Raw genomic sequence first — 70,689 nt, 5'->3', positions numbered from 1 at the left:
CCCTAGCAGCCTTGGCCTGGGCAGGAGGTATGTGCCACAGATGCACTGTGGGGCTGGATGCTAGCATCAGGAGGCAGGCGCTCTCAGCCAGCCCCTGGCGGCTATGACTCACCTCTCAGGTTCAGCTAGCAGAGGTGGAGAGCTGTGGTCTAACCTCAACACTGGATCGGGGTGTGGGAGAAACTGGGCAGAGCTGCAGCAGGACAGGGACCTGGGCAGGTCCTCAGAGGTGGCTCTGAAGCCTGAGTTGGGCATGGTCACTGACCCTGGGGTGGGGACTGGGGTGAGATGCAATTTAGGTCCACATGGGTGTCAGGGAGGAGGCTAGCACGTGGGCCACATGTCCTCTGGACCAGTGCCTCTGATCTCAGGGACTTGATCGGGGCCAAGGTAGGTACTTAGGGGGCCCACAGGAAGTACAGGGCCAAGGGGCTTCAGAGGTGGTGGCAGCTGGCGGCTAGAGACAGGCAGGGGTGGAGCTTCGAGTCCACGGTCCTTTGGGCAAGTCCATGGTCATTTGCGCAAGTCCATGGTCATTTGCGCAAGTCCATGGTCATTTGAATCAAGGCTTCAGTAGCCAGGAGTTTCTGGGATGGAGTCCAGGTGATAGGAGGTGGGAATGGGCAGGGGGACGAGAGGGATGGGGGGGCGATCAGGAAGGGAGAAGAAGCAATAAACCAAGACCTGGAAGATGGCTCTCCAGAGGTCTTCTATGCCATCAAGACAGTTCTCTTCCACGTTCTCACTCTAGCGGAGGGGCGGTGGTGTGGGGCGGAGGGGGCGGGTGGTTCTGACCTTGTGATTCTCTCTTTTCGCTCTGGTCTCTGCTCCATCTCCCCAATCTGAAGCACATCTCCCTGGCTTATTTCATTCATAGCTTTCAGCACTTCTGAAATGGCCTTTTTTTTACCTGCCTGCCTACTTCTGCAATGCTGGCCTTCCAGCATTTGGATACCAGCTCCTTGAGTACGGAACTTGGCAATGACCACAGCTGCACCCCCAGCTCCTGGGACAGACTAGGTGTGTGCTCAGGGCAGGCTTTCAAGTGGTGCTAGTGGTAAAGAACCCACCTGCCAATTGCCAATGCAGGCTAGACATAAGAGACATGGGTTCGATCCCTGGGTCGGGAAGATCCCCTGAAGGAGGGCATGGCAACCCACTGCAGTATTCTTGCCCGGAGGATATCATGGAGAGAGGAGCCTGGCAGGCTGCTGTCCATAGGGTCACACAGAGCTGGACATAACTGAAGCAACTTATCACGCCCACGTGTGCATGCTCAGGGCATGGGCCCATGGGGTGCTGAGAAACTTTAGTGAGCCCAGGGACTCTAGTCAGCCACTGGACAGGGACTCATGAGAGGGAGTGTGGCAGGGAGATGCTATGGGTTTCATGTCAGACAGACCTGGTTTGAATAACTCTCAGCTGCTAGCCAGTTACCTCAGCCCTGGCAAATTCCTCAACCTCCTGGAGCCTCTGGTTTCTCACTTGCATAATTCAGGTGAAACTGTCCACTTCCTGGGATGGCTGGGAAGAGGAGAGAGGAACCCATCTCAATGGAGCTTAGCTTAGGAGGAAATGTCAGCTCACAGCATCAGGGGTAGTAGGAGATAGTCAGTTTCAAGGTGGCCCGGGATTCGAGAGCTATGATGTGAGGCTGCCAGAACCTTCCACCTGCCCTGACCTTCACACTGGTTTGGATGCCAGCTTTATCCTCTGTCTCTCTGAAGACTGACTTCCTCTGTGATCAGCTGGGTGTCCACCAAGGCACCCAGTGAATGATGGGAAATAAAGGCTTACAACAGGGATGAGGTTCTCCAGGGTTCTGGGAGCTGGTGAGAAGTCTGTGGAAGGCCCCTGCATCTTGTGGTCAGCCTGGGTCACTGCAGGTCAGCGGGCAGCTGGGAAGAAGCCCTGGGCATGAGGTGGGGGAGGGTGAGGACTGGCCAGAAGCCAGGAAGGCAGATCTGAGTCTCCATATGTCTCTCGGCCTGGATGACACAGCCGTCTGTGATGGTGCCGCTGTCCCCACCTGGTGGGGATGTGGGGACGCCAAGGGAGGAGCCACTGATGGGGACGCTGCTTCAAGACCACAGGGCTCCCTGGCAGGTGAGCTTAGCAGGGCCTGGTACCCTTTAAAGAGTGTTGGCTGCCATTTGACCTCTACCGTCCAAACCTCCAGGACCCTTCCCTTGTGATCAACCCTCACCTAGAACCCACACAGGAAAGGAAATTCTGGGAGTGTGGTCCTTTCTGAACTCAGTTGACACATCTGGCTGGAACTGTTGCTCCCAATATCTTTCCCGGTGTGTATCTTCCAGTTTCTGCATGAGAGAGATTGCCTTAATTCTCCCTGGTCCAAATCCCTCATCCCAGGACCCAAATCCTCCCTGTCTGCCTCACGGTCCTTTTGTTGTTATTGTTCAGTTGCTAAGTTGTGTCTGACTCTTTGCGACCCCAAGGACTGCAGCATGCCAACCTCCCCTGTCCTTCACCATCTCCCAGAGTTTGCTCATACTCATGTCCATTGAGTCGGTGAAGCCATCCAACCATCTCGTCCTCTGTCGTCCCCTTCAAGGGTCCTGTCCTGAGCCAAGAACCTCTGGACAAGAGGTCAGGGCAGGACAGGTGATAGGATGGCAGCCCCTGCAGGCACCTGGGCTGGGGTGATTTCCTGAAGAAGGACAGGAAGGATGAAAGTCTATGCCACCTCAGTTATTATGCACACATACACACTCACACACACCTTAGTAGGATAATGTGGGGAAGAAACAGCAATAAGAGAAGAGCAGCCAGTCTTCTGACTACAAATATTAATGCAGTTGTCCTTTAGGAAGCATAACCCCTAGTCCTCCGGGTCCTAGTAGCCAAGGACCAGAGGGGGAAAGAAACCTGTCTGCACGTAGCGCCCCAGGTCTCCATGCGTGGATGTGTGCACCGGCTCCTACCTCCCTCAACCATGACCTCGGAGCATGGGGACAACGGCCAACACTACTCGGCACCCTTGGCAGGACCTGTCACAGCAGGAAGCACAGGAGGAGCCTGTCACAACGAGGAGCCCAGGCGGGCTTGGGGGCTCATTCTGAGCACCACTGTCTTGTTATTTACCACCTGTCTCCTCAAAGCCAACAGGGCAGCTGGTACAGGTTTCTTTCCTCCAGGAAGGCACCACCCAGCTTTCTGGTTAAATCCTTCTTCAACCTTCCTTCATTTCATTCATTTGCAAACATGCATTTGGCACCAACTGTATGCTGGGCATTGGGACACAGCCATGGGCTAAAGCTGATGTGGGCCCCATCCTTGCGAAGCTGAAAGTGGCGTCAAGGAGAGAGACCCCGATCACCATGACCACCACTGGCCCAGGGCGTCAGCCTATGTGGAATGCCCGCTTACCTGGGTGTTGATTGCTTTCTTTTCCTGTTGGGTTGATATTTCCCTTCCCTCCTGGGCACTGGAAGTTTTGCTTTGTTTCTCTCCTGGGTATAAGTGATGGCCCAGACTTAGGACGATGACTCAGCAGACTGGGCTCGACTCGGGCATGGAGCGGGCTCAGTTTCACACAAAGGTTAACAGGTTTCCAACTTTCTGTCCTTGTAGATGCCAGCCAGCCATCAACCAGGAGGCAGGTGAGGACAGTCTGCCCAGGGAATGGGGGGCCATCCTCAATATCCAGGGAGGGGCTCTCAGCTTGTGATACACCAAGTTTTTCAGAGGTGGCTCAGGTGCACTGTAGCACTGAAATGTATGGAAATGAAACTCATGAGGATGTTCTAAACCTCAGGAGCCCCTGGCTGGGAGGAGCCAATGGGAGTCCATGCTCAGCAAACTCCCTGGGGAGCCCAAGGCGATCCCCGACCCTGGCAGGTGGTGGTGGGGAAAGAAAGGAAAAATACTAGAAAGAGAAGACTGTCCTTGCATTTAAGCACGGGTGCAAAGAAGGCAGGCTGAAAGCACCATCGACAGCAAGTACATTAAATTACGTGTCGAAAACATCCCACAGGGCATGACTCACCTGACGGCCTGATGTCAAGTTCCAGACTTATGGCTTCATCCTCGTGCTGAGACAGTGCTTTGAAAGGAAAAGATTGCGTTTGGCTGTCAGACCAGCCTGGCCATAGCCCTTCTCAGCTGATGCGTCTTGACTGGACAGTCAGCCTCTCAGCTCCACGTTCATCTGAAATGAACTTCCTACTCCCACACAGGGCCGTCATGGAGAACAACTGTGGGAATGTCGAGTTTAGGGCTTGAAAGTGATTTTTATCAGTAACTATAAAACAGATAATCGGTCACAACATCCGAGGTTTATTGTGAAGTTTGATGAGATCACTGAAATGCATTTTGTGGCTTTATTTATTGCTCTATCCTTAGGCTCTGCACATAAAGGACACTCAATAAATAACTGCTGAATAAAGAACGAATGAATGAATATGATTTTCTCATTAAAATCCTCTTGCCTATGAAAGAAAATCCAAGTTTTAAAAGTTGTAACAGAGAAGAAATGCTGTGTTAAAACATCCGCACCTACCATTCCCCACCCCTTCAATCCACCAGCTGGTTCAGCCTCTTTTCCCTTCACTGCTCTCTAGAGGGGCCAAATCCTTAGCTTCTGCCTTCTCAACAACCCCATCCTGTCTTCACACATCTGGGCCTTGGCTCACAGTACCTTCTTCCTGCCCACTTGGGAGATTCTTACTTATCTTCAAAATTCAGTTTAGACATCACTTCTTCCAGGAGATCTTTTCTGAACCCCGCTCCTCTCTGCTCTCAACACCATGCTTCCCTGCTCTGGGTCCACAGCCCTGTGGCCGGTTCTGCCAGATCTCAGTGTAGAAAAGTTATTGTTGTCAAGTCTGTCTCCATACTGAGAACATGAGAACTTCTCTATCCTCTCTTCCTCTCTCCCTTCCTGCCTTTTATTCATCCTTCTTCCCTTCCTCTCTTCCTTTATCTTCCCTTCCTCATTTTCATTAAACGATCCAGGCATTTTCTCCATATCTAGCATCAGGAATACAGGCGTTCGTAAGGCACCAGAGACTTGGCCTTCATGTAGCTTGTATGATGGTGATGGTGGAGGTGGAGATGACAGTGGTGATGATGGTGTTGGCAGTGGCAATGGTGGTGATGATTGAGGTGGTGATGGAGGTGGTGAGAGTGGAAGGGGTGGCAGAGGTGGTGGAGTTGGCAGAGGTGACAGTGGACGTGGTACAGACAGTCAACACATCTGTATCCTAATAAACGTGGTCAGTCGCTCAGTTGTGTCCAACTCTTTGCGACCCCGTGGACTATAGCCCCCCAGGATCCTCTGTCCATGGGATTTTCCAGGCAAGAGTACTGGATGGGTTGCCGATTTCTGGCTGACAGAATGCGTGCTGTTATTTCCCTTTCCTCTTCTTGAAATTGCGACACGTTTCAATGTTCAGGAACCTCAGCTTTGACAAGTTCTCAGCCCTTGATCCCTGGATGGGGATGAAGTTTCTGAAGGGAGCCAGGTATCTGTGACGGACAGGTAGGAGAAACAGCAGAGGGTTCCTAGAGTGGGAGAGTGGTGCCCGAGATGGAATTCCCCCCTCAGCTTGTCCTCCACCGCCATCCATTCATCCATTCATTCACCCATTACAAGTCTTCACTGAACATTTCTCTATGCCTGGTAGCTTTTGGGGATACAGTGTTTAAAAACTCCCCCAAGGTGCCACAAATGCAGGTTTTCCTAGACAAAGTACAACGGCTCCTGTTCCTTTCATCTGGAATCCAGTGCAAGAAAGGTCTAAAATTCATCTCGAGGTTTGCTATGCCAGAGCCTGCTATCGAGATAATTAAGTCCTCAAATCTGGAAGTTTAATAAAAAGAAAAAAAAATACAGCTGAACCCCTTGCTTGAGAGACAAAGAAACTGAGATGACAATCGGGGTGCCCAGAGTGTTAGAAATCTTTGGGCCTTCAGGCTTGGGCCTGAGAGGAAGTGAGAGATAGGTGAGGAGGAGACCAAGGGGTCCAGGGGAAAAGAGGACCCTCTGGGACCTGAAATGGACCTGGAGTGCTGCCTGCCTGCACAGACAGGTACTGCAGGGACAGGAGGCGCTGAGCACGACCACGCGGTCTCCAGGCTGGCGGGTGCCACCGGCTGACTCTTCTCTTCACTCCATCTCTAGCTGAAGGGATAAAGTGTGCCAGCAGCTCTCACCTCCTGCCTGGCGGGCGACAGCCTCAGCCACAGGGGCTTCTTGGGAAGATGAAAGCTCCTCTGGGCCTCTGGAGGACTGTGGTAGGAAGCAGCTTTCTCCGTCACTTTTGGGGCGACTTGTGATCCTGTTTCATTTCTGTCCTTCCCAGCGGTTTTCTGAAGCGATGCCCTAAGCCAACTTTCCCTTGAAGCCCTCTTTGAATGGAACTTTGATTCTGGAGCAATTGCGTCACATCAGTTTGGACCAACCTCCCACCATCAGGCTGCCTGGCTGACCTCCTGTTTCTGCTGCGCTGCTGGGTCTTCAAAGAAAAATCAAGAGCAGCTTCTGGCGCTGGGTAAGTGTCCTCACAGCTCAGCTTTTCTCAGGTCACCACTGCTTCAAGCGCTGGCCTCTACCCACCTTTCCAGAAGTGTTCCTGCTAACCCTTCACATGACCAGGCTGCCGCTAACTGCTGTACATCATTTCTCCCAAGCAGCGAGGTGGGGGGTGGGCGCTGCACTCTCTCTTTAAACTCCCTGCCCTCCAGCTCTCTAGAGTTGCAAACAAAGAGATCCTTCAAGTCAAATTCCACCACAGCCAGAGAGCATCCCCGATTCCTTTTAGTTGGATGAGGACACACCCTTCTCTTCTGCACTGTAGCTGACCTGCACAGTTTCCAGTAGCACGGATCACAGGCTGTTTGCTGTTTGTCATCTGTTCCCTGCCTGGTTTCAACACCACCACCACCAACAGCACCCTTGACCCTATGAACCTGTGTGTCCAGCCCGCATCTGGTGAACATGGAGACTCACTTCCTTCAGCCATGGGGGCGTGGTCAGCAGACAGAGCCCAGCTCTCCACCCCTTCAGGGTCTGCCCTTCCCGGGGGAAGGATGCATCCACTGACCAAGCAAGATGGGGATGTAAGGGCCCAGTCATTTCAGCCCAAGATGGACAACTCTACTGAATGATCTCCTGAGCTCAGGGGTGGCCAAAGCTCTGGGGAGCTGGCACTCCAGTTCCCCTTTCCTGTCTGCCCCTATCCTGCCTCCTCTCACTTCCGTTCATGGGGTTGATCCCCACCAAGTGTCTTCTACCCCAAACTCCAACTCAGCACCGCCTGCTTTCCAAAAACACAGTCAGCAGCCTGGGCCTTCTCCTGGGCTTCTTTGTTTCTTCTTTCATTCAGCAAATCTTGATCCAGCCCTGATCACGTGCAGACACTGTTCTGAGCAATTGAAATAAGGCAGCAAACAATGTGGGACTTAAAAATACGTGGGGAGAGAGATGAGAAACAGCAAAGATCATGTAAATGCTGTGAGAATGGACAGGTAATGGATCAGAGAGTGATTGTAGGGAACCAGCCTGGATGGAACAGGTGGGTGCAGAAAAGCTTCTCTGAGGGAGAGAGCTTTGACGTGAGTGATAAAGGTTGAGAAGGAGCCAGACATGGGAAGCCTGTTCTGTGTGGTTGTTTTTGTCTAACTGCCGCCTGGACATTTCACCAAATGCTCCCAGGCTCCAAGTGGCTCCCTGGTGCCCAGTCCTTACTACATTTCTCTGCTTGTATTCATGGTCTCAGGGGACGCCACCTCTGTCACCGGTGACTCAGCCCAGATCCTTGCCGTCCCCGTGCCCCCTCCCTGCCCCTCATCACCAGGTTGTGATGCCACTCATCTACTGGGGTGACCACACCCCAAGCCAGCTGCAAGCTGCCAGCACCTGTCATCAGCTGTTGCAATACTCACCTGACAGGTCGCCCTTCTTCGTCTGTCACCATCCTCCTAGCACTTGAGATCCAGATCCAGCGTCCCTTCTTTATAAACCCTCCATCTGACCCCACCCTCGCCTGGCTCACAAAATGAAGCACTCCCAGCTCTGGGATCGCCCATTACCTGGTGTTTTAACGCGCTGGGGCCAGTGTCACAGAGAACCTCTAACTGGGAGGCTTGGACAGCAGCAGTTTATTCTCTCACATTTCTGGACATCTGAAGTCTGAGATCAAGGTGTCATTGGGGCTGCACTCTCCTGGGGACTCTGGAGAGGATCCTTTCTGTCTTTGTCCCAGCTTCTGGTGGTGGCCAGAAGCCCCTGGTGTCTCTTGCCTTGCAGCAGCATCAGTTTAATCCTTGCCTCTATCATCACGTGACACCGCCTCGTGTCTCTTCACATCATCCTAACTCTGTGTGTGCCTGTCTCTGTTCAAATTTCCTCTTTTCGGAAGGACACACGTTACATTTGGGGTAGGGCTCACTCTAACGGAGTCATTTTAACTTGACTACTATTGTAAAGATCCTACTTTCAAGTAAGTCGCATCCTGAGACATGAGGGTTTAAGACTTCAACACATCTTTTCAGACCATGACACCCGCCAGGCTCCTACCTTAGTCTTACATCTCAGCATCACCTTCTTCAAATGAGGCCACTCCCCTCCTCCATCCCCTTTCCAACATCTAGATTTGCAACAAAATTATTTAATTTTTTGCAGCACAATTCTTTTTTAAAGCACAATTTTATCGCATTCTAATATAACAGACACAAAGGGGAGATGCTTTCTGATTAGAGGGAGGGTGCTAAGGACTGAGGGTAATCACCCTGGCTATGGTACCTTCACTAGCTGGCCTTTGAGGTCTGGGGTGCCATGACCCACAGTGCAGAAGTGCTGGCTGGAGAGCCAGACCCTTGGTAGTGAGCCTGGACCTTGGCCAGTGGGAACCCCAGAAGCCCAGGCATGTGTCCTCACTTCCTCAAGCCACTGCCCAAACTTCAGCTTCAGCATCATCTCCCCTGATGACCTAGGGACAGATAGTAATACCCTGCTTTCTCTCCCCCAACCCTGTCCTGCTTCACTTTCCTCCCTAGCACGTGCCACCCTGCTTACTTGCTGTTTCCCCGGCACTAGAATGTAACTTTTGTAAGGACAGGCACTCCTTGCTGTTCTTCCAGTGGCTAGAACAGTTTCTGGTAGCTGGTAGATGCTCAGTAAATATTTGTTGGGTGGATAGCCTTTTTCTTTTAACAGCTTTATGGAGAAATAAGTCCTGCTCCAAACTACTCAGGCATTTAAAGTGTGCGACTCAAATGAATTTTAGTGTACTCCTCGAAGTTGGGGAAGCACAATAGACCATCACCATGAGATTTCCTTCTCTGAGTGACACTAGACGCAAGTACTCAACACCAGCTTAACAGTTTGTTACATATATTAGTTCATGAAAAAGGGAAAATCAGGGGTTCTGACTATGAGATGAGCATTGACATGGAATTTTTTGTAGGTAATGTTTTCCTGTTATCTTGTGAGAAAACACAGATATTATAGTAAGAAACCAAATAATGTATATAAGTTGACACCTTAGAAATAGATATTAAACGTTGCATAATATTGTTGTTGTTGTTCATTCACTAAGTCATGTCCGATTCTTTGCAGCCCCCTAGACTGCAGCATGCCCCCCTCCCGGTCCTTCACTATGTCCTGAAATTTGCTCAAATTCATGTCCATTGAATCCATTGAGTCGATGATGCCTTCCATATTATACAATGTAAAAGTTGTGTAATAAAATAACACAAATTCATTAAATTAAAAAAGTTGAACAGCTGTGCTATGTGTATGCAGTTGTGTTCAACTCTTTGTGACCTCAAGGACTGGAGTCCACCAGGCTCCTCTGTCCATGGAATTTTCCAAGCAGGAATACTGGAGTAGGTTGCCATTTTCTCCTCTAGGGGATCTTTCAGACCCAGGGATCGAACCCGAGTTTCTTGCGTCTCCTGCATTGGCAGGCAGGTTCTTTACCACTGCACCGCCAGGGAAACCCTGTAAGAGCTGTAGCTGATGTCTTTTATTTTTATTTGCTGAGAATCTGTTACCCAGAAAATCCCCCTTCCCGCTCTCTGGATGTTCTTGTTGTCATGGCAGTTGCCACAACGGTCCAACATGTGCCCAAACTGTGTACCTGGCTGAATAGTCCCAAGAGAGTTCCAAAGGTGAGCTGGGCCCTTCAGAATCTGGACTTCAAACTAAGTTATGCTTCATCTGACTGCTTGCTGGATAAAACAGATGTGAACGTGGAGCCCTTGGCGATTTTGCTCTGCCATGTGGGCTAAGAAGGGATAAACTGGTGTACAGTAAGAGAGAAAAATAAAGCAATAGAAGAAGGAAATGGAGATGGAGACAAGGAGGAGAAAGTGATAAGGGGAAGAGGAAGAAAGAAGAAAATTCAAAAGCACCCAGGATGCTCTCAACAGTATTTAGGGGATCAGTTATTCATTGCCCAATAAAAACAACCAACCACAGGACTTCAGCATTACACGATCAGCCTTGCTGGCATGTTCATACAAAGTCAGCTAGGAGAGTGGGTGCTGTTGACTTTTTCTGGGCTTGCTGGTATGTCAGAAAGTTGGCTGACTGCCACCTCATCTAAGCTGGTGTCCCCCAGTACGCCTGAGTGATTCAGCTGTGTTCCACTTCTCTCTCACTCTCCCCTAGACCAGCCTGCCTATCCTCTTCTCCTGGTGATGGCAGAGACAAAAGAACTCAAGTGAAAACATGCAAGGCCAGGGCCGAGAACTAGCCACCTTAATCAGTAGATCAAAGTAAGTTTTGCTGTCGAACCGGGATCTGAATGGACCGCGCTGCACGTTGATGTGCAAAGCGCATGCGTAGGGGAGGGGGGCGGAGTCGGAGTGGTGTTTGTAATCTACACCACGGATGCTTGACTAGGATCAGGACCACCAAGTCTTAAATGAAGACTTTAACGGTCCCTCTTCTAGGTGAGAGTGCTCAGTCAATGTTAGCTGGCGTTATGATCCTCATCATGCCCGTGAAGTGCAGATCCCAGTATCTAGCAAAGGGAGTCAAAACGATTATTTTCACTGCTACAGATAAACCTGCAGGAACTCAACGGAATTTCACAGTCAGTCTCACGTTCCGGGCCTGCCCCTCCCGCTTCTGTTATGAACCCACTTCAGATGTAGCTCATTGCTCCTCTGCGTTGATGAAAGTGATGCTCTCTCCAATCCTGTCTAGGTGGGAGCTCCTGCCTGGTCTCCCCGGACTCACAGCCCTTCCCAGATTGCTCAGGGCCTCCAACCACAGGCTGCGTTCCAGTTCGGTTCATGGGCCTTTTCAGTACGGTCCCAGCTTGCTCTTTTTGCCTCATCTCTTCTTTTTCTGCCCTTTCTACCCTGTAGTTCAATCAAGCAGGGTCACTACCCACCCTCTGCCAAGTTTGCCAGGCCGTGTGCGCCATGCCAGTCACAGGTTGGTTGCTGGTCTGTTCCAAAGAATCTTCACTCTGGAACCCAAACTCCTTCCCAAACATTGTCACGCGGGCGATGGGAAATGCGAGCAGGGTGAGCCACGCATGCTCGTAAAGCTTGTTCGCAGAAGGGATACGCCATCACTTCAGAGCTTATTTGAATGTCCAGAGTCAACACGTCACCTTTTCCCAGGAAGGGACAGCAGTATACTCCAGGTTCAAAATCCCTGTAATCCTTTGTTGGAAAAAAAAAAAATTAAATAGGTTGGAAAATGTTGTTGCCAAGTGTTTTCAAGTTTACAAATAAGAGGATTTTTACAGGTAGCGCATTTACATGGCTATCAACAACAACAGGTAACAATAGAAATGTTTCTTTTCAAAAGATTTCCAAAGCATGAGGATGGTTTTTGTCTTTTGAAAAGTGTTACTTTCTTACTCCTAAATAAAACCTCTTTTGTATCAGAGATTGTTTTCTGGAAACAAATCCAGTTGGAAATGAGACCGACTTTTATTGCAAAGGAAAAAGTCAACAAATTTGAAATACCTATCCTGTGTAAGGAGAAGGCATGGCACCCCACTCCAGTACTCTTGCCTGGAAAATCTCATGGGCGGAGGAGGCTGGTGGGCTGCAGTCCATGGGATCGCTAGGAGGCGGACATGACTGAGCGACTTCCCTTTCACTTTTCACTTTCATGCAGGAGCTGACATGACTGAGCGACTTCCCTTTCACTTTTCACTTTCATGCATTGGAGAAGGAAATGGCAACCCACTCCAGTGTTCTTGCCTGGAGAATCCCAGGGACAGGGAGCCTTGGTGGGCTGCCATCTGTGGGATTGCACAGAGTCGGACACGACCGAAACGACTTAGCAGCAGTAGCAGCAGCATCCTGTGTAAACAAACAAACAAACAACAAACGCAGCTCATCTTTAAGAATGCTACTTTCAAGTACTTTACACAAGATAAGCAGAAAATTTCTCTGTAATACCAAAGCTTTCAATATAATTCCCTATTTTCTAAAGATTCAATCTGAAATATTCTTTTTATAAAACTCATTATATTGATAATATCTTTCAAATCAAGACTTTGAAAATGACTATCTCACTGTAAAGTGTATTCTGATAATTTAACACATTGATAGTATAGTTTGCTTACACATATATAAGAAAAGAATTTCATATGTGTGTTACTTCTATAAATATACCCTGAAAGCTTCATATCTTCCAGTCTAAACAAATACTGCATCTGTGCCTACACTCTTTCCCCATAAAAATATTGTTTTGACTTAAGAAATAACAGTGTTGGAAAATATTCTCCAGTACACCTTTCCTTTAGTGTTTCACCAAAAATAATACTTTTTTAAAGGCGTATTTCATTGCTGATACAGCATCTGAAAATCTAGCCAACATCCTAGTTTGAGACATATTAGTCTCAATACTGTCATCCAACTATAGAGCAAACCATCCACATGAGGAATTTATCTGATTCTAATCCCTGTTTTGAATCTTCAGCAGTGTTTTCTCTGGTTCATTAAGCAGTATCTGCTAACAAATGGGTTCATCTTAGTTTATTGTCATATAATTTTTCCATATACTAGTTTAGTCATTGTTCTAAAACAAGCAGTATGTAATCTTTCACTTTCATTATTAAGAAAGATATCTAAAAAGAGGCTTCTTCTGGGAAACTGGTCACATTATCTTTCTTGATCTGGGACCTGGCTATGTGAATGGGCTCAGTTTGTGAATAATTAATGAGCTGCACACTTAAACAATATGTGATTGGTTCTATATGTGTATTATACTTAAATAAAGCATATTTAAAGAGATTCCTAAAATGTGTTATTAAAATAGATAGCATTTTACAACATAACTGATTGACATATACTTGAGTTTAGACACTGCTGAAAAAAATCTAAAGGTTAGTCCTAGTTTTTAAATAGCTGGCTAATTGTGATTATTCTACACAATCAGAGCTAATATTGCAAAGAACAACATCTGCTGAGGAGTCAACCATCTAGAACTGTGTTCTGTAGCAAGCAACCCAAAACTTGATCAAATAACAGCTTAAACAAATGAGGGTTTTTTTTTTTTTTCATACAGCTGAAAGGTAATAGTGCTTGACATCAAGTAGAGATGTCAGGACTAGTCTTTACCACTGCCTTGTCTTTTCTCTCAAGATCACAAAAGAGCTGCCACACCTCTAATCATCACATCTGCATTCCAGAAAGGAGGAAGGAGGAAGGGTATTATCTACATTAAAAAAAAGAAAATTCTCCCCAAATCCTTAGAAGATGTCATTTTATTTCTCTCTAGCCAAATTTCTGCTTGATTATCATCTTTAGTAGCAAGTGTGTGCTAAGTAGCTTCAGTCATGTCTAACTCTTTGCGACTCTGTAGTAGCAAGGGAAACTGGAAAATGGGCTTTTTCGTAGTGCACATGGCTACTCCGTATAAAATCTGGTTTATGCTAGCATGAGAGGAGGAGTTGGCCGTTGGAGAATCATTGAGCAGTGTCACAAGGCAAGGCCTGGAGTGGTTACTGATTGTGGATGTAAATCCATCTCAAGCAGTCTTTGAGGCCTCTTGAGCACTTTGGCTGATTCCTTCTGAGACATGGTTTGAGCATCAGAGCTCCCTTGTGATGGCGCTGATGGGGGACCAGTACGAGAAACAGGAGAAGGAGATGGGGAAAAGGCATTCTGTCTAGAAGGACACAGCCCTGCACTTGGGAGGAAGGACCGGCCACTAGAGTGTAGACTGATTTCAGCCACCACCTGCCTTGTGCAGTTCACAACCTGCACAACTGTGTTCAGCAGCCACGAGTGCAACACACGTTGGTCCTGCCGTTTCCCTTGTGAAGAGTTCTCTGTGCATAGCAAGCTTTGTTATCCATGAGCCACAGCTGCCTTGTAGGAATCCCTTAAGTGGGCTATTCATGTTGTGAGAGTTACTTTCATTAACCCCTGGGTAATATATTCTGCATATTCTGTCAACGCGCTGAGCCAGGCACCCAGAAACTCCAGTGTGAACCAATCATCAGAAGTGGAACAAAGGACCAAGGATAGCACTGTGGGGGTGCCCCCATCAACATAACTTGGATTCTGCACGTGGAGTATGCCTGGGTGACAGGTAACTGAGTGAGGGAGCCAGTGTTAATGCATATATTATATAGGAGTAGAGCTTCATTTCTTTTGAATTGAAACAAGAAAAGGTAAACCAAAAAATCTGATATTTTCTTCCTGTCCCAATAGATCATCTCATATGCTTTAATTTGGAAACCCTGAGATCCCTGTTGAGCCAGGTGTCTGCTCTCGTGAAGGTTACATTACATTCACCTAATGAGGTGAAACAGTGATGAGAGAACAGATTCTGCATGATTTCAATATCCTTTGTTGTTGTTGTTCAGTCACTAAGTCATGTCCGACTCTTTGCAACCCCATGGACTGCAGCAGACCAGGCTCCCCTGTCCTTCACAATCTCCTGGAGTTTTCTCAAACTCATGTCCACTGAATTGGTGATGCCATCCAACCATCTCGTCCTCTGTCGTCCCCTTTTCATCCAGCTTTCAACCTTTCCCAGTATCAGGGTCTTTTCCAGTGAGTCAACTCTTCACATCAGGTGGCCCAAGTATTGGAGCTTCAGCTTCAGCATCAGTCCTTCCGATGAATATTCAGAACTGATTTCCTTTAGGATTGACTGGCTTGATTTCCTTGTAATCTAAGGGACTCTCAAGAGTCTTCTCTAGCACCACAATTTGGAAGTATCAATTCTTTGGTGCTCAGCCTTCTTTATAGTCCAGCTCTCACAACTGTACATGATTACTGGAAAAACCATAGCGTCAACTATACAGACCTTTGTTGGCAAAGGTCTCTGCTTTTTAATATGCTGTCTAAGTTTGTCACGGCTTTTCTTTCAAGGAATAAGTGTCTTTTAATACCCTTAGACTGTGAAGTTTTTGCACCTTATTTTATGACCCTGGGTATGTTCCAGTGTCTCTTAGTTTATAGTCTAAGGGAACTTGAATAGAATTTGTATCCTACTGTTATGTGAAAATTGCATAAATCTTGAATGCGTGTGATAAGTCATTTCAGTCTTGTCTGACTCTTTGTGACCCCATGGACTCCAGGCTCCTCTGTCCATGGGATTCTCTAGGCAAAAATACTGGAGTGGGTTGCCATGCCCTCCTCTAGGGCATCATCCCAACCCAGGGATCAAACACGAGTCTCTTTATGTCTCCTGCACTGGTAGGTGGGTTCTTTGCCACTCGTGACACCTGAAAAGCCCCAAACAAATCTTAATTATGCTTTATATATATAGTATAACACAGGAATATAGCCAATATTTTATAATAACTGTAAATGGAGGGCAATTTAAAATTTTTTATTAAAATATTTTAATTAAAAATAAAATAAAAATACTAAAGAAAAACTAATGAGATGAAATGGCAAACAGATAAACCACAGATAAATGGGCACAGTGGCTGCAAGTAGAGATCATTGCTTTGAAGGGACAGCAGGACAATAGGATTTGGAGTGACTTTGGGGAGAGGCTGGGCAAGGCTCCTAAGGAGACTGATTTGAGCAGAGAGCAGCACAGAAAAGGAACTCACCTTGGAGGAGTTCCCCAGCAGGGGCAATAGGACATTCAAAGGCCCTGGGGTATGACCGAGCTTAGTGTGCTGGTGGAACAGAAAGAAGGGCAGGGAGGCTGGACTGGAATAAGTGAAGGGGAGGCTGGTGGGAGCTGAGACAGGAAAGGAAGTGAGGCCGGGCCATTGATGCCTCTTGGGTCGTCAGAAGGACTCTGGGTACCATCTTGCATGAAACATGAGGCCTGTGGACCTTGGAGCATTAGAACCTCCTCTTCCCTAGGCATCCATGGGCACTGAAGTCTGCAAGCTCCTTGGGAGCAAGGAATGTGCCTGGTATTGCGTCCCAAGGCCCTGCATTGCAGGGGACTTAGTGAGGACTGGGGAATGCCGGGCTGCCTGGCCTTCAGGCTCCTCCCCGTGCACCCAGCTTGTGCCTGTATCATCTCTCATCCGAGGTAAGTGCCTCCTTCCCTTAGCCAGATTTCAGGACCTCATCTCCAAAGCTCTCATCATCCCTGTCTTCTCTGGCCATGTCCCTTTGTCTGTATCCAAAGGGGGCGCACCTGGATGGGACCTGTTAGAAACAGGCAGAAATTAGGCAACTTTCATCTTTTTTATTCTAGATTCTATTCTACTCTTATTTTTTTTAATTTATCTGTTTTAATTGGAGGCTAATTACTTTACAACATTGTAGTGGTTTTTGCCACACATTGACATGAATCTATTTTAATGCAACTACCTTATAGATATGCCATAAGCAAAGTAACACTGAGTACCTATTACATGCTGAGCAGGTCATGTGCATGACTTAATTTACGCCTAACCACAGCCCTATGGGGTAGGTGTCCCCACCAATAAGTGAGGCAACTGAGGCTCAGAGAGCCAAGGGACTTGAAGTGCGCCCAGCAATTTAGAAGCAGAGGGGAGCTTCAGCCCCTGAGGACCGCTGAGCTTCCAGAAGCCTCTTGGGATCCAGAGATACTGTCTGGCTTCAGAAGCCTCTGTTCAGATGCCTCATCCCTAGAGGGAAACTGCCCCTCTCTCTCTCTGACGGTTTTCTTAGTTCTGCCTCACCCTCTAGGAAGCTGTTCTTTTTTTTGACCCGCTGATCACCTTCCATCACTCTCTTTCATCTCCTACCCCTACTTTGCCATGTTTTTGGCAAAGCAAAAGACAGTGACGTGGCCCCATGACTCCCTGGTGGAGAGGGCAGACAGAATGAACACTGCCACCCACCCAAGCAGGCTCTGACCCTGTCTTGCCCCTGGATCCTCATGGGCCTTATTAAGTCTCAATTTCCTCCAAACAGTTGGGATCGGTCAGCTGATCTCCATACTGGCTTGGCGGCGACCCCTTGGAAAACGTGGTGAGGACTGAGGGTCCTTTCTGAAGATCCAAACACAATTAAAGGACCCCCAGGTGATGCAGGAACCTCTTTGGACTCAGTGAATCAGGCTCTGAGATACAAGGGGAGGGGGGAGGCATGGGTTCAGGGCAGACTAATGAGTAGAAGACAGGAAACCCCGAAAACTGATGCAGCAATATTGTCACCTGGAAAAGTTAGCCCAGCCAAGACCATCTTTGTCTGGTAAAAACTTAACAGAGGCAATAAAATGAGGGCAGTGGGGGTGCTGAGGCTAAAAGTTCCAAAGGTTTATCAGTCTCAGGACCTTGAGGGATGAGGGAATTAAGACAAAAAAATAAAAAGCCCTCACAATTATGCCTTTCATAGGGAGAACATGATGACATCACCTAATTTGCTGCCCAGTTCTTCAATGAGTCATGGCAGGTGTCGGCTCTCCCAAGTTTAGGAAACACAACCCCCATCCTTTACCTGGGGAAATACGTCCTCCGGTGATGCAAGGGAGCATTATTAGTTCTGTTCACGGATGAAAGAACCTGCAACTAGGGTGAGAGATGGACTCAGCCAGGCTGAGCCGTGGCGAAGATGGAAGTCAGGATACGTTGGAGTGTCCGGCTTCGCACACTCCACAGAGGAAGAGTGAGCACGGAAGCGGTCTCCGTGAAGATAGCGCACCTGCACAAAGCAACCTGGGCAAAAGTCGGCAGACAGCTGCCCAGCATCTCCTCAAAGAGATGCAGAGTAATCCAGGCCAGCAAAGTGCTCTCCGTCTTGTAAGCAGCAGATGAAATCACAAAACTTGTCTACATCTGCTGTTCTTCAGATGCATTATCCATGTTTTCTAGGATGTCCTAAATGCATCTTGATATCTATCTGTTTTACAGTAAATCAATTCAGAAGGCTTATGATTTATAAGAAAATTCTTCTCTAAGGGAATCTTTTCCTCCCAGGCTTCTGATCATTTATTCTGGGATCAGCCAAAAGGCTGAATTTCTAATTATCTGGTTTTGCACTCATAGCAGACATGACTAGTTGATTCTAGGACTCTTATCTGCTGAGTATGGCATTTCTCAACCCAGTGCTCTGGGCAGCGATAGTATCTGATCAGGAGGCAGTGTCAAAATGCGGCTATAGCTATAGCCCATCTTCAGATGTGGAGGAGCCCATTCAATCCAGTTCAGCCAACGTTTCCTGAGAACCTCTGCGGATGCAGGGAGAGAGACAAAGAAATCAGACCCTCTGCCCTCAAGCATTAAGTGCTTATAAACCCTCATCACAGTTTTCACCTCATCACCGCATCCCATAACCATGCTGGGAACCCACCCACACAATTAAACTCTCCCTTGGGGTCCTGGGGCTTCTCAACCTCCGCACAGTCAACATTCTGGGCTGGATCATTCCTGGTCGAGAAGGCTGTCCCGCGCACCCGAAGGTGTTCAGCCATGTCTCTAAAGCCCCTTTCAGCACCAGCTTCTCGGAGTAACTCAGGTCCCAGAGAAGAAAGCAGCAGCCACAAAGGCCTGGGAAGGGTTTTTGCGCCATCTGCTGGCAACTCGAAGCCTTGTCATTGCTGAGCCTGGTGAGCCAGCCGGCAGACGGCCAGATGCAAACACCCCTGAGAGGTGGACGCTCTGAGGCTCAGCCTGGGGAAAATGCTGGAAAAGAAAACGGAGCATGTGTGTCTGTGCTTTGCGTAATATTCACAAGTTAGAGCAGAAACCAAGGCTGACGGGGTCCCTGGTGAGGAGCTGCTGGCTTCTCTCCGGCTGTGTTTCTCAATGGGAGCGACGTTGCCTCCTAGGAGATGTTTGACAACGTCTGGGGAGGTCTGGGGTTGTCACAACTGGGGGACATGCTACTGGCACCGAATGGGTAGAGACCAGGGGTGCTGCTAAACACCCTTCATTGCACAGGATAGCAACCCCCCCCCCCCCCCCAGGAAAAATAACCCAGCCCTAAATGCTGAAAGTGTTGTGTTGAGAAATTCCACTCTAAACAAAGCATTGAGCTTTCTAGAGTGTTCCTTCCCTCCTGGGGCAGACTGGGCCTGAGTGCTCATTCCAATCCACACCTGCGGAGTGTGGGGAAGTGCACAGACTTTATGGGAATTGCATTTGGAATAATGTATGGCCACAGGATTAGAGGGGGTTGGAACAAAGGCAGACTTGCTTTAAACCCAGCCAGCAGGGTTGTTTTCCCTCCTCATGAAGCAAGCCATCCACCCACAGCACACATTTACCTGATGGTTCCTGCAGACCCAGCCCTGGGCTGAGTGGACAAGTGAGTCGGCCACTCAGGTTGGCATTTCTGAGGAAAGAAAGACTGTCCTTGAACATTGGCTCAGCCACTTTCTCACCAGTGAGTTGGGGAAAGGACTTGACCTCTGGAGACCTCAGTTTCCTCATCTGTAAAATGGGCACAATGTCGGCAGTACTAAGCTCACACAGTAGTTGGGCTCACTTGAAGGAAGTCAGGGGGGAGGGAGGAGCTGGGCAGTGGCACCATCAGCTCACACTCAGGACTGGAACTGCCCTGGGTGCCATCAGCTCAGCTTCCAGGCTCTCGCGAGGGGGTGGACGTCGCTGCCCTGAGGGTGACTCGGCTGCTCCTGCCTCTGCCTGCCCAGGTCCTCTGTAGTCTCCAGTTCCTCCTCACCCTCCTACCTCAACCCACTCTGTGCCCCCCTGAGCAAGGGGCTCTCACCAGTCAACCAATCATTGGCCAGCATCTGAACTTCCCAGTGCCCCCCCACCAAGGCCTGTGGCACCCCCCAGGCCTGTAGCCCCTGTGGGAGGGGGCGAGCTGCAGGAGAGATTCCTCGCCCGCAGCCAGGGCAGGGAGGTCAATGACACATAGTAGGGTCACTCTCAGTGGGGCTGAGGTCCTAGCAGGTGCCAGCAGGAGAACATGGCCACGCACCTGCTGCCAAGGTGACAGGCAGCAGGATGACACCACCACTGCAGGGAGAGCCGGGTGAGGGGCAGAGTGCTGGTTTCTGGAAAGGAAGGAGGCACGCGGGGAGCATGGCCGGACCACTGAAGGGCCTGGGATGACCAGCTGTCTGTGTTTGGGCTGAGTCTGGAGATTCTCGAAGCTCTTTTCTGCTTCCTCTTCCAGCTGATCCTTGGAAAACCCTCTGTGGTTGGAAGGATGTCCTTTTCCAGATGCGGAAACTGAGGCCCAGCGGGGGATATCCCTGCCCCTGGAGGTAATAAACAGAAAGTGCCAAGGCCAGGCCGGACGGCAGTTCTGTCTGACTGCAAGCTTGGCACAGCACGGTTGCCTGGACCCTGGACCACCCAGGAGGGTGGACGGAGGCGTCCCCACCGCAGCCTGGAACGTCCCCTCCACGGCCCGGAACCCCGGCGCGTTAGCTCAGGGGGAGCGCGGGGGGCAACTTGGCTGCGATAGGGGCATGCAGGTCAGGGCTGTGGCATCCAGGGGCGGGGGGTGGACTAATAAATGCTGGCAGACCCTGTATGTGTGCATGGCCAATCGCTCAGCCATGTCCAGCTCTCCGCCACCCCACGAACTGGAGCCCACCAGGTTCCTCTGTCCAAGGAATTTTCCAGGCAAGAACACTGGAGTGGGTTGCCATTTCCTACTTCAAGGGATCTTCCTGATCTCGGGATGGATCTCGAATCTCTTGTGTCTACTGCACTAGCTGGCAGACCCTTTACCATTGTGCTACCTGGGATTCCCGGCAGACCCTGAAAAGGGGCTGTTATGGATGTTTGGCAGAATGCTTAAATGTGGAGGATGACATGGTCTAATGCTGGCCGGAGAGAACAGGGCAGGAAACCCCGTGTGTTAGATTGAAGCATCGACTATATGAATTTCTGGCAGTTGGCCGTTGTTGACCTAAATATCCACAGTGGTATGAAAGAGCATTTAGAAGGGGCGTCTCCTACTCGGCACTGGGGGCTGAGTGGTGGGATCAGGGAACGGAGGGGCTGTGGATAAACAGGAGATGGCAACCCAGGATGTGGGGCGACAGCGTGAGTAAGATGAGGAAGCCAGCACACCACTGGTGCATCTCGGCCTGACCCTTATCTGGACACAGCGGGCTGGACCCGGAGCATCCCAAGGCTCCCCGTTTATCATCCTCCCCAGCCTGGACCTGGGACAGGCCTGAGTACAGAGCCCTCCTTCTCTCCCAGTGGACTCGAGGAAGGCAGCTCCTTAACTCCCTACTCTGGCCATCCAGACGGCCCTTCTCCTCTGCATCCTGGAAGGAGAGGGGGAAGGTGTGTAGCCTGCGAGAGCTGAAGTGGTTCCCCAGGGAGAAGCTGGGGGCTGCTTTGGGAGGAACCAGCATCCTTGCCCATGTGAGCAATGAAAAATGTGTGTGAAAACTCAACCCTTGTGACTTTGGTCTCTAGGAAACTTAGCAGCAAATAGCCTTGTGAAAACGTCTAGCTGATAAATATGCACTTGCTGTGACTTTCCAGCTGCAGCATTCTGTTTCTGTTAATTTACTGTGTCTTTGATAACATCTTGAAATCAGGTAGGGTAAGCCTCCATGTTTGATGTTTTTTATCACTGCTTTGATTAGCATTCTAACTTCATTTACATTTTTCCTGATGGTGAGTCTAATTTTTTAATTTTTACGTTTTAAATTTGAATCTAGGGAAGGTCCTTTAAGCCAGTCTCAAATCCTTTAACGAACCGAATGAAACAAAAACTTTTTTTTTTTCTTCCAGGAATGCAGGGTTGGAAAAGGCCTTGAAGATCTATTGGCACCAAGGTCATTGCAAGCTGGCAGCAAACAGGCAGAACCAGTACGAGCTGTACTGTTTGGTGTGGACAGATTTATAAAACTTATTTAAATTAGAGACGCACATTTTAAAATTGGGATTACTCCTTGTTTCCTTGTTAGTTTCTCAGTTGTGTTTAACTCTTTGTGATCCCATGGACTATAGCCACCAGGCCCCTCTGTCCATGGAATTCTTCAGACAAGAATACTGGAGTGGGTTGCCATTTCCTTCTCCAGGGGATTGTCCCAACCCAGGGATGGAACCTGGGTCTCCTGCATTGCAGGTATATTCTTTACCATGTGAGCCAAAATTGAGATAGCTCACATTTAAAAAAAAAGAAATCCAGATTTACAACTCCCTTGGGACAATCAGAAGGTCCACTGGGGCTGTCAGAAGATCGGACACCAGGTTCATCTAGACCTTCAACAAATGTTTATGGAGAGTTAGACCATAAAGGAGGTTGAATGCTGAAGAATCAATGCTTTCAAACTGTGGTGTTGGAGAAGATTCTTGAGAGTCCCTTGGACTGCTAGGAGGTCAAACCAGTCCATCCTGAAGGAAATCAACCCTGAATATTCATTGGAAGGACTAATGCCAAAGCTGAAGCTCCAACACTTGGGCCACTGATGCAAACAGCCAACTCATTGAAAAAGACCCTGATGCCGGGAAAGATTGAGGGCAGGAGGAGAAGGGGGTGACAAAGGATGAAATGGTTAGATAGCATCACTGACTCGCTGGACATGAATTTGAGCAAACTCCAGGAGATGGTGAAGGACAGGGAAGCCTGCTGTGCTGCAGTCCACGGGGTCACAAATAGTCAGACATGACTGAACTACTGAACAACAACAAAAATCTACTACACGGTAGACGCAGCCCTGGGCACTGAGAATTTCTCACGGTGCTTCTGAAACTTGCTTCATTGTCCTGTTAACAGCCTGGTCCTTGAGAAGGTCCAATGTGGAGCCCTTACTGGTTTGGCCACCTTCATTTACAGAGGGAAACTGAGGCCAGAGAGGGAAAGGAACATGCTGAAGTCCACCTGGAGATCACTAACCATTAAAGAACTGGCGCCCAGGTCTCCAGTACCCATTCCCAGCTACACTGCCCTCCTCTCAGCCTCTAGCTGGGGAAGCCTGTTACTTCCACACCTCCCTGCTCCCGTTCCTGTTATCAGCATGTTCTCAGCAGCACCAGCAGCTCCCACTGCCCATGTCTTGAAGGCAACTGACTAATCAGAACCCATGAAGAATTCCATCTGAGCGACTCTGCAGCCTCTTTCGGGTTCTTGCTTTTTTTTTTTTAACTCACTGTGATCCAACCATCATGTACACCCAATCCATCTGTGTCTGCACTGAAAGCAGTCATTGGAACTGATGAAGAGTTCATTATCAGCTGGCTGTCTCTGATGCGTTTGGTTCTGCCCATGCACCTGCGGGAGGTTGGTGTGCTTGCTGGTCCTTCTCCCCCTGCCCCCCTCCTCTGCGGGGTTTCTATGGTGAGTGAGGAAGAGCGACACCACTCTCTTTTCCAGAAGGTGTCTGTGGCAACAGGAGCAGTGGATTCAGATCCCTCTGGGGGATCTGATGCCCCATCACCTGCCTCATCAGTGACATCCTGAGTTACTTGGGCTTCACCCTCTCCCCTTGGCCTGGACTCCCAGCCACACTTGTTTGCATGCTGGTCCCTTCTCCTCATCCATGTCTTGGCTCAGATGTTACCTCCTCAGGGTGGACTGCCCTGACCAGCCACCCCCCAATCAGTCTGTATCTCCCCCCTCGACATGTTCCTTCCAACACTGATCATGATCTGATATTCCATTAATTGTGTGTTTATTTATTCCCCCTCCATCATCTGGACTGGGGCACGAGTTCCATGAGAATGGGGACTTTGTCCTCCCCAAGGCCCAGCTCCAGAGCCTTGCGCAGTGCTAGGCACACAGTAGGTGCTCAGTAAATGACTGATGACCTGGTGAATGGACTCACGCCTCCTCTCCAGCCCCCGCCTTCCTCACTCTTGAGAACAGTACCTGTCCTGTGTGGTGTCTTGCAACTTAGTATCTGTCAGGTCACCTGTGCTTTAGAATCCTTCTTAGAAAAAAAGGAAAAAAAGATTTGCTCTAAAAAAGTCCTAAGTCTGGACTGTATGGAAGATTCACAAACAAACCACCCAGAATCTCAGTAATTGAAAGCAACAATCACTTTCTCACTTGCTTGAAGGTTAGTTGGGGGGGAAATTCAGGCAGAGTTTTGCCAGGTACTTTTTCTGCTGCATGGAGCACTGGCTGCAGTGATTCACTCAGCTGCGTGCACGCTGTGGGTGTGCTGGGCTGAGAGGTCCCCGAGGCTTCACTGGCATGTCTGGTGCTCAGGACTCCTCCCTGTGGCCTCCCTTCCTCTCTCTCCCTCCCTCCCTATCTGGTTCTGCTGGGCCTCCTCCCAGCACGGCCGCCCCTGGTCAGCCTCCTTACCCGGCAGCGGGCTTCCAAGAAGGAGTCTACCGGCTGTGAAAGCAGAAGCCACTGATCGCAAGGCTCAGCCTCAGACATTCACACAGCATCACTTCTGCTCCAAGTTATTCAGACAAGTCACAGGGGGAAGCCCTGATTCAGGCGGAGGGAAGGAAAATAGACTCTACCTCTTGATGGAAAGAGCAGCGCAGACTTTGCGGCCACATCTGCACCATCATTCATAAAACCCTGTCCTCCTTTACCTCACCATCCTTAACAGCCCTAAACGCTGAGACCCAGCTGGTTCTGCGCTAAGGAGTGCAAAGGGGCCCGAAGTCAAGACTGTGTGTCCCACCTGCCTTTGGTTAGAGCTGCACAGAGCCAGCGGGGCTCAGACAGGAGGGAGGGAGACAGAGTCTGAAGGCTCAGTGGGCCCTTCGGGAGCAGAAATCCCGGTCTCCTCCCTTCCTTCTTGCCCAGAATGACTTGACCTTCTGAAATCACCTGTTCAGGATCAAATAGAAAATCCTCATGGCTAAGGTGATACCCGCTGTGCACAGAGAGAAGAGCGTAATGCCTTTGAATCAAACCGAACCAGGATTAACCTAAATGCTTCCTCCTCCATGAAGCCTGCCCTGTCTCTCCCTTCCAATCCCTTGCTCTGTGGCTTATGGACTTGCCTAGCGCTGCCTCATACTGTTGCTGCTTGCTGTCAAACCTTGTCTCCTGCTCCCCTAAGGTCAAGGTGGTGCCTTGGACACCTGTGTGTACCCCATGCCACCTCTCCCACCCTCTCCCATCCCCATCATTCATGCTCTGACCCATGGATACAGTGGGGTCTTTGCACCCATCATCATCCCATGGTTCATTCTTCTGCAGAACATTTTTTCATACTGTTCACCTGTCTGGAACACTCTTCCCTGCTCCAACCCATCTCCTCTAACTTGGTAACTCCTCATTTGTATCAGCTCTGATGTCCCTTCCCTGGGAATCCCTTCCTAACCCTCGTCTCCACCTGCAGCCAGTAAGTAAGTCCCAGTACAATCAGTCCTAACTCCTGAACTTACCCTTCACAACTATATGCTACAGGGTGTGGATCCAGCCAATGAGACTGTAACAGTGCTACTCCTCATAGCAGGAGCTCAGCAAGCAGCTGAATGAATGAATGAACTCAGAGACAGGCTGAAACCTTCTCCTCCCTGAGACACTGGGAGTTTCTATTTCCCCTTCAACCTGTAGTCAAGTCTGAGCTCAGGAGGGGGTGTGGGGTGGTATGGACAGTGATGTGTGTATATTTTTCTGAGCACAGTTCTGCAATTTACTTGCCTTGGGCAAGTTTTATCACCCTCTATAAGAGGGAATGTTTGGCTAGATGAGCTAGCTTTAACATTCTTTTAGAATAGCAGAGGGTGTGCTTTCCCAACCACAAAAGCCACCTGTTTCTCACCCAAACTCCCAGGGTGAGGGTTTTGGGAATACCTGACATCAGAGGAGATGCCTGTGCCATTAAGAAATAGTAGTGAGCCCTCTGGTGTTGAAACATTAAACTGCAGGGAAGTCACACACTGTGACCCCAGGGACTGTAGCCTACTGGGCTCCTCTGTCAATGGGATTTTCCAGGCAAGAATACTGAAGTGGGTTGCTATTCCCTTCTCCACACACATTTAGGGAGTTGACTAAAATGGCAGATGTCTGGATCCACTCTACACCATCCTCATGATTCTGATTCAAGAAACTTGGGGGTAAACCTGTGATTCTCAGCTTTTAACAAGGGCCCCTCTTGTGGAGGACCTCAGGGCCACATTTGAACAATGTTGGTCTTTGGGAAAAAGGCAACCACCTCCTTTCTGATGTCAACAGTTAGAAGTGGAAATTGCCATCTTGGGCTTTGAAGCCAGAGATGCCAGGGTTCAGATCCCAACTCTCCCACTTACTAGCTGTGTGACCTCAAGCAAGACGGGTAACCTCTCTGGGCCTCCACTCCACCCCTCCACTGCAGAAAAGGAAGAGGGAAACTGACATGGAGCTGGGCACGCTCAAGGATGCCATCCATTTCCTTGCTATGAGCCTTCCCAACAGTAAGCACTCCTAATGTGACAGATGAGGAAAGTGAGGTTCAGAGAGGTGGAGTGACTTGCCCAAGGTCACACAGCATAGTGGTAGCAGAGAGTGTCTAACACCCAAACCCAACCTCTGTCCAGAGCATTACAGGGGCAGGCGCCAGGACCCAAAATGCAGTCACTGTTGCTAACAGTGGGGTCAGGCTACCTGTCCCTCCAGCTGTAACCAAGCATGTGCTGACCCCTGGAATCTGTTGCATCAACCTCTAACTCATTGCAGAAGGCAGCCCAAGTAGCAGAAACCCAAACTGTGGACTAGTGAAGAGCAAGTCATTTATTTTCACATGCATGAGACCAAATATCAATAAGCATACTTCCTTCATTCATTCCCTCGGTGAATATTGCTGGCACCCCTACTGTATGCCATACCCTGTCCTAGCACTTGGGTTAGACCAGTGAGCAAAATTGGAGCTGATGTTCTAGCAGAGTGACAGTCTGTCTGTCAAGGAGAGAAAGAACAGTTCAGAGTGCAAATCCTACCTTGGAATCTGAGCTTGCAACTTCTCTGGGCAGGTTTTTTTATGGGATAGTAAGGAGATGAGTCCTGGGTGTTCATTGGAAGGACTGATGCTGAAGCTGAAACTCCAATACTTTGGCCACCTCATGTGAAGAGTTGACTCATTGGAAAAGACCCTGATGCTGGGAGGGATTGGGGGCAGGAGGAGAAGGGGACGACAGAGGATGAGATGGCTGGATGGCATCACCGACTTTATGGGCATGAGTTTAAGTAAACTCCGGGAGTTTGTGATGGACAGGGAGGCCTGGCGTGCTGCGATTCATGGGGTCTCAAAGAGTCAGACACAACTGAGGGACTGAACTGAACTGATTGTGTGTGTGTGTGTGTGTGTGTGTGTGAGAGAGAGAGAGAGAGAATGAAGTGACATAAGAATTCTCTGTCTTATCTGGCACATCAAGTTCCTCTCTCATCCCGGTGTTGATGCCTTATTTTGGTGTTAACTTGGGCACGTCCCTGAACCTTCTGAGCCCAACAGCAGAGCTTGGGTTTGGGCCCCAGGCCAACTGGGCTCAGGCCCGTGCTGGGACCTGTCCTGCCCAGCCCAGGGCTCCCGGCCCTGTCTCACTGCTCTATACTGGTGTATAGTCCACTCAGTTCCACCAAATACCTGGAGACCCATTCAGGAAAGCCTACTAGAGGAAGCCTGCATGATCTAGGGCATCTCATTCAGGACCCCGAGGGCCACATCACTCCCCAAATGGTCCGAGGAACAGCCAGACATCACCCCAACCTGCAGCTGTCCCAGAATGATCCAAGGGTGCTGGGGCTCCCTCTTTACTGGAGAGACAGCAGCTTCAGTTCCATGATTAGAGAGGAAGTGTGAGACTAGACTCCTGGGCCAAGGAGGTATCTGTTCTCACCCCTGCTCCTGAGATGCAATGTCCTTGCCATCTGCCGTATGATATCTCGGTGGGTTACATTGCAAAAACATGCAGCTACAAAGCTGGCAGTGAAGTGAGTGAAGTCGCTCAGTCATGTCCGACTCTTCATGACCCCATGGACTGTAGCCTCCCAGGCTCCTCCGTCCATGGGATTTTCCAGGCAAGAGTACTGGAGTTGGTTGCCATTTCCTCCTCCAAGGGATCTTCCTGACCCAAGGATCAAACCCAGGTTTCCTGCATTGCAGGCAGACACTTAACCACCTGAGCTACCAGGGAAGCCAGCAGGCTCCTCTGGAGATCTCCTAGCACAGGAGTGCACTCTGGAGGCTGTGGGCGGGGTCTAGCCTCCAGATGGGTCTTACCTGGCCGCAGAGGGATGACCCCAGTTCCTCGTGTCCACTATTCCCCACCTTGTCACCCTGGAAGCTGCCTTCCTGGTTCGAGAAGGCCCTGGAGTTTGTTGTCTCTGGTCTGGCCCAACTCTTCATTTGCAGGGAGTGGGGATCAGACTGAAGTGGTGGTGCCGGGCAATAGACACCTGGAGAGGGGAATGGTTATACTTAAACTCACAAGGCCACCGAGAGGCAGAATGAAGGTAGGCCCACTGAGGGGTTCCCCCGAGCTGCAGAGAAAAGCTCGTATCAGGCAAACCTCAACATGTAACACAAACTGGGAGGAGTGAACTCTCCTGGGGCCCCAGCAAGGATGGAGGGTTCTCCTGGGGGGAGGTGAGCCAACTTGCAATGAGGTTTCTCTGTTTTGAGATTCCACACTATACCCATGGGTCTGTTCATTAATAATTACCTAATAGGGGAGGTGGTAGGTGGGGGCAAGGAGGCTTCTCTGATCTTTCTGGGCTTGATAAACTCAAGCCACATCCCTGGGTCACCTCTAGAGCTGAGACAGATGTGTGGGGGCCACTCCAGGATTGACTGTGCTGTGAGAAACCTTACAAGGGCCACAGTGGAGACGATAAAGAGAGGATGACCAATCATCCTGGATTGTCCAGGACTGACAGTTCTGGTCTGGGACAAAACTAGGACAGTCCTGGGTGAACTGGGACCACTGATCACCCTCATTAGAGGTGACAAAGGCTAGAAAGTTCCTTACGTGTGATTGCACCCACCTCCTTGTGGCCCTGGGGGGCAGAACTTGTGCTCAGACCCAGAACAGCCTTCTCCAGACCACACATAGCTGGGGACCCAGGTCTTCTGGCTCCAGGTGCTTTTGAAAAGCTCCTGCCAGAAGGGAATCTGTGTAATCTCACCATGAAGCTGGAGAGAGTGTGTGAGAGGAAGGGAGGGGTGTTCCTTCTCATGAGCACGCTCCAGTGAGCACAGCGAACTGAATAGATGAGACAGTGATTGCATGGTCCCCACAGCCAAAGATATTTGTTATCTGGCTCTTTAAAGAGAAAAGTTTTTTGACCTCTGGTCTCAGAAAAAGATGACAGAGATTTGAATAAGGGTCATAGCGGTAGAGGGGCTGAGAAACTGAATGGGGTGGGAGCGGTGGGAAGGCCAGACTGATAATAAAGGATGACAGCTGGGGTTGGAGGCTGATATCTAGATGATGGTAGGGACATGTGACTGAGCAGAGATTTGGTGCAGAAAATCTAGCATCCTGTCTGGGGCAGGTTAAGTTCATTAGGAAAAGGGACCAATTTTATTTCTGAGACTTTGGACAAATCATGTTCTGAGCATCAGTGATTTCATCTGTACGGTGATGATGAGAATACCAGTTCTATTTACCTCTATGTGGATCAGGGTCAAACAAAATAGCATAAAAGTGATTTTGCAAACTGTAAAGAATACCACAGATGTTTGTGGAGTCAGTGTTAGCATAGCCCTTGATTAGTAGCTTTGATGCGATGGGTCACTGGGCTAAAGAAGTAAATTCACATGGTGCATTCCAGGCTGAGTCCAGAGCCCTGTGTTCTAGCTAAGATATTAACTAGTTTGGTGACTTGGTTGAGACACTTTGGGCCAAGGTCAGGCGCGTTCAGAGTGGTATGGGTGCAGACAAGACACTTTGGGGGTCTCTGTTACCCCGTCTCTGCAGTGAGAATGGAGTCTAGTACCATGCAGAGCTCACAGAGACGGGAAAGGAAACGAGCTGGTGGACAAGGAGCCCCGTGCTTTGTAAATCTGAAGTCTGGCTGTAGGATACCAGGGCATCTCACACGTGGAGGTGCTGGGTGTTTACCCCTCCCCCTCAAGCTCATCTGCCCGAGCTTAGGGACCACTTACATCCTGGGGCCCTGCCCTCCGCCAGGCTTCTCCGAGGAGTGGGACACTCCACTGGGGAACTTCCTGGGCATGTTCTTTTCTCCTACGAACCTGAGAGCACAGAAGATGCATCTGGCCGGCTTCCTGCTCCTCCTTCTGGCTGGCTGACTGGTCCTTTCTCAAGGTCAGCTGCATCCCAAGCACTACGGCCAGGGTCATGCCCACCACCCCCATCAGGCTCCCGGCACAGGTGAGGGCTTCTCCAGCCTCAAGATCACCCCAGGCATCACCACCTTTGCCCTCGGCTTCCACCACCTGATGGCTTCCCGAGCCCCCGGGGGCAGTATCTTCTTCTTCCCTCTGAGCATCTCTGCAGACTAGCTATGCTGTCCCTAGAGGCCAGCTTGCACAGCAGGACTCAGATCCCGGAGGGTCTGGGCTTCAGCCTCAGGCAGGTATCAGAGTTCGACAGCCACCAAGGCTTCCAGAACCTTCTACACACTCTCCACCTCCCAGGCAACAGGCTGGAGTTATGCGTGGGCAACGCCTTGTTCCTGAGCCCTGAGCAACTGCTCCTTCTGAGATACCTCAAGGACTTCGCAATCTTCTATGAGTCTAGACTCTTTTGCACCAACTTCAAAGACTCTGTGAGCACAACCCAGTTAATCAACCACTACCTTAGGGAGGAAACTCGGGGGAAGATTGTGAATTTGGTCAGCAAGCTCAATGCCGATACTATGATGATGCTGGTGAATTATGTGTACTTCAAAGGTCAGTGTGTTGGTGAATCCCATGTCTTCCCTTTCCCCATAACTTATTGAAGGCTCACATATCAAAGAGAAACTCCTCAAAACAGAAAGTGGATGGATTGAGTCTGATATATTGAGCAGCCTTCAGGAAATTTAATGTTAGAGCATCAGATATTTAAGTTTGTGTAATATTAAGATTTTCATCCCTTCAAACTTTTAGACAGGTTTTCTTATTTATTTTTTTAATAACAGCAATGTATGTGTGACAAACATCTTCTGAATTCATATCAAAACTTTACCCCTTACCAAGAGTGCAAATTCATCAGGCTGTTTGCTTGAAGTGAGGATATGAGTCCCTGCTTCAAGTTTTGTTTCTAAGGATCAAATGATGTCACATATTTATATGTTCCTTATAGGAGGGCCTGAAGGGATTGGCAACCTTTAGGTCCCAGCCAAATCCAACAGACTACCTGTTTGTGTAAATAAAGTTTTATTGGCACATAGCCACACCCACTGATTTATGTATTATCTCTGACTGCCTTTGCAAGACAGAGATTAACTGTTGCTACTGAGACAGAAGGACCTGAAAAGCATAAAATATTTACTTTCTGGCCAATTGCAGAAGAAGTTTGCAGATCTCTGAGCATTAGACATGCTCAATAAATAGAGCATTTGTAATTACTCTAATGACAACAATTTTGATTACCTTTAAAAATACATAAAAGTATAAAAACATAATACAAAGTATAAAAATACATGGAAGTATAAAAGAAAAAATGGAAGTTGTCCATAATCTTACCTTCCTGAGTGAACCAGCATTATGTAGCCTAATTCCTTCCAGTCTTCTATTTACACGCATATGTTGATAGGGTTGAAATCACAGGTGGGGACAGTTTTGTACAGTGCGTATCACTTAGGGTGCCATCCAGGGAGCAGAGTCACCATAAGTGTTAAGAGAAAGAGGATTGTCATAGGAATTAGACCTGGTGTATTTGTGGGAGGGACTGGGGAAGTGAAGATCTGGAGGAAGAACTTGGAGGGACAGAGAAAAAATCACTGGAGCTGGTGGACAAGTTGGAACTTCTCTGGAAGTCTGTATGCCAGCTGGGCACATCCAACCACCAGATTGGTTCCACACGGCGGGGCTTGGGAAGAGGCCCAGGCCATGGTCCGGGGACACAGTTGGGCACCATGGAGGAGCTGGACATTGAACTTGGAGGAGAGCATGGGTGTCTGCAGTGTACACCTCCTCTGGTCTGTCCATCATCTCGTCTGCCTTCAGCGGACGATGGCGGTTTCACATCTGACTCCCAGTCTCAGGCTGTGAACACCTGGAATCTACAGGAAACACATTCTAGGAAATAGTCCCAGACTAATAATTCAGCCAAACTTGCCATTGCTTGCATTTTACATGTAGAAGTTTTCACACCATTGAAAATTTTTTAAAAAATTATAAATTCTGCAATAACTATAAATTCACAGGAAGTTGCAGAGTTGTGCGGAGAGGCCCCGTGTGCCTTTCACTCACGTTCCCCTGGATAATGTCTTACATTTGCTGTTGTTATTTAGTTGCTCAGCTGTGTTTGACCCTTGGATTGTAGCCCACCAGGCTCCTCTGTCCATGGAGTTTCCCAGGCAAGAATACTGGAGTGGGTTGCCACTCCCTTCTCCAGGAAGGAAAAAGCCATTCCCTTCTTCCTGACCCAAGTCCGAACCTGCATCTCCTGCATTGCAGGCAGATTTTTTTTTTTACCACTGAGCCACCCAGGGAAGCCCAATATCTTACATAATTGTATACAGTTGCAAACCAAGAATTTATTTATAAATCTTATTTTATTTATAAAAATAAATAAACTTTATTCCGACGTTATCAGTTTTCACATGCACTCATGTGTGTGTGTGTGTAGTTTTATGCTATTGAAAAATTTATTTAAATCTCATTTTAGTGACTGCACAATATTCTATTAACTCCATTCCATTGAAAAAATAATATAATTTACATGCATAATATATACTCTAGCCAGAAATAGTGAAGTTTTTGGAGCTCTCTTCCTGTAAGAGACCTCTTTCCCATTGGGTTAGTGCTCGTGGCACAAAGTAGAAGGATCTTCAGAAATAGAAGGGAAATAGCCTGCCCTCTGACACATTTGCCCATCACCTTGGGGATATAAATGTAGCCCAAGCCCTCAGTCTTGGTCACATTGTGTGAAGAGTGGAATGACTGTGGCTTATCTTCAAAAATGAAAAGTACCTAGAAGAAAACAAACCAAAGATGTGCAGCATCTTTGTAGATAAATTTATATTGAGAGATACTGAAGTGGGCAAAGATCAACAACAAAAAAAGTATACTGAGTTTTCGAATAGGGAGACTTAACATGCTAACGATGTCAGTCCCCCCCAATTGATCTGAACTTTTTACTGTAATCCCAACAGGCTCTTTTGATAAATTTTTGTTCATTTGTGGCTGCACTGGGTCTTCACTGCTGCACAGCAGCTGCCGTAGGCGAGGGCTCCTCTCAGGTGGCGGTGTGCAGGCTTCTCACTGAGGAGGCTTCTCTCTGCTGCTGAGCATGGTGGTAGCATGCGAAGGCTCAGCAGCTGAGACACGTGGGCTGAGCTGCTCTATAGCACAGGGGATCTTCCTGGACTACAGACTGAATCTGTGTTCCCTGAATTGGCCGGTGGATTCTTAACCACTGGACCACTAGGGAAGTCCCCTAACAGTTTTTAAAAGATTATTTTTGACGCCAGGTAACAGGCTGATTCTAAAATGTTTACGAGAGAGCAAAGGGCCAAGAATAACTAAAAAGGGAGAACCTGCCTGCTGGGAAGCAAGACCGGTTATAAATATACATTAATTTAGACTGTGCGGTACATGTAGACCAAGGGGACAGAATAGAAAGGCTGGAATAGAACTTAGAAGTGGCCCCTTGGATATACAGACATCTGATATTTGACAAAACTTGAATGATAGAATGTTGAGAAAAAGGATAGATTTTTTTTAAAAGTGGTGTAGGGACAGTACCCTCATGGGGAAAAAAAATGATTTTGTACGCCTCCCTCCTACTGATAATAAGCATTCATTCCAGGTGACATAAAGTCTTAAATGCAAACGGTAAGAGCAAAGCTTGTAGATGATGGAGGGAAGTATCTTCAGGACCTGGAGGTGGGAAAATATCCCTAAACATGACACAGAGATCTAACCATAAAGGAAAAAACTGATATGCTCACTGTATTAAAGTGGAGAACTTCAGTCACCAAAGCACACCATTATGAAAGTGAAAAGACAAGTCAGGGAGGAAGAAAACACATTGACAACATACAGAATCGATAGACAAGTAGTGTTCAGAGAACTGCAAATCACTAAGAAACAGCCCTATAGAAATATGGGTCAAAAACGTGACCTGACACTGAGCTAAAATCAAAGAAACAACCCCCTACCAAAAATTTTAAAAATCTGCATGCTTGTGCTAAGTCGCTTCAGCCGTGTCTGACTCTCTGTGACCCTATGGACTGTAGCCCGCCAGGCTCCTCTGTCCATGGGGTTCTCCAGGCAAGAATACTGCAGTGGGTTGCTATGCTCTCCTTCTGGGCATCTTCCTGATCCAGGGATCAAACCTGCATCTCTTATGTCTACTTGCATTGGCAGGCGGGTTCTTTACCACTAGCACCAGCAGTTGATCCATAAACACACAAAAGATTACTGAATCTTATTTTAAACTGAGAAAGGGCATGTCTGAACCATAATGAGCTAGCACTACACAAACACCAGGTTGACAAAATTAAGTCCAACAATTTCAAGAAATTGGTGAAGACATGAAACGATCTTGATGGTATCCTCTTGGGTCTCTTACTTTAGAATCTTTCTGAGCCCCCAGATCCATGCCCCAGGAAGGTTGGGTGTTGAACGGATGGGATGGTAAGGTAAGGGTCTGGAGTGATGGTTGGGGGAATGCGTTTCTTGGATGGAGGATGGGCTTGTTGGTTCACGGATGCCTGGTACCCTCTTCCCTTCTTCCCTCCAACTCTGTGGGAGAAACCATTCACCCTCTCCATGACTGTGCCCCACAACTTCTATGTTGATGAGGACACCACAGTCAAGGTGCTATGATGCTGCAGGATACCCAGCACCACTGGTATCTTCACAACAGGTAACTTGCTCTGCTTGGTGTTGTGGACGGATTACCAAGGAAATATAACAACCCTCTTTATCCTTCCTAACCGAGGAAGATGGAACAGGTGGAAGAGGTTTTGACTCCGAAGATACTAACAAGATGGATCAACTTGCCCTGGAAGAGGTAACCCATCAGGGCATGATGCAGGCTGAGTCTTCACTGTGAACCCTTCCAACGAAAGCCAGTGCCCCAAATTGGCAGGAGGGATCACCAAATTATGGAAGAAGTCTTATTTTCTCCAAGACTTTCCATGGGTTTCCTTAAATAAGGATGGCCAATATTGTATCTAAATTTTGCCCTCATCAGTGAAAAGAGAACCAGACTAGGAGTTAGGAATCCTGGGTTTAGATGTAGCTCTTGTACTACCCACTCCAGTTTTCTTGCCTGGGAAATTCCATGGATGGAGGAGCCTGGTGGGCTACAGTCCATGGCATCGCATCAGAGTCGGACACGACTAAATAACAACAACTTGTACTGCACAAGTCTGGAGTGAAGAGACACCTGCTCTCTGAGGGTCCACCTTGTGCAATGAATGAGTAGATTTCTGGTCAAGACGCTGACCATTCTGCTATAGAGGCATTTAGGAAAACCCCACCCATCCACCCCAGGAAGTAGCAAGGAAGCTTTCACATCACCCTGAGGATATGAGGAGGAAAAGTCTTCAAACACACATGAGGAAAGGACCTCAGGTCAAAGCCATATGGGGTCACACACAACTCATGTGGTAGAGGAATTCTATCCAAAGAAATCACTGGTTCCAAACCAGTGAAAACCATGGGGTCCCATCAGTTCAGTTGCTCAGTCCAATTCTTTGTGACCCTACGGACTGCAGCACTCCAGGCTTCCCTGTCCATCACCAACTGCTGGAGCTTGCTCACACTCATGTCTATTGAGTCGCTGGTGCCATCCAACCATGTCATCCTCTGTCGTCCCCTTCTTCTGCCTTCAATCTTTCCCAGCATCAGGGTCTTTTCCAATAAGTCAGTTCTTAGCATCAGGTTGCCAAATTATGGGAGTTTTAGCTTCAGCATCAGTCCTTCCAAAGAATATTCAGGACTGATTTCGGCCCCATCAGAGACAAAGGCAAAACTGCCATGTGAAGAGACCTGTATCTCCAGGCACGTGTGCAGAAAACAACCTCTGCTTAGAAGAGTTGCCGTAGGAAGGAGGCCCTGAAGACAGCAGACCCTGGGGTCAAAGGAGCCTGGCTTTAAGCCAACGGGAGCACTCACTGAGGGCATGGCACAGAACTCTGATGGAGTGAGGGTAGGGAGTGAGTGCCCTCGAGAAGAGCCCAGCCCAGATGGGACCCCTGGCTAGTTCAAGTCCAGTGTTTTAACCCAGTGCTTCTTTCAGCTATTTTTACAGGAAGCTTAAGTTGTATCTCCCAAAGTTCTCCATTTCTGGCTCCTATAACTTAGATCAGATTTTGCCCAAGCTGGGCATCACAGACCTGTTCTTCCAGCAGGTTGACTTGTCTGGCATCACAGAACAGCTAAACCTGCAGGTGTCCAAGGTAAGTCATCCATGGTTATCAACCCCTGGAGACCTTGGAGGGGAACTTCTATCTCTTGGAAGGTGCTGGGTGCTGGATGCTCTCCCGGTCACCATGTGAGTCTCACTGCCTGAGTTTTACTCAATAATCCATGGGCATAGGGAGCCAAGAACTAACCCACCATGTGCTGGGTGTGGTGCTCCATGCTGGGAATCTGGGGGCCACTAGGTCCCTGCCCTCAGAGTCAAGGGACTTGAGTCCCACTCAAGTCCTAGATGGTGGCAACAAAGAGTGACAAGTGCAATGACAGAAACAGAGGAAGGATGCAGATGAGGCTGGGCTGTTCCATAAACTTCTTAGGTGAAAAAAGGGACCCATGATCTCAGTTACATAAGATAAAGTTGTGCTAGAGGGTAGCGTCGGGTTTGAGAGTTCAAGTTCCAGTTCCACCTCTTATGACTTTAAAAGGTTACTTAGCCTCTGGATTTATCTTCCTCATCTGTAAAACAGACATAAGACATTGACATCATAGGATGGTTAAGAAGATTTAAAACAGTGTAGGCACATAGTATGTGCTCAATAAATGATCGCAATCACTGTTGTATAAATAAGGGATCTTCAGCTCAGCGACCCTCCCCATGGTGTAGAAATTCCTGCTGTGTTTTCTCAACAACTGGCTTTGGTCTTCTGTGGTCTCTGGTCCCTCCAGGCTTCCCTAAGCCCTGACTCATGCTCTCTGGGGCTCAGATGCTAAAGAGGCTGCCTGCAATGTCCTGGGTCAGGGAGATCCCCTGGAGAAGGGAATGGCAACCCACTCCAGTGTTCTTGCCTGGAAAATCCCATGGATGGAGGAGCCTGGCAGGCTACAGTCCATGGGGTCTCAAAGTGTTGGACATGACTGAGTGACTAACACATACATGCTCTCTCGGAGCTAACACTGGTCATTTCCCTTTCAGAGCTTCCGCAAGGCCATCCTGGAGGTCGGTGAAGTTGGCACCAAGGCTGCAGTGGTCACCGGCAGTTCTGTCACCTTTTGGCCCTGGGACAACCGCCAAGCCCTTTGGTTGAACCAGTTCTTCCTTGTGGTGATCTTTTCCACCAATGCCCAGAGCATCCTCTTTCTGGGAAAAGTGGTCAACCCCACGAAACCATAGCCCTCCCAGGGCTGGCTTGTCTGTTACAAGCAGGAAGACATAGCAGCTCTGGGCTTGGAGTGGAGGATACAAAAAATACTGAGGATCTGGGACAGAAGTTGTTGGTGAAAGATGTGGGTGGTATCTGATGGGTGTGGACTGGACACCCAGCTCCTCAGGGCTGTGTCATCTCAGACAGACCATCTAACCTCTTTGAGCAGGTTTCTACCCTGGAAAATGGGAGAAATGTCCATCACCATCCCCACCTCCCAGGGTAGTTATACAGATTGAACAAAATGACGGCCACGGGGAGGCCGGCTCAGTGCTTTCCATGTAGGGGATACTCAGTCAATGCATCCCTTTCCCATCCCTCTGGGGTTTGCCTGCAACACCTGGTCCCAGACGCAGTGGTGAGATGTTCCAAGTTAAGTGAGTTCGTGAGGTGTGTGTGTGGTAGGCGGTAGTGGTGTGGGCAGCCAGTGGACAGGGCGGGTGCCCTGTTTCAGAGCTGGGGCTCAGAAGGCCTTGGCACGGAGAATACCCATCAAGGCAGCCAGCCACTACCGAGACTGGAGATGAAGGCTCATAGAGGCAAGCAGTCACAGGGGCAGCTCAGGCTCCACCCCACCTGTGGTCACGGGGATGTGGCCAGCGTCACTCCCAGAGCAGATTGCGGTGGCCACGGACCCAGCTGCACAAGAAGGAGGGGTGTGAGGTGTAGGGGTCTAAAGGCCTGTCTTCCCATCCCTGCCATGCCATTGAGGTGCTCTGAGACTCTGTGGTCCTTCCCCGTCTGGACTTCAGTGTCCCCACCTCGGTAATGTTAGCTGGCCCAGGATTAAAAAGCAGAGACATCACTTTGCTGGCAAAGGTCCATCTAGTCAAAGCTATGGTTTTTCAGTCATGTATGGGCACGAAAGTTGGACCATAAAGAAGTCTGAGTTCTGAAGAATTGATGCTGTCTAACTGTGGTGCTAGAGAAGACTCTTGAGAGTCCCCTGGACTGCAAGGAGCTCAAACCAGTCAATCCTAAAGTAAATCAACCCTGAATATTCATTGGAAGGACTGATGCTGAAGCTGAAACTCCAATACTCTGGCCACCTGATACGTGGAGCTGACTCATTTGGAAAGACCTTGATGCTGGGAAAGATTGAAGGCAGGAGGAGAAGGGGACGACAGAGGATGAGATGGTTGGATGGCATCACCAACTCAATGGACATGAGTTTGAACAACCTCTGGGAGATAGTGAAGGACGGGGAGCCTGGCGTGCTGCAGTCCATGGGGTCACAAAGAGTCGGACATGACTTAGCAACTGAACGGCAACAACAGATGACCCAGCTCAGGCCGTCTTTGAGTTTTCGGGGTGAAGCCTCTGGGGAGGGACCACCCAGAGTCAGTGAGAATAAACCTCTCCCCCTGCCACGGGAGGAGGCAGGCCGACAGGACTGCATTTCTCTGGGCAGGGCCTAGTGGGTTTGGTTCGTTTGTTTGTTTTGATGGTGAGAGTGTCAGAGGTGGCAGGAGATCTCACAGTCACAAAACCAGAGTTCTCACTGGTGACGGAGAAGAGCAGATTGAGCACCATCTCTGGAGCTGACGACTATTCAAGAATCAAAATATTCCCAGGACTGCATGACCTGGTCCTGGTCATTGGCCCAATTAGTGTCATGATGGCAGGAATAGGATTGTGGCAGGAAGCTAGGAAGCCAATATCTGGAGCAGGAGACAGACAACTTTTTTGATGGAAAAAGCCAGGGGGAACAGAGTGAGGAGCAGAAGACTCTGGGGGGGTCTCCCCCCACTTCCTCTGCAACACAGCTGATGGCCTCGGGCGTCACCGACAGAGGGAAGATCCTATAGGGGGAAATATCTCAGCAACACCAGCCCAGCGCTAAGCACACCAGCTCTGGGCTACAAGTTCAAGGGCTTGCCAGTGCTCAGCACCAAGTCCTCCAAGGTCCCGAGGACCTCGCTCTCTTCTTGCCAACCCTGGTTTGACTGGTCCATTTCCCCCTGCACCTGCTGGGATGTTGGATTCTATTTTTCAAAAGCCAGGCAAGAGATAGTTAAGCCCAGGCTGACTCACTCCCCCGTCTGCCCCTACAGCAGCAGGGGGTGGGTGGATTTAAGAGTCCCAGACAAGCCTGGAAGAAGATGCAGGCCTGGGGTTACCATGGCAATGACACTGCTGGGGTGATGTGAGGAAGTGAAGCTCTGCTATGAGGAAGGGGAGGAGAGGGGTTCAGTCACCTTGAGAGTGATGCTTCCTTGTTCTGATTAAGCTCATCTCATTCCCTCCTCTGCTCAGAAGCACTCAATAGCTCCCTATTGCCTACAGGATAAAGTTCAAATCCTTCCAACTGTAGTCAAGCACCCCCCACCCCCCACAATCTGGTCCCTGCCTGCCTCTCCTGCACCCCACCCTTCCTCTTGCCCTCACTCACCCAATGACTGCACTCATGGAAAATCTGACTGTCTTTCTAGGCTGCCCATAGCATCCCACTTTTGGGCTTCTGTCCCTTCAGATCCCTGTCACCCAGAACACTCCCTTCCCCATCTCTGAGAATTTACTAGGATTTCCAACAAGTGCCTCTTTCTCTCCCTAAGGCAGACGGTCTTCCTACCATCAGACATGGCTGCTGACATTAATCTCTGCCTCCCACTGGGTCAACACTGGCCCCTCTTAGACGGGACAACTCAGATGGAGGGCCCTGTTCACACTGCATTCTCTTCACTCACCTCGGTACCTGACCCCAGCACTGATCATCCAGTCTGGCACGTGACTCAGGCCCAACCAATGGTTGGTGACTGAATGAATGAATGGAAAAGGCCTTGAGCAAGGTCCCCATGTTATTTGTTCTGTATCACCACCCCCCGACACACCCCTGGAATTGATTGGGTAAATATTTAGTCCCGCTTCTCAGATTTCAAAAAGTCCTTTTGGAGCATTAAAAAAAAAAAAGATCTACAGGGCTGTGTATGACCCTTGTTTTGCTACTTGGGAGGCACACTGTGGGCACGAAGTTCAGTGTCGGTGGGGGGGCGGGTACGCTGGTGATTTCTGTCATTCTCTTCCAGCAGGAAGGGCACTTTGCGATGGGAGAGTAGGGGGAGACAAGGGATGTCATGAGTGTCATGGTGGAGCCTGGGGGCACGGATGCCAATGGATGGATGAATTGCCCCGCCCTCATAAGCAGATGTGGAGAGAAGCATCATGGGTTCATTTGGTTATTCATTCTCTCACTCAGCAAAGACTTACTGAGTGGGGATTGGCCACTAGCCAGGAAGACAGGGGGATTTCCTCAATGAGAGAAGAGGCACTTGAAACTTGGGCTGGGACAGAAAGGCTGCATTCCCAGCTTCTCTGTTACCTGTACTGAGGACAAGCTCTTACCTCTCCAGATTTCAGTTTCCACACCTGTAAGTGGGTACGTGATCCCACAGCATCTATAGAGGTAGGGAGCAGATGGACATAGGATCCACGGAAGATACAGGCCTGGGAACCCCTGGCTCTGATGGAGCCTGTGAACATGGGAACATGTGAAGGGCAGGAGGGTGTCTGTTCCACCCCTGGCTGCCTGGGAAGGCGAAGTGTCCTTCTCTGAGCCAGAGCAGATGTAAGCCTAATGGTTTCCATGCTCTGAGCATCTGCAACGAGCAAGGCAGAGTGACAAGTGCTTTCGGGGAGTTACCAAGAGGCCATGAGCATCTGAGTGTAGAAGCTGGACTTTGCAGCCAGAATGCCTGTGCTTGAACCTGGATTCTACCGATGACCAAGTACACGAGTTGGTTAGTGTACTAATTTTGCTCTAACAAAGAACCACAGTTGAGTGGCTTAACAACAGAAGTGTATTATTTCACCCTTCTGGAGGCCAGAAGGCCATGATCAAGGTGATGGCAGAATGGTGGTGATTCCTTCTGAGGCTATTAGGGGATCTGTCCCAGCCTCTCCCCTGGCTCCTGGGGTTTCACTGGCCATCTTTCCTTGGCTTGTAGATCTCTGTCTCATCCTCACATGGTGTTCTCCGTGTGTGGGTCTGTCCAGATCTCCCCCTTTTACAAGGACACCAGTCATACTGGACTAAAGGCCCACCCTAGTTCCGAATGACTTCACCCGAACTAATTACATCAGCAATGACCCTATTTCCAAGTCAGGTCACCTTCTGAAATTCTGGTGGTTAAGTCTTCAATTTTGAGGAGATGCAGTTGAACCTATGACCTGATGTGGGACTTGGGTGCCCCTCTGTGCCTCAGTTCTCTCGCCTGTGAAATGGAGATGAGGCACCTAAGTAGACTCTGGATGAGTTACTGTATCTAAAGCACTTACCTTTGCTGTTCCACAAATGCTCACTACTGTTATTTCATTTTATCTCTTATCACAACTCTCCCCTAGAGCAGGGTCACAACTGCACCTGCCTGCCAGAGCTGGCAGGTCGCCCGAGCAGGTAAAGTGGGCTGACAGCGATGGGGACCATGAAGGTGGAACAGTAAGAGCCCCCATTGAAAGACACTTCTGTTCCACATTGTCACACTCACTCGGGGGTGACAGAACTCCCTTCTGCCCAGGGGGAAGCTCACCTATTGGGAATAGTGCTCTTCATTGCTCTTGATGTCAATGGAAAAATAAATATAGCAAGACTTACTTAGTCCTTTAAATTCCCATATCCTAGCCACTGGCTCATCCTACCGTCTCACCCCAGTTGCTGTGGACTGAATTGTGTCCTCCAAAAGTTTGCATATTGAAGCCTGAGCCCCCAGTGCGATTGTGTTTAGAGAAAGGGCCTTTAGGGAAGTAATTAAAGTTCAGTGAGGTCTTAAAGATGGGATCCTGGTCTCATAGAACTAAGTGTGCTTATTAGAGGAAGCGACACCAGAGCTTTCTTCTTCTCTCTCCTCTTCTTTCTCTGTCCCCACACAGGCACAGAGATGGGGCATGTTAGGACTCAGCAAGAAGGCATCATCTACAAGCCAGGAAGACAGATCTCACTAGAAACGAACCCAGACATCACCTTGGTCTCGGACTTCCAGCCGCCAGAACTGAGAAACATGTTTTGTTTGTGTGAGCCCCTCCGTCTGTATGTAGTCTTTTGTTCTGGCAGCCAGAGCAGACTAATCCATGCCCTGAGACACTCTCAGAACTTTCTCTTCCAAGTGTCCCCGTCCTCAGCCCCCCTTCCTTCAGAACCCTTCTGAGTGGCAATGGGGAGTCGGGGCTTGCCCCATTCCCCAAATTCTCAAGCTAGTCCCTAGAAAGTAAGCCTGGGGCATGGTACCTGGGGTGACTCCACGGACATACACACGGGCTGGAGAAGTCTTTTCAGCATCTTGTTTAATCCCATCTTTCACTGGAAACCCGTTTTAGGGTATTGCACTAGTCTCCCCTTGCTGCCATAACCAATTATGACCAACTGAGTGGGGTGAAGCAACACAAGTTTATTCTCTTCTGGCTCTGGAGGTCAGAAGTTCAACATGGGTCTTCCTGGGCCAACATCAAGATGTCCTATGGGCAGAGTTTGCTTCTGAAGTTCCTTGGCCCAAGGCCCCACATCACATTGTTTCTTTCCTCCTGCTTCCCTGATTATGAGACTCTCAAAAGGTAACAAACACTGATTCCCTCATCTCCTCTGACTCTGCTGTCTCTCCCTCCCCGCCCCCTCATTCTGCTTCTCTGCCTCATAAAGAAGGGCCCTTATGATAACACTTAGGACTCACCTGGGAAATCCATAATAGTACTCCCCAACCCCATTTCAAGATCAATCAAAGTCCTTTTTGTTCTATCAGGTCACTGTCACAGGTTCTGGGTGTTAGGACATGGATATCTTTGGGGAACTGTTGTTATCCATACTACACAAGTTTGATGTTCTTCGGTTGCTAAGTTATGTCTAACCCTTTGCCACTCCATGGACTGTAGCCTGCCAGGCTTCTCTGTCCTCCACTATCTCCCAGAGTTTGCTCAAATACACGTCCATTGAGTCAGTGATGTTATCCAACCATCTCATCATCTGTTGTTCCCTCTCTTCTTGCCTTCAGTCTTTCCCATCATCAGGGTCTTTTCCAATGAGTCAGCTCTTTGCATCATGTGGCCAAAGTATTGGAGCTTCAGCTGGAGCGTCAGTCCTTCCAATGAATATTCAGAACTGATTTCCTTTAGGATTGACTGGTCTGATCTCCTTGTGGGGGACTGTTCTTGCAAGAGACTCTCAAACAAACACTGATTTCCTTCCTATAAAGCATAGTTTTGGAATCTCTTGGTTATGAGATGAGGGACTCTTGCTTACATCACAGGGCACAATGGATGGAAAACAAAGCCTGCACAAATGAGACCTAGTTTCCCCTTGTTAAGGCCTCTCCCTAGCAGCTGTGTGCCATTGGGCTGATCACCTACCCTCTCTCGACTTCCATCTTCTCACCGACTCCATAGGGATTCATCAGCACCCATCATACAGTGCATGGCGAAGGTAGTGAGCACACAGCAAGCACCCAATGCCAGGTAGTGACTATGCTTGTCTCTAGACTGAGGCAAAGCTCAGTATTATCCCCTTTGCAGGGTGGTTGGAAATGCTAAATTAGATAAAGGGCCAAAACTGGGTCCAAAATTATGGAGCGAGAAGGCGGATATCTCAGAGGTTGTAGAGGGACCCTGTTTGCTGAGCAGCAAGGTCACTTTCTCTGGGAAATACCCAACCCCCTGTTTCCTCTACCAACTGCACACCCCACATTTACTCACACAGCCTTCTGGGTCATGGCCACACACTGTACACCCTAGTATTTGGAAGCCCCCGGCACGGGGACATTGGCAATGAAACAAGGGTTGAGCCAACACCCCACCACTTGGAAACAGTCTTGAAAGAGTGGGGCTGAGTTTTGAAGCCCCAATATCAAGGTAGAAAAGAACAGTTCAACTGAGCCCACAGAAATCCTGGAGTCAGGCCTTTGCTTTGCAAAGAATACTGGCCTTGAAGCTGGTGGCCTGAGCACTCAGCCCCACTCTGTCCATAACTGATGCACATCTCTGAAAAGTCCCTTCATCTCTCTGAGCCTCAGTTCGGTTATTGGTGCAATAAGAGGGGTGGAGACAGTGATCCCTCATCTCAGCCATTGTGGTGGTGGTGGTGCAGTCACTAAGTCGTGTCTGATTCTTGTGATCCCACGGACTGGAGCCCACCAGGCTTCTCTGTCCCTGGGATTCTCCAGGCAAAGACCCTCTTGATACATCTCATTTCCACCAGGAGCTGGCTGTAGGGGTGCATAAACCTCGTAAGTGCACAGCCTGCATAGCGCTTGGGTTCTCACTTACCCAGATCCGCAGCAAATTGGCTGCAGGAAACACAGCGAAGAGGGGTTTGGGAGGGTGTCTCTCTCCTTGTGTCTGGACAGCTGATCACCTGTCCAGCCTGGTTCACCTGGGGTGTTTGTGCCATAGCAATTGCTGGCTGGTGCAGGGTTTTCAGGGCAGTGAGGGGGTGGTCCTGGTCAGAGCTCAGCCCTGCCAATGACTGGACAGGGAGGAGCCAGGAAAGGGGCGGAGCCAGGGGAGAGGCAGCGTCAGGGAGAGGCGGAGTCAAGGGAGGCGGAGTCAGGGGAGGGGCGGAGTCAGGGGAGGCAGGGTCAGGGGAGGCAGTCAGGGCTCTGCGTGGTCAGTGATAGAAGCTGGCTCCAGTCCAGCCAGTTCTCTACCAAGCCCGACGGACAGTCCCCTCTGTGGTCTGCACACTCGTCCCCGGACAGAGTAAGTACAGGCAATGTGAACTGAGGGCCTGTGGGGCTTGGGGTGGTGGTGGGGGAGTGGGGAATGGCTTCTGGAGTTATGGCATTTGGAGGGCTTAAAAACTCTGGAGGTGTCCCAGAGTGAGCAGGACAGTGGTGTGGAGGGAGGAAGCCAAGGCCTCTGAGACAGCAGAGATGTGTCCCCCCCCGCCCCTGCCCTCTCCCCCGCCTCTGTGTAGTCCTGGGGACAATGCTATGTCTGACTGAGCCTCAGCTTGCCCATGGATAAGATGTAAAATTATAGTACCCCTTGCAGGGTGTGATTGTGAAGATTAAATAAAGTCGTGGTTCTCACCCAAGTATGATTCTGCCTCTTGGGCACTGCTTTGTCTGGAGGCACTTTTAGTTGTCATAGTTGGAGGGGGTACTGCTGTTGGCTTCCAGGAGGAGGGGAAAGGCCAGGGATACTGTGAACACCCTACACTCCACAGGACAGCCCCCACCGCAAGGAACAATCTGGCTCCAAGTGCCAACAGTGCTGAGAAACCCTGAACTAGGTGGTGGGGACAAAACGTCTGGTACCCGGAACATGCTGGACAAACCATGGCTTCTATTGTTTTCTGTGCCTAGAATCTTTCCCCTCCAGAAATCAGGGAAAATGATCGAATACAATCTGTTTCCCTAAGATAAGGCTGACCTGCTAGGAGGTTGCCATCCAGAGTGGTGGCATCCAAATTTGGCCATTTGCTAAGTAGACAAAATGTAGACATACAGTGAGTGGAATTTTCAGTTTTTCTAAACATGAGGCTTTGGGCATGAGACACTACAGTAAAAGGGAAGCTTCTCCTCCGGGCCAGCATCCTACTGACAGATCAAGAAACCACAGCTTGAAGAATAAAGTGGGTTGGAGGGGACTTTGGGAGGTGGTGGAAGGCAGTGATGGTTTCACAGATGTGTGCTTCCCTGCTCTCCAAACTCATCAAATTGTGTACAGTAAATATGTACAGCCTTAGGCAGGTCAGTCAGACCTCAATAAAGTAGCTTTAGAAAAGAAAGAGAAAGGAAACTGAATCTGAGCTTCAATGCGGAAGTTATTCAAGGTCAGCTGGCAAGTTAGCCCCAGGAATGCCAGGGCTCAACCCTAGATGCCCAGCCTGGCTCACTTCCGTGACTCGGTGGCCAGCACGTGGTCTAACACCTCTGAATTACAGAGAAGGAGCCCAGGTCCAGCCATCCATCCACTCATCCATTCATTCCGCAGGGGTGCTGGAGCACCACCTCTTGACTGAACGTGTCATGGCAGGACCAATAGAGATGAAGGTCCTTTCTTACAAGCCCAGGTTCTAGTGGGGGAGAGGCTTGGACAAAAGAAGCCCGCAGCACACGCATATGTAATTTCACTTCTGTAATTGATGGAGCCATGACAGAAACAGTCAAAGGAGCCCTTATAAAGAATAGCAGTGGTGAGGGTATGGCCAAGTGTGGACAGGGTACTATCAAGATAAGTGGAAGCCTGGACCCAGAGAGCAGGTGGCATTGGTCAAAGAGGCGGAGAAAGGTTTCCAGGAGGGAGGGTGGAGTGTACAAGGGCCCAGGACTGGGACAGGGCTTCTGTGTTAGGAATGGAAAAACAAGATGTGTGTCCTGGGGGGCAGAGCTGGTCAGGTGCAGCTGGTGAGAGCCAGACAGAGCTGGCAGCCTCAAGGGTTATCATGAAATCACAGTTAAGTTTTACCAAGCCAGTAGGCAGCAACGATGTCCTTAGGCAAGGGAGCACTCTGCCTGTGTTTGTGACGGAAGGGAATTATTTCAGAATATACTTATGTATCTCGAATGGCTCTCAGGGGCAGGAGAAGCAGAGTCCAGGAAAAAGAGGCTTCCACTGGGATTATAGCAAGGAAAATGGGGCGAGGCAGGCAGATTTTGGAGCTGGAAACCGACAAGCCCTGCTGATGGTCTGGAGATAGGGAGGGGGGTTAAGAAAGTTCCCCAGGCCCCTAATTGCAGAAAACTCTTCCCCCTGGTCTGTAGGATCTAGGGGAAGTTATGTTTTATCTCTCCCTCTCTGCCTGGGCTCCAAGTCCCATCTCTTTTTGTGTAATTAGCAGATAGCAGACAGACCCTCCTGAGCCACACGGCTGCCTCCCACGGCTGAGTTCAAAGTCGACCTTGGTGGGACTCTGTTGCCTAACATTTGGAATAAACACCAGCAGATTTTCAGGCCGGATGGTGGGGGACCAGTGGGAGGACCGCCCAGGGCCTGCCTATCTGATGCCCAACCTCCGTCATCACAAGTCCGCTTGGTCTGGGTGCCAGGTCAGCCTGATCGATCTGCTTTCTTCCCTCTGACATGTGGGAGCATCTTTGCAGACACACTGGCGTCAGGGACCCAGGAGAGGGTCAGCCAGGCCAGGTTCTGCCGGCACGCAGTGGGGGCTGGTCTCCTGAGAGCCAGGTTCACAGAGCCTGAAGACTCTCCACTGGCTCAAGGTTGGCACAAAACTCTGTTAGCTGTATATTTGCCCCCAGAGGCCCATGAGTGCAACTGCAAAGCCTGGACTTAGAAACTAGGAAGCCTGAAATGAGCACCCCCAGGCCTCTACTTTCTCAAAAGTAACCTCTCCGACCCTCTGTTTCCTCTCCTAGAAAACTATGACAATGATTCCAACTCCACGTTGCCATAGAGGAACATAAATGAGCTATTTCAGGTGAACAGGTCAGGAGACACCTGGAAATCAGAAGGGGGGGGGGGCAGTGTGTCACCCTCATAAAGCGGAGCCAAGAGGCAGCTTGTACACCAGGTGGAGTCTGGATTTTAACCCAGACCCGTTACTCACTGGCTAGAACAAACCATCCCATTTTGCTAAGCCTCAGTTTGTTGCTCTTGTTTAGTTGTTAAGTCAGATCCAACTCTTTTGTGACCCCGTGGACTGTCACCTGCCAGGCTCCTCTGTCCATGGGATTTCCCAAACAAGAATACTGGAGTGGATTGCCATTTCCTTCTTCAAGGGATCTATCCAACCCTGGAATTAAACCCACGTCTCCTGCATTGGTAGGCAGATTCTTTACCGTTGAGCCATCAGAGAAGACTCAGTTTATTTGGCTGTAAAATAATGGTACTTTTGGTAAAGATGAAATGCAGTTATATTTATAGAGTGTTTAATCAGTCCTTAATAAATAGTGGCATCAATAAGAGGGAGAGAGCTCAATGGAGCAAGGTTTTCTGGGCCCCAAACCTGAAGCCCAGTGGAGCCTGAGAGAAGCGGCTCTAGTCCATCAGATTGCGGGTGTTTCAGAGGGGCGGCCAGTGGTGGGGCCACAGCACCAGACCTCCAGGCCTGAGAGGGGAAGGGCCTGGCCCAAGGTCACCAGGCCGTTGGCAGGGACAGGAGGATGGGAGGTTGGAACTCTCACTCCTGCTCCCTGACTAGCTGCCCCTTCCAAGCAGGAAACTCCTCTGTGGCCTGTAACTATTCTTTGAAAGCATTTCTTTTGTGGTCATTATCAGCTCGGTGTTAATCTGTGTGTGGGTGTAGGGGGAAGGTTGAACTGAGTTGCTTCTTAAGCAGCATCCTGCTACATTGATGCTTCTAACGCTCTGCGGACTAAGGGACACAGTGCTCACGCCACCCACCCATGCTCCTTGAAGACCTTCGTGAAGGTCACTCTCAAAGTGGGAACAAAAAGGGAGTGTCAGCATGAGAAGCCGGGACTGCTTCTTATTTATCTTTGTATTTGGCTGCCTTGGGGAATGCAGGATCTTTGTTACATCCTCTGGGTCCTTCGATGTGGCTCACAGACCCTCTAATAGGGGCACCTGGGTTCAATAGTTGTGGAGCATAGGCTTGGTTTTTCTGTAGCATGTGGAGTCTTAATTCCCTGACCATAGATTGAACCCATGTCCCCTTCACTGCAAGGCAAATTTGTGACCACTGGGCCACCAGCGGAGTCCCCAGACTCTCTCTCAATTCTCTGCAGAGGCAGAGAATACAACATTGGAAGGCTGTGACACAGGCAAGGGAGGACCAGGGATCTGGGGAACTGAATGGTGTGGTGGTTCAGAGCATGAGCTTTCAGGGTCCGAACTGGGTCTGAGCCCAAGCTTTGCCACTACTAGCAAGTGACTCAAACTCTCTGAGCTTCAGATGACCCATCTGTAAAATGAAGCTGATCTTGTGGCTTCGGCCTGCACTGTCTTGGAGCAGGGCTTGGGTTCACAACCAGAGACTGAGGCCAGGTCACGGTGGAGAGAGCACCAGATCCTAGCCACTAGAGCAGTGGTCAGTGACAAGGCCCTGCCCTTCTGCTTTGCAAAAAAGAATTCTCACAAAATGGAAAGTAGTGAAACAAGTGAAGTATTTATTAGGAGGAAAAGGAGTCCTATACGTGTGGATAGACACAGGGGCAAACTCAGAGAGAGAGAGTCGCTGAGTTTCACCCTTGTGGCAGTTTGAATTACTTTTATGGGGCATTGCTCTCAGGTTTCCTTTGGCCAACCAGTTTGATTTCATAGTCCATGTTTGGTATAGCTCAGGATCCGCCCATGTGTGCACATGCATCTCTTAGCCAAGATGGGTCCCACCAAGGAGACTCATGGGTAGAGCTTTTCTTGACATCACTCCTTGGCCCTCCAAGGAGCCTGTCTGGGCATGTGTGGTCAGGGAGGTCTCCTGACTTCAAGAAAGAGAAATATGTGTTTTCTGGGTAGGGTACAGTCTGCTCCCTTAATTTTCCTGCTATTCTTGTCTTGGAGTTTCAGTCCACAGAAAATGAATCTCCAATCATTTTTCCCCTGGGGGTCCATCCACCTCCTGCCTCATAGCCCATAGTCGAACCTGCCGCCACGGGTGTGTGCAAGGCTAAAGGAACTGATGTTTGTTGAGGCATCGCAGCACCCAGCAGTGACAGGTGCTGGCAATGGGCCTGGGCCTCCCATGGGCATGGGGACCTCTGAAGCCCCTGTATTTGGTTCAGGGTCACTAGAGGTTCAGCGAACATCCTACATGAACTTCCTTTGTGGGCTCAGGTGTAATTTATTTTTTTGATCATTTTTGAGTTTGTTTTTGATCATGTGAGTAGTAGATTTATTTATTTAAACTGACACGCATTCCATAGACAGATTGTGGTTTGTCTCAGAAAATGAGAACAGCCCTAGTAGAAATGTAATCCACAGAGTGTGGGCCATCTCAGAAGGCGAGAGGCCCTCGGGTGCAATCTGGAGGCCAGGGGTGCTGAGTGTGACTTGCTTGCGTCTGTTAGTTTCATTCAGACAAAGACAGGAAGGTCTGCAGACCCCCAGGCTCACTGGTGTCCTCCCTCCAGCCACGTCTAATGCAGCGGTGGGGGGCCCTTTGGAGTTTGGCTTTGCGTGGGTCTGTGACTCTGTGGCCGTGCTCGCTCTGAGCCTGGGGGGCCTGATGACATGGTGTCCACGGAGGGGGGAGGGCACAGCTAGCTGAAGGGGGTGCACACCGGGCCATCGTGGAAATCAGTTGTCTGGCAGCCACCGGGCTCCTGTGAGAGCATGTGTGTGAAAGCGTGTGCCCCGCTGTACAGTCGGGGAAGCGGGGTTCTCCAGTGGGGCTTTGATCCATCACGGCCACACCGCCAGCTCACACTTGGATAGCATGTCTACATCAGGCCTGGTTCCAAGCCATTGCTTATGTGGACTCCTTAAAGCCTTAGCCACCCCTGGTGCGGGTTCTGTCCTGACCGCTGTCTATAGATGGGGCAGCGACACGGGTGTGACTGACTTGCTCCAAATCACACTTGGAGGGAGCAGAGAGGCTGGAATTTGAACCCAGACTGCTGCCAGTAGAGTCTGTGCTGTTCACAGTGGGTGGAAGGAGGGCTTTAGGAGGCTGGGGCACAGGAACAGTTTCTGGGTGGACAGCGGGAGTCTAGGTAGGTGGCAGGAGAGACTGAGGGTGGAGGACAAGGTCAGAATGATGGCAAAGCCCCAGGGCCCACCTCAGAGTCTTAGAGAGATGAGAGGTGAGGGCCTCCTATCTGGGGGAGGCAAAGAAGAGTGCCAGGGGTGGGGGTGGGGTCAAACAACACATGTTCATGGTCTCACAGTCCTGGAGGCTGGATGGCCAAGGTCAAGGCATTGGCAGGGCGGGTTCCTCCTGGGGCCTCGCTGCTTGGCTTGTCTGTGACTGTCTCCTTCCCCTCCTCCTCCCTGTGTCCCCATGTTCCTTGTGTGGTCACCCCTCAATCTGCGTGTGTCTGTGTCCCAGTCTCCTTTTTTAAAACCCTTGATTATTTTAAATTGAGTGATGATTGCTTCACAATATTGGGTTGATTTCTGTCAGTACATCAGCATGAATCAGCCATAGGTATACATATGTGCCCTCCTTCTTGAAGCTCCGTCCCATCTCCCACCCTTTTCCAGCCCTCCAGGTTGTTACGGAGTCCCAGTTTGAGTTCCCTGAGTCACACAACAAATTTTCATTGGCTATTTTCCATATGTTAGTGTATTTGCTTCCATGCTGTTCTCTCCATTCATCTCACCCTCTCCTTCCTCTCCCACACCCTTGTCCATAAATCTGTTCTCTAATCTCCTTTTCTTTCAAGGACTCCTGTCACACGGGATCAGGGCTGCTTTAAAGACCTCATTTTAACTTAACTGCCTCTTAAAGGCCCTGTCTCCAAACGCAGTCACATTCGGAGGTCTTGGGGTTCAGGATGTCAGTGTATGGACTTGGGGGGCACAATTCAGCCCAACACAGAAGAAGAGGGAGGTCTGGGAGCTCACAAGTGTGTATGTTAGTCGCTCAGTCATGCCCAGCTCTTTGCGACCCTGTGGACTGCAGCCCACCAGGTTCCTCTGTCCATGGGACTTTCCAGGCAAGGATACTGGAGTGGTTTGCCATTTCCTTCTCCAGAGGATTTTCCCGACCCAGGGATTGAACCTGGGTCTCCGGCACTGCAGGCAGATTCTTTACTGACTGAGCCACCAGGGAAGGCCTGGGAGCTCACAGGAAGAGGACAGAATTTCCTCAAGGGAGGAAGGTGCCTCTGATGAAGGACTGGGTGGCTTTGTGGGGGCCCAGAGCAGCCCCTGGGGAAGGAGAGGGAGACTGACGGTATCCTGCGTTCACGCATGAAGCACAGGAGTCTGGCTTCATCCAGGAGCCACCACCTGGATGCTCCGAGTGAGCAGGGACAAATGCAGTAGGGTGGATGAGACCAGGAGTAGCAGCTACCCTGAGCTCATAGAAGGAAACGAGGTCTTGCAAATGCTCCGCCCCGGCAAGAAAGTGAGGGATAGGGTCATTGAGGGATACAGGCTGCTCGGCTCTGGTAACCTCGGAGCTGCTAAGCAGGCAGACTCCTCAGTCCCCTGTGATGGGTACTTCCCTATGGAGGAGAAGCGTCTTCTTGCTCGGTACCCACAGGCGTCTCACTCCTCCGCCTTGTGCTGCCTCTCCCTGCCACAGATACCCACGCCCCCGAGTCTCTGTCCTTCCGCCCCTCTGGTGCTCTCTAAAACCTCACTCCCTCCCGGCCGCTGGGGTTCATCATCGCCCACAGAGGCTGCTGGTGGGCACTGCCGCCCCCTTCGGAAGGTCAGCCCTGCCCCTAATCTTCCGATCTTCTCTCAGAGAGGAGTCCCTGGCCGCCCACCCTCTCTGAGGTCATCTTCTCACTCTCCCTTTCAGAACGAGGGGTTAGCCACGATGCGTCTCTGTCTCTTCCTGTGCCTGATGCTCCTCGGGCCGCGGATGGCCACCCTCCGGCGCCCCCAAAAGAAGAAAATCCAGGAGCTGCCGCCGGCGGTTACCACGGCGCCGCCGGGCAGCGGGGACTTTGTCTTCGACCTCTATAGGACCCTGGCCGCAGCCACCCCCGACCGGAACATCTTCTTCTCCCCTCTGAGCATCTCCGTGAGCCTGGCCATGCTCTCCCTGGGAGCTCGGTCTAACACGAAGGCGCAGATCCTGGAAGGCCTGGGCATCTGCCCGGGGGAAGGCTCGGAGGAGGAGCTCCACGGCGCCTCCCAGCGGCTGCTGCGCGAGCTCCAACAGCCCCAAGACAGCGTCCAGCTCAGCTTGGGCAGCGCCCTGTTCACCAAGCCCACGTTGCCCATCCAGGAGGCCTTCCTGGGCGCCTTGAGGACGCTGTACCTGGCAGACACTTTCCCCACGGACTTTGAGGACCCCGAAGGGGCCAAGAAGAAGATCAACGATTACGTGGCAAAGCAAACGAAAGGAAAGATTGTGGACTTGATTAAGAGCCTGGATGGCACCCAGGTCATGGTCATGGTGAATTACATTTTCTTTAAAGGTAAGACCCTTGGGCTTGAATCTGAACTTTCTCTTTGCAGATGCTTTTTGTCAAAAGCAAACAAGCAAAACAAAAGAACCCCAATCCCTCCAAAACAAAACAAAAGACGAAACAAAACCAGTTCCCACACACATAAAAGAGTGGGAGTGGCTTTAGTCCTCTGTGGTCCCTGGTGATAGAGTGAAGTCAATAGTCAGCCAGGTGAGGTGATGTCTTCTTAGCCTTCTTAGTGCGTATGTGTGTGTTTAGTCGCTTCAGTTGTGTTAGACTCTGTGTAGCCTGCCAGGCTCCTCTGTTCATGGGATTCTACAGACAAGAATACCAGAGTGGGTTGCCATGCCCTCCTCCAGGGGATCTTCCCAACCCAGGGACTGAATCTGCATCTCCTGCATTGCAGGCAGATTCTTTACTGCTGAGCCACCAGGGAAGCCCCTCTGAGAGCCTAAGGTGATATGAAGAGCCTGATGCTGTTTCCTCCACTGGGGAAAAGCTGGTTCCTATTTGGGCCCCCGGGAACACTTAAAACCACAGCATTCCCATAAACTCTGAAGCATGAGTTTGTCAAGGCCACAATGCCAAAGAACGGACACCATGGCTACTCAGGGCAGGACTGTGGGCCTTAGAAGGGACCTAGAGGGCTTTTGCCAGCTCCTCTGACGTACCCACATCCTCACCTCTGTGCCCTCTTAGGAGCTGTTTCCTTAGCCCAGAAATTCTGGGACAAGAACCTATTCCTCTGAATTGCCTTCTCTCCCCTACTTGAGTGTCAGTCTCCCCATCTTTGTCTCCCTGGCATTTCTTGTAAATATCCCTACTCATCTCAGCTTGTATGCCTGCTTCTCCTTCTAGATGCTGAGTCCCTGAGCACCCTGGATGGGCCTGACTGAGGATAGAGAGGGGAGGGGGGAGAAAGGGAAAGAGGAAACTGGTTAAATTGTTACCCAAACCCCCTTCCTGTGGTCACAGAGCGTGAGGGTCAAGCTTGCCTTCTAAGATTTCTTGCCCTCATGTCCAGGGCTAGGCTTCAGAGGACAGCTGTGAAGTAAGCTAAGTGGCCCATGGGAGTTGGATCTATATTTGATAACTACTAAGAAGATGAAAGCAATGACTTGTGTCACTTTGAACAAAATATCCCATATGAAACAGACAGAGCAAGAAGCATAACCAAAGACTCCCCAGCAGGAAAAATCATGTTTTTTCCAGGACGCTTATGGACTTTCTTCCAAACCTAGATTGAAATTCAATATTGGGAAAAGAGTGGAAAAGAGAAGAGTTCACCCTCTTCACTGGGATATTTGAGCTTGAGTAGCAACATCAGAGAATCAGACAAACAGCATTTAGGGTAAAGGGTGTCTGAAGACAAGAAAACCAACCTCCTTGTTTTGCAGATGTGGGAGGATAGCTCCACAAAGTTCTAGTCTGTCCCCTGAATTGGGAAGGGGCTTGTCTTTATATTAAAGAGGTTTGACCGTCACTTCTCCCAGTGATACTGCTCTGAAGAGGATGTTTTCTGGTAGGTTTACTGTGAGCACACTTTTCATTGATGGCTGACAATTTCTAATTCCTTTTCCATTTTAATCTGTAGCTAAGTGGGAGACTAGCTTCAACCTCAAAAGCACCCACGAGCAGGACTTCTATGTGACCCCGGAGACGGTGGTGCGGGTCCCCATGATGAAACAACAGGACCAGTTTTACTACATCCTGGACCGAAACCTCTCCTGCAAGGTGGTGGGTGTCCCCTACCAAGGGAACGCCACTGCCTTCTTCATTCTCCCCCACGAGGGGGAAATGGAGCAGGTGGAAAATGGCCTGAAGGAAAAAACACTGAAGAAGTGGCTCAGGATGCCCATGAAGAGGTATTCTTCACACTGCTCTGGGGCCAGCCTGCTGCTGCACACCCACAGGGCCACACAGCAGTGGTGGGAGGACTCACCTGGCCCAGGAACTGCCTCCACGCCCTGAAGCATCATGTGAAGGCCCAACTCTGGGGCCTGAGTCAGCTAGCTGGAGGGAGCAGGGCTGGAAGCTGTGTTTTCTGGTGGGATCTTCCGAGTAGGCAGTGGCCACTGGGAACAACTCAGGTCCAAGTCCAGAGTTGGATAGGTTCCATTCTAGGCAACAGGCTGGGGGAGCATTAGGAAACCTAGAGATAGCAGGAATATGAGCCAGTGCTCTAGGAGAGTCTAAGAAAAGGTCCTCTTCTCTTTCCAGGCGGCTTGAGCTTTATCTTCCCAAGTTCTCCATCGAGGGCTCCTATCAGCTGGAGGAAGTCCTCCCCAAGCTGGGGATCAGAGACATCTTCACCTCCGATGCCGACCTGACTGGCATCTCTAACCACTCCACCATCCGGGTGTCTGAGGTGAGCCCAGAAGCTCCTGAGCACCTGCTTCCAGAAATTTCTATCCTTTTCTGTTATATTCTATTCCATTCTATTCACCCCATCCCTCATTCTAAATTCTTTCCCTCTCTCTCTCATCTTTTCCCTCAAGAAGCAAAGGTTTCACTTTGCCTCTTGTCCTCTGAGCAATGGGAAGCTGTATTCAGCACCGTGTCTTGCAGAAAGGTGTCTTAAGCAATCAAACCTAAGAATCAGATGCTGACTCCTTCACTTACTGTGTGACCTCTAGCAATTACTGGACCTCTCTGAGCCTTCTTTCTCTCTATAAACCCAGAGAGTCACACCCTTGCTCTGAGAGGCAGTGAGAATTCAATGAAAGACACGTGTGCACTCACCTCTAAGCCCTGGGGGCACAGTAGTTGTTCAGTCATCTCATCTCCTATCTGCTTCATGGCTCAGGAGCACAGACTCGGATGGTGGTGCCATCGGCTGGAGCTTGGCTGTTTCCCCCGATGGCATCTCCCTGCCCCTGGTGGCTCCGTGACGCCTGATGTCTCCTCCATAGATGGTGCACAAAGCCGTGGTGGAGGTGGATGAGTCTGGAACCCAAGCAGCTGCAGCCACTGGGACGGTCATCACGTTCAAATCTGCCCGACTGGGCTCTCAAAGGGTAGTCTTCAATAGGCCCTTTCTGATGCTCATTGTGGAGAATAGCAAACACATCCTTTTCTTCGGCAAAGTGACTCGCCCTTGAGATGAGGATTTCTCATGGGCCTCCATAGTGGATGATGAGCATGCATGATGGCTGTCTGTCTGCTGGGAGCTGCTGATTTACACAGATTTGACTGACTAATGAGACTCCTACAAATCATAATATTAAGAATATCATCAAAATACTAATGACTGCTTCTTTTCATATGATTGCAAGACATAGGTGCCTTGGAGAACATTTGGTTTTTGCCCCTGCCTTTCATCAGTGGAGAACACTGATGAGGCCCAGAGAGGTTAGTTGACTTTCCCAAGGTCACACAGCATGTTAGTGGCAGAGAGAAGCCCAGAATCTAACTGCCTGTTACCCAGCCCCAAACCACCAATTTCTGTAGGAGCATTGTTCCAGTAGCTATTTCCAACAGGAAATGTATCCCTAAGCCTAGCTTCCCACCTGTTGGCAGTACCAGCTATCAGTTCATCATGGCTTGGGAAAAACTTGCGGGATGGGAGTATGAAATCAGGCTTCTGTTCCAGTTGTGTGACTTTGGGTAATACTGTCCCTCTCTGGACTTTGGTTTCCCCAAGTCAGGTCAGGGACTGAAGAATCCTTGAAATCAAATAAAAAGGCTAGAATATTCCCCACCAATCACTGTTAATATCAATGCATTTAAGTTCCACTCATCTTTTAAGAAAAGCAGGTGGACAGCAGGGTAGATATGGCCAACCCAGGATTGTACTGTCCTGTGGGTTAAGTTACAACCACGTGGGCTTGGCTGGGTGTGGAAGAATAGAGGCCTGACGCAAATACTAGAGTATCATTTGAAGACCCTGATGACTAACCATGGATTTTAGTGTCAGCAATAACAATAAAGCATTTTGCAAATACTGGGTGTCGTTGTCTTTCTGGAGGTAGTGCTGGGAATGGCGACATTCCTAGCTTACCATATTCTAGGACCAGTACTAGCTGCTTCACCTGAATGGTTAGACGTACCCCGCACAATATCCTTTACCAGGCCCCACTCCTCTTACTCCCATTTTACAGATGGGGAAGGTGAGCCTTGTTGGAAACAGGTAATCTCTCCAATCCTGCAGCTCCTTGGTGGTGGAGGCAGGATTGGACCCTGGGAGTGTGGCCTCAGGACCTCCCTCTCAGCCGTGGGCTCTGCTGCAGAGTAGACATGACCCGGAAACAAAAGCACAGGTCAAGTGCGTCAGGGCACCAGATCCGCTGTCACCCGGGTAGGCTCAGTCTCCTCCTTCATGAGACCCATCACGCTTCCCCATCTGTCAAATGAAGGGGATCAGGCACATTCAAGCATCAGGGGATGAATGAGTGAAGCAGTCCTTCACTTAGTCTCAGATGGTCCCCTAATTCGCTGCCCCCAGGTCTGACCCGTGAGTGCCTGTCACCCCACCTTGCATGCCCGCGGCTTGCTTTTCATGAGCCTGTGCATAGGACTCTGACACCAGACCCTAGCCTCTGTGGCAGGTGTGTGCGCCTTAGAACTAAGGTCAGAACCCCGAGCTTTGACCATCCCCTGATGTATGAGCGCTTATTATGTGCCAGCCACACTTTGCATCTGTGATCTCTGATCCTTCGACAACCCTGCATGCCTATCCGAGTCCCCATCTCACAGAGGCCAGCCTGAGTGCATGCCCAGAGCCCTCCAGTGAGAGGCCCAGGCTCGGGGACCCAGATGGCTTGAGTATCAGCTGGCGGCAGGGCAGATGCTGCAGCCAGCACCAGGCGGCTTGTCCTTGTGTGTGCGCCTCAGGCTTGGGAAGCTAGGGAGGACGGGGCCTCTTCGTGGGGCCTGACCTATTCCTGGGTGCCTTTTCCTTTGGTAATACCTGGTCTTTTTTGGGCAAATATTTCTCTCAGCGTTTACTCAGCCGGTCCAAGGACAGGGGGAGGCCCTGACTGTACCACATGTGTCAGGCCAAGGTCCAGCGCTGTCTAAAGTTCACTCAGCAAATAGTCACTAAATGCCCCCATGTGGGGGACCGGCCCGGGCTCGGGGCAGCTGATTTGGGGTGACCTGGAGGGAAAGTCTGAGCTGGGAGTCAGCACCGCCCATGTAAGTCAATTGTCTCACCATCCTGGCATGGACAGATTGATAGAGCAACTCAGACAGAGAGAGAGAGGGTGAAGTTCTGAGAGAGATCTTTTTGCCAAAGAAGTGACCTGAAGTGCGCAGATAGGGCTTCACGGGCAGCAGATTTGGGTCCGGGGCTGGGCCATCTGGCCGGGGGAACAGCTGGAGCGGAGTGTGGCTGAGGAAGCTGCAGTGTGCACGGGAGATGCTGTCGGCTTCAGCTTGGACCAGCGCAGCCACGGGAAGGAGAGCAAGGAGGGAAGAGGGGGCGATGCTTGTGGTCCAGGGACAGGGACCCTGGACACTTCTCTCTCATCCTCATCTTCAGGGTGGTTTGGCCATCCTCACCACACCTAAGTCACTCCCTGGACCCCTTCCGGCCCCTCGCTCTTCCATCTGTGTCTGTAGATGCCTCCTCACTCAGCCCTTTAGTGGGTGTGCTCACACCCATCCACACCTGCTCCTCCATCAACCCCACCAGACCTGTCTTATGGCTGCCTGCATTATAGGCTTGGCTGTCCCCCTCTGGGGCCTTCCAGGCTGGCACTAGTGGTAAAGAACCCACCTGCCAATGCTGGAGATGTAAGAGACGCAGGTTCGACCCCTGGTTCGGGAAGATCCCCTGGAGGAGGGCATGGCAACACACTCCAGTATTCTTGCCTGGAGAATCCCTTGGACAGAGGAGCCTTTCAGGCTACAGTCCACAGGATTGCAAAGAACCAGACACGACTGAAGCGACTAAGCATGCACACATGGTTGCCATAACAAAATCCCACAGACGGGGCAGCTTGACAACCGACATGTATTATCTTTCTGTCCTAGAGGCTGGAAGTCTGAGATCAGGTGTCTTCAGGGCTGATTCTGTTTGAGGGCTCCCTTTCGTGTTTGCAGATGGCAGTCTTCTCTCTGTGTCCCATGGGCTTCACTGAGCGTGTGTGTCTTAATCTTCTCCCCTCCCAATCTCCATCAGGCATATGGGAGGGTAGAAGTGCTATTCGCTCAGTTCTGTCTGACTCTTTGCAACCCCATGGTCTGTCCATGGGATTCTCCAGGCAAGAATATTGGAGTGGGTAGCCATTTCCTTCTCCAGAGGATCTTCCCAACCCAGGGATTGAACCCAGGTCTCCTGCACTGCAGGCATTTTCTTTACCATCTGAGCTACCAGGGAAGCCCATATTGGATGGGGACCCACCTTAATTTTAACTTAATCACTCTTTTGAAGATGCCACCTTTGAATATAGTCACATTCTGAGGTACTGGGGTTAGGGCTTCAGCATGTGAACTGGGAGGGGGACACAATCCAAGCCACAGCAGTCACCCATCTTTAGCTCCTTGGCCACTGTTGCCAAATTCACTGCTCTTCTTAGGAACCCATGTTCACTTCCCTCTCTGACCAAATGTGCTCTGAGGCTCTTTGCCTGGTGGACTTCAGAGAGTGGTGGACCCACCCTAGTTTTAACTTAATCACCCTCTTAAAGATGCCACCTTCGAATATAATCATGTTCTGAGGCACTAGGGTTGGGACTTTAACATGCAGATTTGGTGAGGACACAGCTCAAACCATAGAAGCCAACTCATCTTTGAGTTCCTTGGAAGCTGTTGCCAGATTCACTGCTGTTCTTAGGAACCCATGTTTGTGTCCCTCTCTGACTGCATGCACCTTGAGGCTCTCCTCCTGTGGACTTCAGAGAGCAGAGGAATGGTTCAAGGGCCCAGGATTCCTTCCCCCACCATTCCCAGCAGAAACCCAGACCGGAAAGAATGACCCTGGTCCCCAGAGAAAGCACTTCACACCCCATGGAACAACCTTGGCTAGCCCACACTTGTTTATTTAACTCTGTCATCTAAAGGCTGCTGTTCAAGGGTTTCCTACAGGGAATCAGGCAGGGAGCTAGGACAAAGATATAATGGTGAGCCTAGCAAATGCAGGCTTAGGCAATAACCAGGCACACACACAAATACGCAGAATTACAAACTGTCATGAGGATCATCCTTTTGTCCCCAGATGTTTAGTAATTATCCCTTGGAACTCCTCCAGGTGCTGGAGATAAATGAAAAAATCAACAAAGGGTCTCTGCTCTGGGCAAGCTACATTCTAGCACAGAAAGACAGTAACAACAGAAAAGAGAGAATAAAATCAAAAAGTAAAATACGTCACATTGTCAGTTGATGACAAAGTGCTATGACGTGTGAGTTTGGCAGTCAGAGTACAGGAAGTACAGAATACAGGAGAGAGATTTGACATCCATGAACTTGGATTAGGTACTTGACTGTGTGATCAAGGTCAGCTTCCCCAGTGGGGTGTCATGTTATCATCTGGGTTCTCTGACATGGAATGACCAGAAAGAAGCACTGCCTCGGTGGGATCTTCCCCCAAATACATAACCTCACTCTGATCATGAGAAAACACCATATAGACCACAGCTGAGAGACATTCAGCAAAATACCTGACCAGCCCTACTCTGCAAAAGTGTCAAGGTCACACAAAGCAAGGAAAGCCTGATGCTATGAACTGCAGGTTTGTGTTCCCTCACAATTCACATGTTGGAGTCCTCACCCTGCAATGTGATGGTGTTAGAAGGTGGTGCCATTGGGGGGGACTTGGTCATGAGGGTGGAGCCCTCATGAATGGGATTAGTGCCCCTGAAAGAGACCCAAGAGCTCTCTCTCATCCCTTCCCACATGAGGACATAAGCAGACGAGAGTCCTCACCTGACCGTGCTGGTCCCTGATCTCCAGCCTGGATGTTCAGCCTCTAATACTATAAAGAGTAAATTTCTACTGTGTTTAAGTCACTGAGCCTGCGGTATTTTGTTATGGCAACAGGACAGTTTCAGAGATGTAAAAACTGTCACAGGCCAGGTGAAACTGAGGAGACCTGGAAACTGAGTATAACCTGGTTTCCTGGATAGGATCCTGGAGGAGAAAAAGGACATTAGTGGGAAAAGTGAAATCCAAATGAGTCCATTCCATGCCAAAGTTCGCTCCTTAGTTTTCAGAAATATGCCATGGCTACATAAGATGTTTATGTCTCAAGAGCTCTCTTGACGGTCATCACAACTTCTCTGTACATCTAAAATTGTTTCAAACTAGAAAATTGACTTTTTCAGTGAGATGTTAAAAAAAATGTAGGGAAGAGAGTAGGTGTGGGGTTGGGTAGGGCAGAAGCAGGGGACTAGTCAAGGAGGAGGATGGGCACCGAGAGACAGGCAAGGACCTTCTACCGCTGCAAGAGAGAGCTGGAGGTGGTGGGATTGAAGCCAATGAGGGACAAGCAGGGATGAATGGGGTGAATGGGGAGAATGTTACTTGTACAGAACGTGAGCGAAGACCCAGCGATGGGAGAGTGTGTCCTGTTCACGGAACTGACAGGGGATGAAAGATACAGGTGGCTGGAACCTGCTCTTCACCAGCACCAGTCAGACTATGCAGGGTGCCAGGGCGGTGGTGGGGATGGCAACACTCCGAACACTGGGTAGCACTTGGATGCCACCTACTGTGCATGCACCTGGCACCGCTCAGAGTCCTCTGCGTATATTATCTCAGTTAATGAAGAGGCAGAGAGGCACCTGCATGGTGGGGGCGGTGGGGGGGGAGGGCAAGTAGGTGACGTCAATGACATTCTCCCGTTTTCTATAGAGCCCCACTCCAGAGCTGGCCATCCGCCACCTTTCCCCAAGGAAGGAGGTGGGAATGAGATAGCCCTGTGTGGCAACGGCTACAGACACAAAAGTGCTTTGCCCACTTGAGAGAATCCAGTGTGAGAGACCGTATGCCATTCCTGATGGTCATTTTCCATGAAGACATACAGAATACTGACCAAAAAAATAAAATAACGGTCCTACACACGTCCAAATTGCTATTTGCTCATATCTGCACACGTGGGCACACACAACCTTCTGGTGATATGTGGCTGCTAATTCTCTGGTTGAACTAGAAGCTGAGCTTTCATTGTATACCTGGGGGGATGGTTGGGGGAGGTGGTCCCAGAACTTCCCCCATCTGGGTCCTTGCTTCTCCATCCCTCGCCCAGAGAGGCGGCTATGAAACATTCATGGCTCTGAGCGAGAGGTACATGTTCCTTCTGATGTTATGGGAGCCGGGCTGGGTTGGGGTGGGGCAGGCTGGAGCTTTGGGAAGGCTGGTCCGGCAGGTCTGGCAGGTACGTGGTAAAAGAGTATGAGACAGGGGCCCAGCCTCTGCTCCCAGGTACACAGAGCCAAACACATAATATGTCCATTTTTCCCACTGCTGTGTAGGGTGATGGTAAGGAGGCTTAGAGGAAACCAGGCTGGGGCATATTAACATTACCAGCGTATTAAAAAGCAGAGACATTACTTTGCCAACAAAGTTCCATCTAGTCAAAGCTATGGTTTTTCCAGTAGTCATATATGGATGTGAGAGTTGGACCTTAAAGAAGGCTGAGCTCTGAAGAATTAATGCCTTTGAACTGTGGTGTTGGAGAAGACTCTTGAGAGTCCCTTGGACAGAAAAGAGATCCAATCAGTTCATCCTAAAGGAAATCAGTCCTGAATATTCATTGGAAGGACTGATGCTGAAGCTGAAACTCCAATACTTTGGCCACCTGATGGGAAGAACTGACTCATTTGAAAAGACCCTGATGCTGGGAAAGATTGAAGGCAGGAGGAGAAAGGAACAACAGAGGATGCGATGGTTGGATGGCATCACCGACTCAATGGGCATGAGTTTGAGTAAGCTCTGGAAGTTGCTGGTAGACAGGGAAGCCTGGCGTGCTGTGATCCGTGGGGTCGCAGAGTTGTATACAACTGGGTGACCGAACTGAACTGCACTGAACTGCAGGCAGGGGCAGGGCCCTGACCTTACACCTTACACCACTGTTTCTCAGTCTGTGATCAATATCAACAGGGACTGGAGGGAGGGGTGGGTGTTTGTTAAAGAAGCCTCTTCCTGGCCCTTACGGGAAGAATCAGTGTGTTTAACCACCCCGCCCCCCCCCACCCCCCCACCCCCCCACTGGGGTTCTGATGCACAAGCGGAGCGCAGAGTTATCCAGTTTGGCTCAGATCCCAGTGAATCCGCACCCCCTCCTCTCTGCAGCTGCCTCCACCCAGCTTCATTGCCCGGGGACTCACACACCCACACTCTCTGCCCCGAGGGCCCGGATACTCCTCAGTCTTAGCACTTCTTTTAGCTAATCCTTGTAAAGCCACTGCCAGGTAATAAACACAAACCCAGGCACATCCTTAGGACTTTGCCCAGAGGTACCTTCCTGACTCCCCCAGATTCATCTCTGGGCCCCCACCCTCCACGCCTCCCTCCAGGACATCCCACACTCTATACTGCCCATCTCTCTACATGTCTGTGTCTCGCACATACCGGGAAATCCCTGAGGGTTGGCCCCAGTGCCTGGCACAGTCCTTGGCCCAAAGTGGGCCCTCAACAAGTGTTGGGTGAATGAATTAAGGAGCTAAATAATGGAGATGCCAGAAGATTCCATGCCTCTGCCAGTCCTCAGACCACTGCCTAACAGCCCCTATTCCTTGAGCCCTGGATGCCTACCTGAGTGCACTGTGCAGGTGGGGTTGCTGATAACACAGATAAATATGAATTCCAGATAATGAATCCCTTTTTAACATAAGTACGTCCCAGGGATTGTGGGGTGGGTCCCAGGAATTTGTTTGCCAAATCTGAGAGCTCTGTCTGTAGAGAACAAGGGTGAGAGAGAAGTGGCCATCCCCAAGGCCAGAAGCCAGCAGTGCTCCCTGCAGAGCTAAGGTGGAAGTCATGTCAGGGGACAGTAGGCAAAGGCTTTTCCTGTAAGAGGGTGGGAAGAGATTTGGAAGAGTCAGAGGAGGGTCTATTCCACCAGGAAGGATCAGGAAGGGCTTTCCGCCACATGCTGTGTAGCCCGAGATAACACAAAGGAGTGGACTCAAGTGTGATTGTATCAAGCTGAAACCCGAGACAAAACTTCTCAGAGGTCCCCTTGCTTGTGAAGGGAGATGAAATCCTCCCTTGTCCTGGGATGAACTGAGGGACCTGAGGGGTCCCAGGTGGTGCTAGCAGTAAAGAACCCGCCTGCCAATGCAGGAGATGTAAGAGATGCAGGCTTGATCCCTGGGTTGGGAAGATCCCCTGGAGAAGGGCATGCAACCCACACCAATATTCTTGCCTGGAGAATCCCATGGACACAGAAGCCTGGTGGGCTAAAGTCATGGGGATCTCAAACAGTTGGACATGACTGAAGTGACTTAGCGTGCACACACATGTGGGTTCTATAGGGACAGCTGTGTTCTATGGAACATGCTTTGTGACCTGTGGGGCTGGTGTCCCAGCTGCAGGAGTGGGTGGGGCCAGACCATGTGGGTGCTGATGGATCCAGAGGATGGAAAGGAGGCCAGGAGGTGGAGTTGGGAACTTCAAACACTAGTTTCCTGAATAATCTGTATCCTTAAAGATGTTCTGAGGACCTTTCAGAAAACAGACTGAGAGGGAGCAGGCAGGGAACAGAGCAGACAGCCCAGGGGCCAATGACTTAGGGAGCAGTGCCGGCGCTGGGACCAGCGTGTGGGCAGGAGAGATGGAGAGTGGGAAGTAGGTTCCTGGGATGAAGAAGAGGGATATCTTGCCCACACCAAAGGGGAGGCTGGAGAGGGGAGGGTGCCCCAGTTTCCTGGCTGAGCTGGGGAGATAGTGGCACCGTCCACTGAGATGGGGAGCAGAAAACAGGGGGGTGGGAGTGGGGGTTATTTAGGGCATAATTGGTGGGATAGATCCCAAGGAGAGAGGCCAAGGAGGAGCAGTGTCAAAGTCCTGATTGCCAGAAGTCTCTGAAGTATGGTGAGAGCTGCAGCATCCCAGGGAAGAGGTGGGAGGTGATCCATGTGACAGAAAACTCAGCAGGTGGAGACCACCCTGCTATGGAGAGTGGATGATCCAGAGATGATCTAGGAGAGACCAAGTTGCTTGAGGGGGCACGGGAAGTTGGAGGGGTACATGAGGGCTTGGTCAACAACACCCACATTAACCAAGAGCCCTGCAGCCTGCAGCATCTTTGCGCCCTGAAAGTGCAAGTGAAGTCCCTCCATCCTGTTGGACTCTTTGCGATCTCATTGACTGCAGCCTACCAGGCTCCTCCGTCCATGGGGATTTTCCAAGAGTACTGGAATGGGTTGCTATTCCCTTCTCCAGGGGATCTTCCCGACCCAGGAATCAAACCTGGGCCTCCTGCACTGCAGGTAGATGCTTTACCATCTGAGCAACCAGGGGAGCTCCTTTGTGCCCTGTGATCCCTGAAATCAGAAACTATTACCACCCACATGTTACTGAACCAAACGTGGGTCCACTTGCCCATGTGCAGTGAAGCCAATCTGACACCAGGTTGTAGTAAAGGAAAGTGCCGTTTATCACAGGTGCCAAGCAAGGAGTATGGGCAGTTAGTACTCAAAAGATCTGAACTCCTTGATGGCTTTCAGGGAAAAGTTTTTAAAAATAAGAGGAGGGAAGGGGACTTTGGGGGGTGTTAATCTGCTCTTGAACTTTCTTCTGATTGATTGGTGGTGAGGTAACTGGGAGTCAACATCATCAGCTTTCTGGTTCCAACTGGTCTGGGGTCTGTAGTGGGCAGCTTATAGTTAACTTCTTCCACCTGATGGGGGTTTCAGTATCTGCAAAATAGTTCAGAGGTTATGGCCCAGAATACTATCTATAGCCCTTAGGGAGGAAATAAAGGTCCTTGATTTTGTTTAATGGCTAATGTATTTTTATTTTGTCTTGCTTGACTATTTTCCTTTCCTTCTGTATTTTCTCACTTCTATGGTTCAATTTATTCTTTGGAACTCAGGGAAAGCCCCATAGGATCCTGGCCCATTCCATACATTACGTGTACCAGATCTTCCCACAGGCTGGCCCAGAGCAGAGTCAGGATGCCTCTACCTTTCCGTGGGCTGCACGCGCTGTCTCTGTGGCCAGGTTGAGAACAGGTCAGCCAGGATTGGGGCTGTGTTTCCTGGAAAGGACAAGGGCATGGGCTCTGAAACCAACTGGTCTGGTGCAAAATCCCCACTGGGCACTTACTGCCCTGCAACCATGGGAATTCGCTTCCTCTCTTTGTTCTTCAGTTTCTTCATAAAACTGAATAACCGAACCTGCCTTAGAAGGTATCTGTGAGAGCTTGAGTTCTTAAAGACTAGCTCCACTGTGGTTACATCCTCATTATGACTAGGCCTCTGTGCGGTGAAGGAGGAACAGATAATTTGTATAAAAACAGGGAAGGCAAAGGGAAACCCCGTTTATGGAAGCATCAACTGTCCAGCACACACAGTGCCGTGACGCTGGCCTGCTCTCTTTTCTAATGTTCAACTGTCCTGGTTTACTGACTTCCCCTAGCCTGAGTCAAGTGGGCAGGTGATGTGGATTTGGGTTAATCTCCTGCTGTATAATAAATGATCGTAAAAGTTCACAGTTTGGAATGACAAAATATTTATTATCTTACAGCTTCTGAGGGTCTGGAATCTGGGACGTGCTAAACTGGGTGGTTCTCGCTCTCTCTTGTGAGCTTGGGCAGAAGGGCTACAGACCTGCCCAGACCTAGAATTCCATGATCAGACTTACTCACATGGCTGTTGGCAAGAGGCCTCAGTTCTTTGCCTTTGGGTCTTTTCATAGGACTGCTTCACACATGGCTTCCCTTCAAGTCTGTGTGTGTGTGCCTGTGTGTGTGAGTGAGAGAGAACCCAAGACAGAAACAGCATCTTTTTACAACCCAAACACAGAAGTGATACCCCATCCCTTCTGCCATATTCCTTTCATTAGAACCAAATCTCAAAGTCCCAGGTGGCACTAGTGGCAAAGAACCTGCCTGCCAATTCAGGAGACCAGGGGATGTGAGAGAGGTGGGTTTGATCCCTGGTTGGGAAGATCCCCTGGAGGAGGGCATGGCAACCCACTCCAGTATTCTAGCCTAGAGAATCCCATGCACAGTGGAACCTGGCAGACTACAGTCCATAGGATCCCAAAGAGTTGGACACAACTGAAGCGACTTAGCATGCACACATGCCCACTAAGTCCACTCGAGCTCCAGGAGAAGGTAGTTAAACTCTCTCTCTTGAAGGCAGGATTATCAAAGAATTTGTGGATATACCTCTAAAATGACCAGCATATTGTAATTTCTGAATCCAGTGAAGTCACTGCCCTGGTAGAAGAGCCTTAATTAAAAATGAGTGGGTGGAATGAATGAACAATTGAATGGGTGAGAAAGGAGGGCATTTCTGTCCTGTCTGACACCGAGGAAAGAGGCTGAGGCTTGGAGAGGCTGAATTGTGGTTAAAGTTGTTAGGATGGGGGTGGCTGCTCTGATCTCAATAGTCCTTGTTACCCAGAAATTCTCAGATGTCACCTGGAGCCTGGAGAGCTGAAAGGGAAAATGATGATGCAAAGTCCAAAGTTCCCTCCTCAAAGGCAAACAAGACACAACAGGAGGAGGAATGGATGCCTAAGCATCAGGCAAATCAGAGACAGGAGTTCTCCCTGATCCTGCTGAATGCTTCTGCAGTTGCTTCCAGATCTGATTCGTGTCGGGACATGGCCAAAGGCCAGCTGAGTTGTGCTGAAGGGGATTTGCAAACGCACCTCCGGTCTATAGTCAGCATCTCCCCCGCAACTGCAAAATTAGGTCCATGCGAACATGTCCAGAGAGCGTAGGTGTCAGGCCGCAGAGATCTGCTCTCTCGATAGTTTTCCGGGGGAGAGCAGATTCCAGCATCCCCTGGCCTTTAACAGCGAAGGTGGAAACTGCTCTGCAGTTTGAGTAGCTGTCAATTCTCATTTATTCCTCCTAAGAATTCCTTAAAGAGACATAATTGATGAAAGAGGTTCAGAGAGGTAAAGTAACTGCCTTAACTCAGCTAGTAGATAGGGGCAGAGACAGTTGCCAAAGGAGCCTCACGGAGTGAGAGCCTGCCCATGATCCCTGCCAGCTTGCCTCCCACTCAGGGAGCAAACAAGGGCAACTGTTCTTTGTTTTTGCTCCTCTTATTGCAGTATAAGTCCCAATAAAGCCTTGCCAGAATTTCTCATCTGGCCTTTTATCAATTTTTACTCTTGGATTAAAGAGTCCAAGAACTCAAGTCTGTAACAGACAGGGATGGGCAGCCCTAGGGAAGCAGGAAAGCAAAATCAAGAATTAAATTCATGAAAATGAATGAACTGATAAGGATGATTATAATTTGTATGACTTTTTGGTTTAAATATTGTCTGTTTTTTTATGTTTTGTTCTTCCAGATTTAAGGGACCCTTTTCTTTCAAAGCATCTGTGACTTGCAGCAATTTGATTTTGTTTAATTGGAAAGGACCCTAATGCTGGGAGGGATTGGAGGCAGGAGGAGAAGGGGACGACAGAGGATGAGATGGCTGGATGGCATCACCAACTCAATGGACATGAGTTTGAGTAAGCTCCAGGAGTTGGTGATGGACAGGGAGGCCTGGCGTGCTGCGATTCGAGGGGTCACAAAGAGTCGGATACGACTGAGCGACTGAACTAAACTGAACTTTGTAAACAAATGTAAAACATTTATGGATTTCTCCCCACCTGAACTCTCCAGGACTCAGAAACTTTTGAAGAGTGTGCTTATTTTCATAGCAATTTAGCCATTTGCATAAATTAGAATAGGATACAACTGGAAAAACACTGAGTTATTACCAAGATTTTGTCTGGAATATCATATTCAAGAGTATGCATAAACTCAATTTTTACCAGGCAGCTTTAAGGAACTAAGATTGAGTTTATAGTGCCAAAAAACCCCAGGAAAAATAGTCTGGTACCTTGCTTACAAGGTTTCTAGCTGTCTAATTAGGTGAGTAAGGAAGGTCACTTCCTGGTAGGTACAGGAAGCTCAAGATATTTGGGGGATCTATCTCAAGAAGGGAGGGAATTCACCTAAATCTATAGGCATTGCAGGTAAAATCTGATGGTAAGTATATGGCAAGGCTTTCCTGGACTTCAGAGGCCTTTAAAAGTTAGGGGGGATCAGGATAGGGAACACATGAAAATCCATAGCTGATTCATGCCAGTGTATGGCAAAAACCACTACAATAGTGTAAAGTAATTAGCCTCCAACTAATAAAAATAAATGAAAAAAAAATAAAATTTTAATCTGGGACTCCTAGTGAAAAGTTCTAGGAAAGCAGATTCCAAAGAGCTTATGTTATCAACTGCTTTTTGTTGCACTTAGATAAATAATCAGGACAATTTTGCTGATACCAGACTTACTTTAATGAAAAAAATTAATCTTAATTTAGCAATATTTGGTGGAATGAGGGTGATTTTAGAGAGAAACATGTTTCAGTAATGTGCCTCTGTGGATAATAGATTCTAGTGCTGTTAACTGTCTTTGAGGTTTTGGTATTTACCTGTAAATTAAACTAGATCTGAATTCTAGTTTCCTCCAATATCAGGCTCTGACTCTCAAAACAACTGTTTTCAGTTTTTCCTCTAATCTTTTTGACTTAGAATCACTGAGAACTAAAACTGCCCTTTTTCTGAAGCCATACAAGCTAAGATTGGACAACTTGATATAAACCTCAGGGAAATTACCATAATAGCTCATGTATAGGCAAGCTTTATGCCAGTTGTTGTATGAGTGATTCAGAATTTATATAAACACCAAAGGCCATCATCAGAGACATTTCAAACTGCAAAAAGAGG

At 49.6% G+C, this 70,689-nt stretch overlaps 2 protein-coding genes and 1 long non-coding RNA gene across 4 annotated transcripts; 2 read left to right on the top strand and 1 right to left on the bottom strand.

Annotated features, from left to right (window-relative positions):
- Positions 1 to 30,427: 30,427 nt before the first annotated feature.
- On the top strand, positions 30,428 to 37,883 carry SERPINA4 (serpin family A member 4). The gene is given in 8 exon segments (XM_020899159.2): positions 30,428 to 30,683; positions 30,686 to 31,081; positions 35,085 to 35,162; positions 35,165 to 35,211; positions 35,213 to 35,285; positions 35,288 to 35,357; positions 36,591 to 36,750; positions 37,686 to 37,883. Coding segments are annotated over 8 exon segments (1,269 nt in total). The 5' UTR covers positions 30,428 to 30,436.
- A 5,392-nt stretch (positions 37,884 to 43,275) lies between these two features.
- On the bottom strand, positions 43,276 to 45,284 carry LOC139038699 (uncharacterized). The gene is made up of 2 exons (XR_011491773.1): positions 45,160 to 45,284; positions 43,276 to 44,376 (listed from the first exon to the last, which is right to left on the bottom strand). It is a non-coding gene; the product is annotated as an uncharacterized lncRNA (long non-coding RNA).
- A 172-nt stretch (positions 45,285 to 45,456) lies between these two features.
- On the top strand, positions 45,457 to 57,792 carry SERPINA5 (serpin family A member 5). 2 transcript variants are annotated; one of them, XM_020899156.2, is made up of 6 exons: positions 45,457 to 45,591; positions 48,216 to 48,285; positions 53,234 to 53,858; positions 55,444 to 55,714; positions 56,070 to 56,217; positions 56,762 to 57,792. In XM_020899156.2, exons 3-6 carry the CDS (start codon positions 53,252 to 53,254, stop codon positions 56,948 to 56,950), a joined length of 1,215 nt encoding a protein of 404 aa, XP_020754815.2. In that variant the 5' UTR covers positions 45,457 to 45,591; positions 48,216 to 48,285; positions 53,234 to 53,251; the 3' UTR covers positions 56,951 to 57,792. The 2 variants fall into 2 exon arrangements, with proteins under 2 accessions (XP_020754815.2, XP_020754814.2); XM_020899155.2 differs by lacking the exon at positions 48,216 to 48,285.
- The last annotated feature ends 12,897 nt before the right edge of the window (positions 57,793 to 70,689 follow it).

Source organism: Odocoileus virginianus, chromosome 16 (genome assembly GCF_023699985.2).
Source record: "Odocoileus virginianus isolate 20LAN1187 ecotype Illinois chromosome 16, Ovbor_1.2, whole genome shotgun sequence".
Lineage (NCBI taxonomy): Eukaryota > Metazoa > Chordata > Mammalia > Artiodactyla > Cervidae > Odocoileus > Odocoileus virginianus.
Note: the sequence above shows the minus strand (reverse complement) of the source record. Positions and strands in the feature narration are given on the sequence as shown.

Excerpts from the sequence above, each read along its gene's own strand:
- SERPINA5 (XM_020899155.2), top strand. The coding sequence starts at position 53,252 with ATGCGTCTCTGTCTCTTCCTGTGCCTGATGCTCCTCGGGCCGCGGATG. Across the intron at positions 55,715-56,069 it reads CTCAGGATGCCCATGAAGAG|GCGGCTTGAGCTTTATCTTC; the intron begins GTATTCTTCACA and ends TTCTCTTTCCAG. Across the intron at positions 56,218-56,761 it reads CCACCATCCGGGTGTCTGAG|ATGGTGCACAAAGCCGTGGT; the intron begins GTGAGCCCAGAA and ends TCTCCTCCATAG.